The following is a 71,710-nucleotide window of genomic DNA, read 5'->3' as shown; positions in this document are numbered from 1 at the left end:
GTGCTGATGTGTTTGTAGTTACAAGTGAGGGAGCATTGGTTCCTAAAGTTCGGGTGTTTGCCAACAGCTAGAAGCAACTGTGGCAAGCTAGAGTGAATAACATTTGTACTTTGACCAAATCCCCAGTTAAGGAATAAAACTAGTGTTGGTTGGTTGTTGTTTTTAGGTATCCTTGATCTCTCCATGGTTGCTGAATTCTCCCTGCCCACTGTATCTCCCCGTTTACATCTCTCGATGAGATTATTGATCTCCCCTAGTAGCTGAAAATCAATTTAATAATGAGAAATTTTCAGTTTGGTGTTTCAGATGTTTTGTGCTAAGTTTTGGATCTCTGCTTAGCATTCTCAGCATGAAGCACAAACAAGAGGTGGCATGAGGTGGGTGATGGATGCACACTCACATGTTGAGGATGACTTTGAACCATCAGTGACTTGCCTTTTTGATCACTATGTAAAAATGGCTGGTGTATTTGCCTTGAGGTTTTTTGTTTTTCTTTACTTGAGGAAATTTCCTTAATGCTTTTAGTTCTTCTGGTTGAACATGCTCCAGTTGAAGAGTGTTTGGCTTACTGTAGTCTTTACACATGTGAAAATCTGCCTCCCTAGGAAGATTAATGTGATATTCATTTGCAGAATAGCAAAGGGGAAAAGAAGCAGATAGTAAACAGGCCAATTATGCTCTGCAAGAGGAAGAAGCCACGAGTTTATCACAGCCCATATCAATGTATGGCAATTATTCATTTGCTTATCTCTCCTATTAGACTGTAAACCCCACAAGAACAGATATGCCATTTGTCTTATTCATTAATTTTTTGAAAGGACAGCACATAACACACAAGTTCACAACTGATATTAGGTACAAAGACTTTCAGGCCAGACTCCTTAGGCTCACATTATAGATTAGACACATGTCAGCTTTATGCTCTTAGCCAGCCACACAATTCCATATTTAAGTTCCCTGCTTTTAGGTGGAGATAATTTTCATTCCTTAGTCAGATAGGCATCAGAGAAGTTAAATTAGGTAGACCATAGACTGTGTTTGGAATGCTGGCTTGTGCATATTAAGTACTCAAAAGCCACCACATGTAGCCATGGACATGAGTTCCTCAGTAAACACTTTTAAATGATTTAGTTATAGATTCCAGACCTTTGCACTTTCTGTCTTTAATAAGCTGCCCATATAAGTCTGATAATGCTCCTCATATTTAACCAACACTGCAGCTAGGAAGTGACCAGTGACACATTACACCGAAGCCACCTCCCTTCTCATGGATAGCTTTCTCATTTAGGAGTCCACTAACACTGTGCTTTGAACCTTTTGCATGGATAGCATTCTCACTAATTCTGTAATTGTCCAGTAACTCTGTGCCTATTGTGCTTGCTAGTTCTTGAATGCTCTCTCAGACGATTCGCCAGCTCATTAGGGAAATCCTGGGGGTAGACAGTGTAAACTCACCAGGTTGGAATCAAGCAGTTGCTAGCTTTGGCTTCAAAATTAAGTACAGACCTGAGGGCAGACATAAAGGGCATTGCCTCCTCAATGACCCAGGACAGTAAAGAAAACAGCTCTGGAATTGGAGATGAATGGGCAGAGCATCAAAGTGAAAAGTAGGAAGTAGAATGGGGATAATCATAAATTTGTTTTTTGTATCAGTAAATGCCAAGCTGAAATAAAATTGTACTTAAAATTATCCACCCAGATAACATTTGCATCCGGAGAGCCTTGTCCATTGCAGTAAAGTGACTTCGTCCTCTGCATCAGCTGTGGGGAGAAGGGTAGAACTGAAGAAACGGAGGGACAGAAAGCCAGTCCCAGAGCATGCTCTTTAGAGGAGAGACTCCCCTCACCTTATGGAACAGCCGTGGAAATGTGTTCAGTGGCAAAAGTGACCATAGAGCCTTCTGTCCAGAAGCTGCTCTGGGCAGCTGCGATATCACGTGTGTATGGAAATCAGGTAGTTTTACCAGCCCAGATGGACACCACCTGTTCCTGTGCCAACATTCTATGCTTGTGGGCAAAAGAACAGTAGCCAAAAGGTTATGTCCTGACTGAGCTGTCACTGTGGGCCTGAGCCCTGTCACTGAGCAGTATTGTCTCTGCATACCTTGATTCTTCTCTCTTGGTGGGAAGCAGCCCTCTTACCCAGGCACTCACAGGTGAGCACCACACCTCCCTTCTTTGGCATGTTCCAGGTAGGCAGCCTCAGGTCTAAGCAAAAGTCTCACTCTTCTTCCAAATAAATACTTCTATGTGATTTGTGATCATGAAAACTCATAATGAAGATTTGTTTAAAGAGCCCATGCATTGATTATTTAATTAACTAAAAGGTCACTTCTCAAGTTAATTGTGGTTTCTGTATGAAAGATTATAGCCTATGCTTTGTGTAGCCTACCTAAAGATAAAGTTTTTCCTTCTCCTAAAGTCAAAAAGCCTTGGGAAACTAGAACACAATTTACACAATGCCTGGAGCCCATGTATCCAGGATACGTTTACAGACACTCGAAAGTTAGGTGAAAATAATTGCAGCATGTCTCATCTTTATTGTTTTCCCAAAGAACATTTGAGAAACCCTCATTCAAAATCTAAAGCATTTCTGGCTCTGATCCAGCCTTCAATAATCACCAGCGTTATTTATGCTTTGTTATTATTTTGCATTTAGCATCAGCCTATTTTAGAATCTCTTCTCCAGGACTCTACCTTTTCCGGGGCTCTATGCCAGTACCCTAAATTCCTGTGGAAGCACACATCCTATCTGAATCACACAGAAAGCCACTCTCATCCAGGAAAACAGTTTAAAATTTTATCAGATTGGTTTCATCCACTTACAAAAAGCAATGTAAGAGCCTTAGGATGTCACCATTAGTTGAGATCTTTCTAAACCCCAAAGGAAGAGCATTTGAAGGGCTGTTTTGACATGCTCAAGTGTTAAAAAAAAATAAATCCATTAAGGGAACAAAGGAAAACAAACTCATACACAGTGAAATGCATCCTTCACTCGAAAGAAGTGACCACTAGATGTTGAGAAGGTAATAGGGTGTTCTTAGATATTCTGCACCCCAGGACAAGTGAGATACTGCTGCTAGAGCAATGAGATTCTCCTTGTTACCTTCTACAAGAAGTAGCACACGTCAAGAGATGCATGCCTCACCCTGACTTAGAGAAACTGTGAAGTTATTAGGAGATAGACCCTGACAGGAGCTCAACTCAATCAACAAAACTCCCCCAGTGTTGGTGCTTTTTAGCCAATAATTTTAGCCAATAATTTTTCTAATTTTAGCCAATAATCTAAGTCGTATAATCACTAAACAGTTTTCACTTCTCTACTGTGCCCATACTGTGACCTCACTTGGGTCACCTAAACTTCCAGGGCATATCTTTAACAGCACAGTGAAAAGGCTAAACTGGAAAATCAAAGTTTTTCATAAGGGCTTAAAGTGTATGCACATGGTGTCATTTGTAGTTTTATGCGCTGAGGAAAAAAAAAAAACAGATACAGATTTTAAGGACTTATTTGATGTATACCTTTCCTTTTCACTGTTGCTGCCTCTGGCCTCTGGGGACTTGGGTCTGGATCACTAGAGGGCTTTATTAGAGAAATATTATTGTTTACATAAAGCACTGTGTTCCAGTTTATAAAATGCTGCTATGGTAGAAGAGGACATAATGATCAGAGGCCAAAGTACCTGGATTTAGTAGACGTCCCACTGCTTCCCAGCTGCATAACCTTGGATGATTATTGGTACTCTGGTGTTGCCTATTAGAAAAAGGGTATTCAGGACAACCTACTACATAGGGTTACTGTGGATGAATACATCCAAGCATTTAGACAGTTGCACAGCAAGGAACAAGCACTCAGAGACTATTAGCTATAACATTAACGACAATCATCATGTCTATTGATTTTCAAAAAGCTAAACAGGCACTTGAATTGACCCTGCAGAGGCACCTGGAGGATAAGATTAGTCACACCTATTAGCAAAAGTCACTACATTAAGAGACCTATGCTAAGAGGACCCTGGGAATTCTAATTTCAAATCTATGGACTTGTGCACACAGTTTCCCCCGTGAAGCCAAAGGCAGTGGAATCTGACCGCAGACTGATCTGGCAGGCTACACTCCACCAGAACTCTGTCTCCTAGGTTAGCACATATACCAGTGTCAAGCCAGCCATCTCTAGATCTTCTAGTTGAGAACTTGCAAGCAGGGCTAACAGCTACATAATTTTCTGTGTGGGCATAAGCTTGTATATTATCTCCCAAAGACATCTGCCTTTACTACTGTCTTTTCACTGAAAGTAATTACTCTCTTCTTTTGACAGCCACATCACTTTATCTATATCTCTTTCATAGCTTTATTCACTTCCCAGCATACATTATGGCATCCTGCATACTTATCTGCTCTGGTGCGCTGTTTACTCTCTGTGTAAACTGTTGATGTCTTACTCCTTTTGCATCTGACGGTGTACTCTGTAAATGTCTGTTAGCTAGATGGAAGAATGAATGAGTGAGTGAATGAAGTCATGCTTCAAGTATTTGGTATCCAAATTAAGGCCCTGCAAAGAGATGTAACACAGTCCAAGTAAAAGTGTTAATGGTAAAGGTGTATCTAGCATTGTACCAACTATTACAGGTAATCTGAAACATATACCATAGTCTTATAAAATTTTTGGACACTTAAGTCTTATACTCATAATGAAATTATATCTTGTGGGAAGGGGTAGGAAATTGCACGAGAGCATAATGGCAGTCTTCAAATTAGAATTTTCTTCTAAATATTCAATTAAGCTGCTCATTTGAAGTTTGAAATATGTCTTTTTGTGGAAACGTGGTCATACCTTTTATGTCCTGTTTCCTGTGTTGCTCTACAGTAGTGTTCCAAAAACATCAAACAGAAAAAAAAAAGTTAGGATTTATCTGGTTTAATTCCTATTTTATAGAAAAAACACTGTGGCTTTCCCAAGATCACATAGCGATTAAACTATGACTAGAATTCTCCGTTTAGTAGCATTCAGTACTAGTCACAGAAAAATCAACCATCACAAGAGTGACCTAAATTTGCATAGGTATTTATCCAGTGCCTACTGTGTGGCAGGCACTGCATCATTGCTGACTTCTCCATCTCCTTCTTCTGTCCCCTCCCAGTTTCATCCTGATGATTCTGTGACCCAGATAGTCCTCCAACAGTGTCTCCCCAGACAACCCCTGGCTTTCCTGGTCCAGGTCATTTCACCTCATATCTGACCAATTACACGAATCATGATTTGCTCCCATGGGCCCTTTGCCTAAACAATCTCCAAAGTGATTTGCCTATGACCTCTTTTTAATTACATTATACAAAACCTTGCTCATCTTAGTTCTCTGATTAAAAACAGTCTGTGAATCCACACTGCAGACCGGATAAAACCCATGATCTCTTGCTTGCTCAATGAAGTTCTCACTGCTCGAACAGACCCCCTACCTCTCCTGTAATTGTCTGCCTCCCACTCTAGGCATAGGCCTACCTGCCACTCTGTCTAGACCATGATACAATTCCTCCATATACAAGCTAGTTTTCTTGCCTTTTCAGAATCCTTAACTCCATTTTCTTACCAGGATGGGTCCTGCTATTTGGTAACAGAGGTATCCACTTCCATCTGTCAATAGGTTGCTCACTTCATACTCTAAAAATAGGTTCTTGAATTCGTTGTCTACCATGTGATGACAGAACAAAATTCAACAGAACCTTTCTATTACTTTATGGAATCTGAAGTTTCCTAGCCTTGCTATGAGCAGGCTCATAGACACACTACAACACAAATAGATAAATGCCAGAGACTACACACACACACACACACACACACACACACACACACACACACACACACACTACCATCACCTCCAACAATAAAATAACAGGAGTTAACCATCATTGGCCACTGCCCCTCACTGGCTGAAACACTTGAAAGAACATGCCTTGCACCTCGCCAAGGCAGCACAGTAGACAAGGATGCAGGTGATCCACCCCTGAGAAAGTGGGTGGGCAATCTAGCCACACCCCTCACCTGTCATATGGTGGAGTGGACCAAGGAGAGAAGAACTCCCCTATCCCCTGTCCCCCTTGACTCGTGTGTGGGTGAGAGAGCTGATTCTGGGGTCATGAGAGTAGGAGAATCAGTACCTCACCTAGGCAGCACAGTAGAGCTGACCCTCTTGACTGGGCATGAGGCGGGGAGGTGATGGGTGGGGGGTGTTTGTGCAGGTGAGTTGACCTGGAGTGTGTGAAATCAGGAGACATGGTCCTACTCCTAGGGGTTCTTTGCATTGGGTAAGCTGGCTGGAGCAGTGCTGGAGAGCTCACCCTGGTCATGAGGATGAGGGAAAGCTGGTGAGTTGACTAACCAAGCTACAGCCCAGGTCCAGATCCAGGGCTATGAGTTACCCTACCCAAACATCCACCTCATGTATGATCTTCTTGAGTATGTGAAGGGGCCAGATAAGCAGATTCAAAGCTACAGGATCTCTATGACAGAAGACAACAAGATATCCAGGAGGAGTTCTAGTGAGACCCCAATATCAATAGGGTAGCAGAAGCCAGAGGCCATGAGCAGGCCAACAATCCATTTCAAAGAGCATTTACAAATAAAGATGTATGGGCTAAGGGGTATACTGTTTGACTCACTGGCCACACTGCACTTCCAAGCAGAAATTTTCTTTTTTTGTCTTGTTTTTAGGCTATACTTTAAAGGGGAGAGGTGAGAGGATGGGATGGGTGATGAGTAGGATTGGGATGAATGATGTAAAATCCACAAAGAATAAAATGTTAAAACAACATCAACAAATCATTGGTCATTAATAGTTCTAAATACGAATGGACTCACATGTAGAGAAGGAGGAGTGATGAGCAAAGGGGTCAAGACCAGGCTAGGGGAAAACCACAGAAACAGCTGACCTGAACAAGGCAGAGTTCATGGACCCCAGACTGATAGCTGGGAAACTAGCATAGGATGGAACCGCCCCCTGAACATGGGTGTCCGTTAGGAGGCCTGGGAAGTCTATGGAGCGTCTGGCAGTGGATCAGTATTTATCCCTAGTGTATGAATAGACATTGGGAGCCCATTACCCACAGAGGGATACTCTCTCAACCTAGACACATGGGGGAGGGCTTAGGCCCTGCCTCAAATGATGTGACAGACTTTGATGGTACCCCATGGAAGGCCTCACCCTTTCTATGGAGCAGAAGAGGGATGGGATGGGGGGGGGCATGGGAGGATGGGAAGAGAGGGAAGTGGGATTGATATATGAAATAAGATTGTTTCTAATTTAAATTTAAAAAGTAAAAATGTATTAATGGACTCAATTCCCCAATAAAAACAAATGCAATTGTGTTTTAATTTAAATATGTACAAAATGAAAAATAATAAAGAATGTTTCTTCATAAGCAAACTGGAGCAAGTAGGGAATGAATGCCATGTTGTCTTGAGCCACACTCACATCTACACCTTAATCATAGAGAAGGCTTTTGCATATTATGAAAACTCTGATTAAAATAAATAGACCACATAAAATGAAAAACAAAAACAATGGCTGATAAAATTTCAAGGTAGAAACCAGATTGTTTGCATTGACTTCAAGTTCCCAAGAAACAAGAATGATCAGGAATTCAAATGTGGAATGGCCAGCTAAAGAAGACACTGCTGGAAGATTCTACAGCAAGCACTCAGACGTTCTTCTGGAATGGTCTTCAGGCAGTCCACTCACTCTTCTATCAACCAACCCAGGCCTTTTCAGTGCTTGGCTTGGCTCATGGCTACCTCACAGACTCAATCAGGAAGTTCTTCCCTCATCTGTCTTCAAGTCCCCTCACCTTTTCTTTCAGACTTTCCCCTCTGACAAAGACTGATCCATTCTTCTTACAGGCACTTGGCTGGGGCATTCAGAGATTGTAGACAGGCAATTTCTTCTGGTCAGTTTAAACCCAAAGGTTAACCAAACATGAGGGCAAGCTAGGCTTCACTTTGCATAGCAAAGATATCCCTCTAAAAAAGTGAAAAGCTTCATCTGTTCTTACTAAGCTGTAGGATGGAGTCCTGTATTGGGGCTGACTGGAAGAAACCTTGCCAATCAGTATTTCTGTCCTTCCCACTCCCTGGCTGAGTTGGGGCCATTCCTCTGTGCTCTGCACCTAGCAGGATTATACTCATCACACTAAGCTGCTATGATCTGTTTTTATGCCTCTATCCACTATGTGTAGGACGTTTTTAAGAGCTTCCATTGTTCTGTTCATCTTTGTATTCTTTACCCTAACAACAGAGCCTGACACATAATAGATTTTCAATACATTTGTGCTTCTTTTACTAACTTCCATTGACGCCTGCAGTAATTTGGAAAGCTGCCCTCTGCCCTCAGGGAAGCTATGTTTAATCTGACCACAATTATTACAACTGCAAATAACCATATTTAACTGACATGGGGGCTAATTGGGGTACTAAAAATACTCTGAAGGTGGAAGATGTGTGGAAATGTTTCTAACAAACCAACACCAATATCTCAGATAGACTGAATTGAATGATCATCCAGGGGTACGAAGGTCCAGCATCAGTCAGAGTTGTGTGAAGCCCACCAGGAACCCAAAAAAGTTACAGTTTCCAAGGGCATTCTGGATAAAGGGTAGCTCTTGGTGGAGATGTGGCAGATGCTCTGACTCAATGAGTGCAGTTAGGTGACCAAGGAGCCTAAAACATAATTCCTTCAAGCTTCATGCCTTATAAAATTGATACTATAGGCTAGACAGCAGTTGACTAACAAGTAGTAGAATGTTAGGCCATTATGAAGGCTATTTAGAATAAGGACCCTTCTAGTAACTTTCATTGTCTAGGAGGAGATAAGTCAGTCTCATGTGCAAATTGGCACATAGATAGCGTTCTAATCCCTTTTCCCTGAATTGCAAAAATTGGCAAAGAGGCAAGATTTACTGGGGACAGGGAACTTCAACTAGCCTGGCATCTGCTGAAAGGCTCATGCCAAACAGCTGGTGATTCGTGCCTGGTCTTGCTGACAACTTCATGTCTCAGTAGGGAGAGAAGGCAGTGAGGGGAAGCTGCTACTGAAGATTTGATTATGACCAGTAAAGAGGACCCAAATAAGGATGTGTATATGGTATTCAACCAAAGGGTCAGTGGTTATGCTCTTTCTCAAAGTTAATACTAAGTGATAGGATGGCCCTTGTTAAAATAGAGCAAGAATCTCAATTCCTTTTTGTAAATGGGTGTGATATATAAAAACGAATGAAGATATTCCCTTTTGCTGTACCTCCAGACACTAAGAAAGCAGCTTTCTGGAAGTTCAGAACAAAGAATTAAGACCTTGTAACCTGTGATTCAAAATAATAATGGAATTCTTTAATGGGATGGGCACTTCTAAGAGCTGAAGTTCAAATAAAATAATCATGAGTTATCCTGATAAAGAAAGGAGACGGCAGCTAACAAAACCCATGGGGATCCATAAAAATCTCTTTGATGAACTCAGATTGAATAAAGACTTGTACAAAAGGTATAAGGAGGGAGCATAACTTAGAAGAAATCCAAAAGTCCACAAGGTCCTGGAATGTCAATGAAGTGTTAACACTCAGTGTGTATTTACTGTGTATGGAGTGCTTCTCTTAGCAATGTTACATATATTAAATCATTGATTCCTCAGAGAAACACAAAGCAGATATACTATTTAATCTTTAGTTTTCAGGTTCTAAGAAACAAAGTAGTAACTGTCTCGAGGTGAGCAAAACCAATATGCGGCAAACTTGAAACTTGAATCTAAGTAAGCTGGGCTGGAGTTGACATTCTTTTGAGGGGGAGGGGGCTTTTTTGAGACAAGGTTTCTCTGTGTAGCCCTGGCTGACCTTGGAGTTGGTTCTGGAGACCAGGCAAGCCCTTGAACTCACAGAGATCCGCCTGCCTCTGCCTCACAAGTGCTGGGGTTAAAGGCGTGCGCCATCAATGCCCCGCTGGGAGCTGATATCCATAATCCTTATGTTCTACCACTGCCCACAACTCCCAGAACACTGTGTCGCAGGCAGGAGAGAATGCATAGATTGGGAGTGGGAGCAAGAGTTTCAAATAGCTTTTAAAAGAAAATTCCAAGTAAAATGGAGAAGAAATAATGAGAGGTTATAGTAGTGGCAAAATGGAAACAGATGTCAAAGAAAAGGAAGACAGATCTATTAAACTCTTATTCTGTGTTGCCATTTTCTCCAAATAGAAGGCTTTTTAACTTGAGAAGGACAGCTTTAAAACTGTTGAAATCTTGAAGCCAAAGTACACAGAATAAATCTAGTTTCTTCAGAACACTATCTTCTTTGGGATCTTAGGAATATCAGCTGATGAGAAAGAAAACAAGATCCATTTGTGCTCAAATTGCTGTATCAAACTGGAGTACCCAATTTAAAAAGCACATAGGACAACCAACCATAAAATCCATCTATGTCCCCGAAAGACCATTCAACCCAACCTAGTTCTTTGCTTCATTTTCTCCATATTGTCAGCTAGGTCAGAGATTATGCTCGATTCTTGGTAGACTGCTTTAGAGATAGCATTAAGTAATCATATTCAACCTGTGTTCAGAGGAGTAGAAACTGATGCTGGAGGCCGTGCTTTGTGAAAACCATGGATGTGGGGTTGAGTCTTATTAATAGACACCACCTGTGTACAGCAGCACTTCATCATTTCTGATGTTCTCACCTCACCAGTGTCTTCCTTGATCCCCACAGCATTCTCCAGAGGTAAATGTTCCTAACCCACCTGATGGTTCCGATGGAAACAAACCTACTAGCAGAGGTGCAATTGTTTCAACCCGAAGGCTCTACCCTGGGTACCAAGCTCCCTTCTAGTTCCTATCGTTAAAGACCTGAAGAGAAATCCTGCAGAGGGGTGACGTGTTTTTGCTTGTGCATGTCTGAGCTCTAGAGTATATAGAAATTTCTAGAACCATGTTTCCAGTGCAGCTAAGCTGATGACGTGGTAAGTTACTCTGTCAATGAAAGGGTTTTAAATTCTTTAATTTTTATGAACAAAATAGTGATTACAAATGAGTTACTGATCTTACTACCTGGATTTTCACACCACAGAAAAAAATAGTTCACCACTGCATTGTATTTCTGCTTTTACATTTTGTTGTACCCAGGTTTAAAAAAAAGAATCAAAACTGGCAACAATCCACACCCAATTATTTGAGAAACATTGGATTAGAGAGTTTTAAAGGTAGAGATTTTGCTGTTGTTGTAATTTTGACAATCATACAACTCAAAGTCATGTATTTCAGTACCTAATTATGCCTTTCTTTTATTTAGTTAACGTCTTAGAATCTTACTTAGTGCCAAATAGTGTGCTGGGTTCTTTTCACACCAGTTAAGTTAACCCTACAGGTAACTCTTATGTAACAGAGGCTTCTGACTCTACTTTTAGTGACTGCAGAGACTCAGGGAAGTTTGGACTTTGATCTCTAAGTACTATCTTTGTTCTCAATGACTGTCCTAGACTGGGTGTCTGTACCCTGCCTGCTTCCTTCCATTCCCACACATACATTGAAAGTCCACCCCCTATAAGAGAGTTTAACAAGTGATGAGTTTAGGAAATAACTAGGAAGTAAAGGTTTGGGGCTAGTTCCCCTATAGAAGAGACCCCAGAGATTTCCTAGTTGTTGTCTATAAACCATTAAAGGTACAGTATTTTATTATTGCAGTCAGTCCAAACTAAGACTACCACTGCGTGCAAGCCTTCTGCTATTAAATATTAACAAACATTTCAAGTTTCTTTATAGACTCTGCATTCCTAGATGGTGGATCTGTTCATTTTTCTTAGTTTCTGGAGCTCTCAACAGCAGCGTAGACGATCATGGAGTGTTCCCCAAATGTTTGTGGTAACTCATATGGTAATGAACATGGTAGCATAGCAGGCTCTGGGCTGACTGAGGCTCCCAGAAGATATCTGTCCACTCATAGTTTCACAGATTTAGACAGGAGAATTTTGAATCTGTGAAGTCAGTAAAATGGCACTCTCATTTAAGTCCTTCAAACACTCAGTGATGCCTGTGGGGAGGAACCCACTGAGTTTGCCCCCATCTCCTCCTCTCAGAGACAAGAAGAGGTGTAGGGAACTACCTGGCCTTTTGTTTCCTGTGGATCTCTAAGCACCCAGAGGGGCCTGGGAGCTATCTGAGGGCCTGAAAGACTGAAAGGGCTTCCCTGAGTCTCTTGTTCTTCTTCAGCCCCAACTCCATTAAAAGTCTATTGGGAAGAATCCAGCCTGAGCTGAACAGTAGGAAACACCAGTTCCTTGAGAAAAGGTGAGTGGATTTAGTGTAACAGTGACGAGGAAATTATTTAAAGGGCTCAGGAAGCTGAGGCTGGACTTCACAGCTTATGTTCATGCAATGCTCTTCATCTGCCCGCCATCTTTGTGTCACAAAAGGTTTTCACTGTCGCGTTGCCACCTTCACAGTGGAAAAGCATGTTGCCTGCTGAGAACATCCAATCAGTGCAGCTGTTATTCTCGCACGAACAGGACAGATGTGAGCTAACAGCCTCTGAGGTGTGTTGTGGAGATGGAGTGCAGGTGTGCTTGCCAGAGCTGCCCTGACCACAGGCTGTCCCTGCCACCTCTTTGCTTGTGCCCTGTGATGTGCTCCTGAATCCTTTTAAACAGTACCCTTCCCATGGCACTGGCTACACACTCGGCATGTCCAGAACCAGGGCTCAGAAGGCAATTGAGAAGAGCAAAATCTATCCATGACAACCTGAAGGTGGCAATATTCACATTTACTTGAAAACTGCTGGAGAATGAGCTACTTGTTCTTATGTGAGTATGTAAACATATGCAAATGTATGCAAATGCTAGGCCCTCTTAGCCATTTTCTCCATCTGGATGTGGCCCCTTGTGGTGAGGCCAGAAGCAAGTGGGCTCTGAGTGAGGGAATCTGTCCAGCCTTCCCCTGGAGCTGAGGGGAGAGCTTCTTTGTCCATCTTCTACTCACCCCGGTCCACAATGGTACATACACCATGGCTTGGCTCAGTTTGCTCTGATGTGGAGAAGGCAGACTCCCTTTGCCTACTTCATCCCCACTGGCTGCCATCCCACCCTGCCCACACCACAGTGAGATAAAGATGGTATCTGATGCATTGAGGAACACAAAGGGAAACCTTCCATGTTTCTGGGCCTCAGCCATCTTCTGTACAGGAATGAACCTGATTCACTGAAAGCTCTCTCCCAGAAGGTCGCATCTGAATATATAATGTGAACTAGAGCATCAGGGCTGTGTGTGCTATGACTCACTACCATCTGAAAGCAAGAGAAAGAAAGAGCAAGAGACTGGAAGTCTTTTTGGAACACAGACGTGGGTTCAGATCTTAGATTTTGACGATTTCTAACAATTTATTCTTGGGAAAGTTGCTTCACTTCTGATTGGAATGACCCATTTTCTTTACTAAAGAAGTATATTATATTAATATACTCTTAATAATAATAAACATGCAACATTTAAAATGCTTGCTGTGTCTAACATTGGGCTAGGTTCTAGAACTCAAAAGACAAGAAAACCACAGTCTCTTCCTTGTGGGAGCAATCCACAAGGACAGTGGTTACAGGTGAATGCCAAAGTTTCTCTGGGAGCACATGGCAAGCAAGCATACCTGATTCACCAAGCCAGCCACCAGGACGAGGAGGTAACCTTGTTTTTAAGGGATGGTTTTCATCCATCCTGTCTGGGTATTAGTATGAAGGGCAAGGTCAGGGGTCAGTACAGGAGTTGGGGGGGTGGAGCTATGCTATGGGAGCTATCCTAAATTTGGTCTTACTCTAGGATGATCAGAAGCCAGTGATCCTCAGGAATGTATTGAATTGATTGACACATTCTTTTTTTAATGATTTATTTATTTATTTCATGTTGCGTGAGGGTGTCAAGTTCCCTGATGCCCTGGAACTGGAGTTACCAACACTTGTGAGCTGCCAGGTGGGAATTGAACCCAGTCTTCTGGAAGAGCAGCCGGTGCTCTAAACCTCTAGGCCATCTCTCAGGCCCCCGATTGACACATTCTAATGATTGCTTTGTCTCCAGGTAGAATTGTTTTAGAGTGGGTGGAACTGAAGCCTGGGAGGCCTGCAGAAGACTGGACTCTGCCCCAGAGAGGTTGCTATAATCCAAGCAATGGCGGGAGTCCTTCTTAAATTCTACTGTGCAACGACATCACACAGGATCTTGTCAAGGGACAGATTCTGACTCAGCAGCACATCTGGCGTGGGGGTCTAAAAGCCTGTATTCCCAGTAAGTTCCTAGGTGACACCCTTGTCGTTATTTACAGACCACACTTGAAGTAGCATTAGTAGGTCATGAGGCATTTACATTCTTTTTGCTGAGATGGGTCACGTTCAGCTCCTGGGCAGGAACGTTCATCTAGTAACAACCCCGAGCTCACCTTCCTACACTAAATATCCTACAAGGGAAGGGAACCTCAGGACTTCTGGGCAGAATAAGATAATTTTAAGATCTTTAAGTAAGGTTAATATGATGAAGGGAATCGCAGAGGGACCATTGCTATTTGGCAGGACAGCAACAATTTATGATCTGCTCTAAATAATGCTATAATGTAGCCCAAGGCAGTCCAAAGGTAGCAACAAGCCCAGATCCAACCAGCCACCACTACCATCTTTCCAAACCTGTTGGCTCCCTTTTAAAAGGAACTCTTCCTTGTAGTTTGATATTAAACATTGTGTCAGAAAGATTTGTAGCTCCGTGGTCATGAGTGGAGACCCAAGGATAACAGTGGAAGTGTAACTTCCAAAAGTTCATTTCCCATATGCTCATGTATTTAAAAAAAAAAAATGTATGTTTCGGTGGAATGATCCCAAAACACAATAGGCATTTCCCCAATCACCTGCAGGGCAAACTCTTTTTTAATACTAATTACAGTATATTTCCTCCCAGCTGTAACTGATTTTACATCTTCAACATCTGTCAACCCATTTTTTCTTGACATCAGACCTATGAGCTAAGTAGGGCAAGTGCCATGATTTTTCCCAGAGAAGAAAAGGAGAATTCAGAAGTGGATGATGCAGCACAGAAGGCAGGACCCACACCCTCCACCTCTACCCAGAGTTTCAGTTCAGCCACCTAACACTAGTACATTATGTATCTTCTCGAAGAACAAAACTGACCTGTGGAATTCCCAATTAATGTCTGGTATCCTTAGAGAATTGTTTATTACGTCCACAAAGCTTGTGAATCTCTCGATCTCCTTGTTTACATTTAGAATACCCAATGCAAGGCAAAGGGGGCTAAATGAATTTGGAAAGCAATTCTTGTGATCTCCCACCTTTATTATTAACATTATGTACAGGGAATAACTTTTAAAAAAATACATCTTTAGGTTTCTTTACTTTTTTTTTTTTTTTTGGCTCTGTTTTAGAGCCTTTAACAGTAGATTTTAGGACCCACCCTGGGTCTGGGAGGAGTAAAGTTGAAGTGACAGTTCCTGAACACTAGAGGGCCCCCAGGCACCAGCAACACTTTTCCTGCAGTAATTTGTGCCAGGAATGGTCCCCACCTTTTGGAAAAATTCAGGTCAGGTCCACATCTGGCTAAGGATTCCCTTATTGTTCTATGAGCCAGGTACAGAGATTCAGCTTTGGATCAGATGTTTAATTCCAGAATCCAAACAGAGATTAAAATCAACGTGAGACCTGGGAATCTGAATCAAAAAAGAAAGAAATGCAGCTTCATCTAGCTGTGTCATTTAACATATTTTCAGAGGGATCCAGGGCTCCTTTGTGCTAAGTAACCTGAATCAGAATATGTTTGGTCGAGTCGAGGATACCATGATTGAAAAAGCTGCCTTCAGGGGATCTGCCCCTTGCTCTTGTGAGCTAGTTGTTAGAGCACTCTCAGCTCCACACTAAGGACAGGGCACCCTGTGCTGCCTTCTGATTTTCCTCCTGCCCAACCTCAGCTTGAGCTCTTTCTGAGCATAAAAATTATAGCATTAGTTAACGCTGTCCTTTGTTTTCTTCTTATTCACGTTCTTACCAGCCCTTTCATCCCATAACATTTGTGATTTATTTCTGTGTTTATGCATTTAATATCTGCCTTTGACTGTGATCTCTAGACACCATAAGGCTGTGGCTCATATCTGGTCAGTTAATCACTAAAAAGGACATAAAGCAACATAGAGCCACGTCTGTTCATACGTGTGAGTTGGGGAGGCTCCTCTCTTCCCATCTGTCCTCCCCCCCTTCTTTCTTCCAACAGCAACAGTGTGACAACCCCTCTCTGCAGCACAGATTCTACCATAGATTGCATTGCCTGAAGTTAATCCCTCATGGTTCTCCTGTTACTTCATCTCATCCACGATACCCAGTTCTGAAGCTACACACCTCTCTTATATTTTTTCCCCACAGCCCAACTTTTCACTAACTTCAACACAGAGAGGTGTTTTCTCGACTTCTACGGGGCAGTTCTTTCTTCCACACCCTCTAAGGCACTCCTTTTGACCATCCTTGCAGCCAAAGCATGGTCTCTTACGTTATTATTCTGATCAGCATCTTTTAAGAGCTTTAATTTGCTAGCAGTCCTTTCAACACATGGAACCTGGATCTGAGCCCTCCATTCTGTACACATCCTGTCAGGGCATGAGTGGCATCACGCCCTCCCTTGTCCTGGATGCTGCGTCTCCTAATGCAGTTGGAGACTGCATTAGCGTTTTGGCTGCCACACACACTATTGAGTCATCTTTAGCTTGTAGCCAAGTGAAGCATCTAAGGTTTTTATCTATTTTGTTTTGGTTTTGGTTGTTGTTTTTAATATAAAGACTGTTGCTTGTTGAGCCAGGTCTCTTCCATTCTATTCTTTGCAATGTGTGTTTTAAAGGCAGGTTTTCTATCCGTCTCTATTAAATTTTATTTAATTCTTGCAAGTTTTGCTAACACGGTGTCCTTCGTTCCGTCTGCTCTTTGTACACTCCTGGTACTTTCTGTGAGCTTCCTCCCATCAATTAACTAAATCTGGGGAGGAAGCAGCACCCCTCACCAAAGCTGGAAAGGCATGAGGGGGTGGTCAGAACCTGGGAACCGAGGCTGTTTGGGGAAGTTTCTAGGTTGAGAAAAATAATCAGTCAGCTTCCCCTTTCTCAGGTTACAAATAGAGTGAGCCAACTCATTTGCAATAAGCTTTTGCTCCAAGCGCCACACTTGTTCCTTCTGCTCCGTGTAGCTGGCCTCCGGAATCTACCACAACCACCTCAGAAAAGTGTATGACAGCAAATGTCCATCTCTGGGTCTGCTTGGGAAAAATATGCCAGTGAGACAGGCACTAGTGGTAGTTCTGAGGTCAGCTGTGAAGAAGCCTATCTAAGAAGATCTGGGGACTAAGAACTCTGGAGATGTGTGTCCTGGAATCCAAATAAGCTCAATGTTGTTCAGTGGAAGACTGAGAAACCCTGATTAGGGAGGAAAGAAGGAAGGAAGAAAAGGACCAGATGGGTCAGACAAGACAACATTGTTTATAACTGCAAATGTTCCTTCTGTGTCTCCCCATCGGTCTCATGGCAGCTTGATGGGTACATTCTATAAACAAAGTTAATTATACCCATTATATGCTTTAAAAAGTATCTAGAACATGAGAAAGATAAACTGCCCCCAGCAAATGAGGGTCACTGAAAACAAAAGGTGAGGAAAGGACATAGGGTTTGAAGGTAGAGAAGGGGTAAGACTGAAGGGCATGCTAAATTAAAATTACTTAGTAGAGAAAACTAGGTGAAAGTTACTATGTAGATCAAAATGACTTTTTCTTTTCTGGGAAATGCAGGCCCTTCCCTGGACTATGATGAAAACTGAGGAGGTGGCTGGACTTTGAATATGATTTGGAATCACTGGAAGACTTCATGTCCAAGAACTTCACGTCCAAGAACTTCAGGGAGTGTCCTGTGATTCACTTTTCCTCAAGTACAGATGAAATATTACAGCCTTTCCCTCCTTTTCCTGGCTGTCCCAAGCCTAGCAGTGCCCCCAAATGAACCAGAGTATTATTTGTTCATTGTGTGGTTCAATAACTGTAGCGAAGTCCTCTAGTCATGTCAGTCATGAATTGTCTCAAAAAGGGATTCAAAGAACCTGAATTAATTAAATAACAACAGAAAAACGCCTTGCACAACGCAGAAAAAGTAAGGGTTTGTTGTTGTTGTTGATTGTTTTTGCAGATTTCTCCACCAATCATTTGCTTGTTGTTTCTGTTCCTGTCAGCACCAGACAACTATGAACCCTCCAGTGTGGGAAACTTTGCTTTATTCATACAAAATTAACTCATTCTCTTCTGTGTTTATCAAATATTTACTGATTTCTGATTGTGTTAATGCCAAGGCCCGGCACTCTTGGAACTCCATATCTATTAGTGGAGGGAAGGCCTGGATGGGAAGCAAACTGGTCAGACCAGTAAGTGCATAACCAAGACCAATGTTGATGTGGGATTCTTGCTGCTATGGAAACAGCATCAATTGGGTGTGGTGGCTCATGCCTGGAATCCCAACTTGTCTTTCTATTAATTTACCCAGAAAAACATTGCTGGAGGTACAGTGAGAGTGGCAGTCAACGACCAGAGCTTTGAAACTGACTGGAAAGGAGAAGGTTGACTGAAAACACAGGGTGACTATAGGCTTGGGAAGCTGAGGCAGGGGTGTTTCCATGAGTACTTGCTGCTGTTATAGAGGACCCAAGTTTATGTCATAGCTTGCAACCACCTATAACTCCAAATCCAAGGGATCTACCACCCTCTTCTGTCCTCCACCTGTGCAGACATCCACCTCCACACATGCACACAAAAATAAAACCAAAGTAAACCAGAAAGAGAGAGACACGAGCCAAGAGAATTGGTACAGAAAGCATGAGTTTCATGAGAGAGCTAGAGCTGTATTCCTTTGGATTCTTGGTCAGATTTGAAGGAGTTGGTGTTTGTTCTGAGACCTAAAGGATTAGGGAATGTCAGTCACATAAAGAGTTCTGATATATATATATATATATATATATATATATGTATATATATATGACAGGCATGCAGAAGGGACTTGCTCATTCAGAGAATTGAGAGACTGCCATTAGGATTAAAACTTCAAGGACAAGAGGAAAAGCCAAGTCACAGACTAATAACTGATATTCTGAGACAGTGGACACAGTGCTAGCTATGAACTGTAAGAGCAGTTGAGACAGTGGGCACTGTGATAGCCATGAACTATAAGAGCATACGAGCGGTGTGGGGGAACTAAATCCCAACTTTGAGGTATGATAGTATGGTTCTTAGAAACAGACTCTGACTTTCATGAGACTTTCTAAGATGTGTGCTTTTTCTCTCTCCCACAATATGACTTGATTTCAAGGGGATCACAAGGCACATGGTATCAGCAATACTGGAGAGAGAAAGGGTGCCACTTAGAGCTATGTGGAATATATTTTTCCAGCACCCAGAAAACTATTTAAGACATTTATGCAAATAATCATTCTTGATGGGGGAGATACGGTAGTGACTTAAGACACTGTGTGGACGTCTTTGGGTGTAAGCAACTTTAGGTGCCCCAAATGTGCTAAAGAAGCACAAGGCAAAGTAGCAAGTAGTGGAAACAATGAGGGAAGTTGGCCCTCTCATGCCAGGAATCAAATTAGCAAACAACTAGACAAGGAATGAGAGATATGGGTTTAGAAGTATGGAAAGCATATTCTAAATGTAAGAGTGGCACAAGATGCCTGTTCTCCTGCAACAATGTGCCCTCCCCAAATCCTCCTAACCCAGATATCTGGGAGTTCTGTTTTGAGATTCCCTCTTCCCTTCATCCAATGATTATAGAAGGGATAAAAACCAACCCAAATGTTTTTCTGAATTGATTTAAAAAGAAATACCACCACCCCCTGTATGCTCCATACCTCTCCCATCCAAATCTCCTAAATGTCTAGATGATGATTTGGAGACACTTGGACTTGTTAATTAACCTAAACAGCCACGTTCATCTGCAAGGTGCATTATTGTTAATTAAAACTGCGATTCTCCTCGTGCCCAGACGGAGGACTGCTGTTGTCAGAATAATTAGATAGCATAGGATGGTTTTCATGCAAATTCCTGGCAATTAGAGTTGGCGATGAATTGGGTTTGAAATCCCAGTGAAGTTCTCAGTGAGAATTCCTTGGAGGCTGCAGAAGAAAGGTGTTGGGAGACAGGGAAGGAGGGTAGAGGTATGGTGGCAGATGAAAGGATTTAGGAAACATGCATTTGTTTCCTAAATCCTCTAGGGTGTGGGGCTCAGCCAGAAATGAATGAATTATAAGCATCAATGTGATGTTCAAACTTTCCTCAAGAAAAAAGAAATCTCCCCTTAATGTAAATTGACCCTCCCCAGGGCTTTATGCATTCCCAAGAGCTTGTTTTCCTGACTCTCATCTTTCTTAGAGAATTTTTTTCTTTAGCCAAGAGGCCCAATAACTCATACACAGCTAAAATCCCTGCCAACCCTTAGATTAAATTCTAAGGAAACAGGATTTGTATTCCTGAAGGGTTGGACAAAAGGTGCCAGGTACCAACCTAATTTAGAGTGGTTAGTGGTACCCATTGGGTTAAATGGGTTTGGATAGTGGGTCCCCAAGGAAAGCTTCTAGAGTTGGCTGAGGTCAGAGTTAGACATAAGGATGAACTGGCCAGCTGCAGTCCACATAATGGCAGGGAAAGGGCAGTCCCAAAGGGCCTGGAGCAAGACAGCAAAGGTGGAGGAGGGGGTGAGGAGGAGATAACTTTAAGTGTTCTTGTTTCCAACCCCCTGTGACCTCTTATCAGTTGCTGGCTTCTGTTTCTGCCATCCCTTTGCAAGAGATAGCTGTGGGCTATCACTAGGACTTTCTCAACCCCACTGAGCTAGGAGGGATATCTAGCTGGGAGTATAAGAGCAAGGTAGAGCAGACAACCCCAGTGGTGTTAGGCCAAGTTTCCCCTGAGCATTGGATGACTTGCCTTACTGCCCCTTAAATTAGGTCAACCTCTAAATCCAGTCCCTTGTAAGAGAGGAAAGCAACATCTGGAATGATTGCAAGAGCAGTTGGAGATTCTAGGGCTATCTCTCTCTCTCTCTCTCTCTCTCTCTCTCTCTCTCTCTCTCTCTCTCTGTGTGTGTGTGTGTGTGTGTGTGTGTGTGTGTGTGTGTGTGTGTGTGTGTGTGTATCCTGTAAAATGCAACTAGAAAGGAAATAGAAAATGAAAACACCGGGACACAGTCATCAGCACTATGGCTGGAGACCTGAGCATAATTTAGGATTGTAAATTATTTCCTTTTTCCTCATTTAATTTCTCTTCCTTTATGTTTCAGAATGTCTCCCGCGTCTCAGTCAGTCCCACAATCCCGCCTTTCAATTTATGATGCACCAATCAGGAGCTAAACCTGGTGGTTGCTAAGAGACCAGAGGAGGGAGATTTAGAGTCTTTGTCAAGGCACCCACCCAGGAAAATTCCCTGATCCTTCTGCACCCTCCAGCCTAGGATGTTTTAAGTCACCCCCGCCCCTCTCCTGCACTTCCCTCTCAATCCTTAAACCCAGAACATTATCCATAGATATGTTAGGGAGGAAGACAGTAGAGAGCATCTTTGAAAGTATGGAAAGACTGTAAGTAGATTCAGAATGATGTGAAGTGCCCACTCAAGTTTTTCTGGGTGGGCTTAAGGTGTGTTGCAGGGAGCAATTTGTGGTCTTTCTAGGTAGAGGATGAAACTGTGGCCGGCAGGGGTGCTCCATATGAAGAGAGTCTTGCTTGCTGTCCTCCTAAACACTACCAAGCTTAGTCAAGCAGGGCATGAAGACAACCTTTCCAAGTTGCAAGAAACTGACAGAGAAGCAGGCAAGTGTGTGTGTGTGTGTGTGTGTGTGTGTGTGTGTGTGTGTGTGTGTGTGTGAGGGGATGCTCTAGGATACTAGATGGACAAGAGAAAGAGAAAAAGACTAGTGTGGGGTAAAGGTATCACTTGAGAGCTGCGCTTTGAAAGAGAAACTTGGGCAATTCGAGCCACAAGATGGATTGGATCAGGGTCTGTCTCTTTCAGTTGCTTCACCATTTCTACCTTCCTGATCTTTTTCTTCTATACACCACACACAGGAATGCTGGATATAAACAGCAAGGTGAATGAACTTACTGACTAAGGATTTCTGCCCTCACACCCTGAAGAGGTGCAGAAGTAAGTTAGGAAGGGCACTCTGTAAGAGGTTTGTTCACCCACATGGGTATGTGTACTGCAGATACTGACTGAGATGTTAGCTCATGCAGAGACACGCTTCACTGCATGCCTGGATGCATCTGTTGTAACATGGATACTATGGGTCCTAACAGATTGAGAGACAGATGTATAGACACATTCACAGAAAAAGAGAGAGGGGGGATTAAGGGTCATGATGAAGAATAAACCTGTAAGAACACACACACACACACACACACACACACACACACACACAAACACACACATTCACTCAAGCACACATGCATTCACACACAGAGAGAGACAAGCATAAAGAAGAATCAAGGTTACAGTAATAGGGAAAACCCTTCAAGTGTGCATACATGCATGCAGAGAGAAGGAGAGGGGGGAGGGAGGAAAGAATGGGGAGGGAGGGAGAGGGAGGGAGGGAGGAAGAGTGAGAAGGATAGAGAGAGAGGTGGGAAGGTTGGGGGGGTTAAGGTCATGATGAAGAATTAACTTGCAAAAGACATTTCCTAGGAAGCATTATTTTGCACTCTCTTGGGATATGCCCTAGACTAGGCTATGGTAACATCATTGGCCAATGTTACTGCAGCCCTAACAGGATAGCTGCTCCCCAATCTTCCCAATGTCCCTGAGCATGCCTCTTTCATTTCTTACCACCACTCTGACCTCCAAACAAAGCCAGAGAAGACAAAGAAGATAAGGCCTACCTGGATGGGTCAGAAGGCAGAGCAGCACTATTGCTTTGGGCTTTCTCTCTGCCACTCACCTCTGCCCTCACCCCCAGTTTCTATGCCTACTCCACTTATTCTCTGAAATGGCTTCTCTTTCTTTTGCTTGTTAAGCCTTGCCTTCTTGTTTGGAGAGTTCATCTTCTCCACTCATGCTATTGTTTCTCTTTTCTGTTCCCACAAGAAGACAGTAATCACTCACCTCAAGAGAACATCTGTATTCCCTGAGGATGTTAACCCTCCATCTCTTTCTTCCAAGACAACTCTAGAAACAGGAAAGTCAGGCACGCATTGCTCTCCTTTCTCCTTCTCTTTAACTCCAGATGAAATAAGAGAGCACCCGCTTCATAAAAGCAGTATAGACTTTAATTTAGGTTGACATGTGGGGAAAGAACTAGGATTTAACTGCAAAGGCATCCGTATGACAAGACTGTCTTGCAGGGAGGGACAGAGAAGGCAAGGATCTACGGGTGGTCTGGTAGCAGAACAGGGCCAGGAGCAAGGGCGTAGCCACACAGTGCAATACAGCCAGGGCTTCTGCCAGGTTCAGCATCACATCTAGAATCTTCTGGGATTGACATGATTGCAGATGCACTGTTTTGGACCTCACGAAGGCATCATATAAGAGAACCATCCCATGAGGCCACCAGAAAATGAACCAGATCCACAGGACACTAACCCAGGGGCCTGGCCCCTTGCTCAATGCCTTCTTCACCCCCTTGGCTGCCAAAAGAGCCAGTGGTAACACAGTGAAGATGGTAAAACAGATTGCAGAATGTGTGAACTTCAAAGCTTCCAGGTGCTTGTTGGACGCAAGGGTGCAGAGACCATTGTAAACGTCACTGGCCAAGGTGACCGGCAGCCCTAACAGGAGAGCTGCTCCCCAAAGTCCTACAGTGAGTCCCAAGGTGTGGCTACGGATTTGACCTATACCCAGTCTGGGGGTCAGGCAGGCATAGCACCCTATCAGCAGAGCCTGGGCGAAAGCTGACGTGTACCAGATCCAGTAGCCTAGGAAACACAGGCCTGTGCTATGGGCAGTGTTTAACCCCGGTGCTAGGACAGGCACGGCAAAGCTGAAGAGGCCGCTGCCTACTGCCAACTGTGCCAGAATAGGCCAGCTGGGGCAGATCTGCCAGTGGGAGAGAGGTTTGAGAATTGCGAAGAGGACGGTACCACTTGCCAGCACGCCCAGGACACTGGTGAGGATGAAGAAGGGCAGTGAAGAACTGTCAAGAAGATTACAGGAGTAGCAGGGAGCAGCTGCTCCAATGCTGAAGTTATCCATTACTTCATAGGTGGCATTATCTTCATAAGAATAAATCCAAAACTCCGAAGAAAACTGAGATCCATTCTCGTCTAGTGAAAAGGAGGTTTCCACCTACAGGGTACACCCAGAAGGGACAGTCAGTCAGGGAGGGAGGGCATCTAGCACATCAGTGAAGAGGCTGGGGTACACTTGTTTTTGGAGAACAGGGGATCTGTCTACAGGTGGGAACAGTGGGCATGGTGAAAGGGGCAGCTGAGGACACAGCATGGTCAAAGCCACAGAGAAGTCTGGTCAGAGCTGAGCAGAGACTTAGAAGAACAGAAGGATGTAGGGAAATGAGGAGAAACCTGCATGGGATTTGCTAAGAGGTGGAGAGAGAACAAATAAGGTGGGGACAGGAAACTGAGGTAAAAAAAGAAAGGGAAAAGACTTTTGAAATGGAGATCAAGAAACACAGGGATAAGGGATAGTCAAAAGGGAAGAGCATAAAATCCAGAGAAGTAAGTAGAAGGAATGGGACAATGGGACAGAGGCAAGGGTTATGGAGCATGGTCCCCACACTCACCGGGTGCAGACAGTTCCCCATGGCACTGCAGGCTCAGGGCAGGCAGAGTACAGGGCCAGGACTCTGTCAGCAGCTGTGGCTCAAGATAAGTGCCCGGGGCTAATGAACACTCTCAGGGTCTGGGCAGAGCCAGGATGTGTGTGTGGGTCACACTCAGGAAACTCTGCCCAACATCTACTGCCTACTTAAACCTTAGGCTAACACAGGGTACTGTCCTGGGGCTTCCTGTTTTGTTGGATTTGGCTGGTCAGAATGACCTCGGGAAAATAACATGGTGAGGGCCACAAAGGGGGAATTTTCCCAATGATGGCAAGGAAAAGTCAGTGAGCTTTCCAGCAAGGGAGGATCCTTCAGGAACAAGGAAGGATGAGGGGCCAGGGGTGACATATGAAACAGAGATAAGAGAGAGGTGCTGGGAAGTTGGAGTGACCGGGCATCTCTCTGTTCTCTATTCCTTTGAATGAAATCCAAGGAAAGAGTTCAGAAGTTCCCGGGTGTGCAGGGAAGGTGTGCTGATGGCGTTTGCTGTTGGCTCCATCCAGACTGAGAATATGCTTTTAAATGGAGGCCTTTTGTGTGTGGTAGAAGGAGCGGTGAAATGCACCTGTTTATCTGTGTCCCTAGCTGGGTTTCAGTATGCCCCTATCTGAGTGCTAGCTGTTGGGTGGTGCCTGGGTGTGTGCTCTGCTATCTAGGGGTATGGGTACTTCAGTATAAGAGGGATAGAAGATTTGGGGGCCTGTCAAGACTGTGTTTTGACTCTCCTTCAGGGAGCAATTGGGCATTTGCCTTACCACCCATGGACTCAATGAATGCGTCTCTCACACCAAGCAGAACACATGGTCTGACACATCGAAATAGGCTCCGAGGGACCATGGGACAGCGTACTTTAATGTGAGACTATAGCCCACTGGGTAATCTCTATTCATATTGTTGTGAGACATACAGACTGTGAGAATGCTTCACTGGCTTGTCACCTTAGCAGTAAGAGACGTTTCTGATGGGAGGTAGAATTGTTATTTCTCTGGCCAGGAGAAACACGGGATACATATTTAGCTGGTGGATACCCATTAATCCCCTCAGACTGGAGTGCAGAAGGATGGGTACCCAGGTCAAATTTCAGGTTGAACAGGAAGGAGCTAGAAAAGGGAGTTTGGCAAAAACAAAACAAAACAAAACAAACTAGTGAAGCTCTCTTTCCTAGATGGTGTTGGTGGGGTCTTCACCCCCATCATGGTGTTGGCCAGCATTGCTGGGCAGAGAGTAGCAGAGTAGCAATGGGATGACGAGCTTCAAATCCCCAAGTTCTGAAAGCAAATGACTCAGACACTCTCTCTCTCTTGATTCTACACACAGATGCTCTGAGAGAGAGGCATGGCAAGGATGCAGTACCTTTGGGTGCCGGGGGCCAGGGACATGAGGACAGCCCTTATTTACATGCAGCCCAGCCAGAGGTGAGAATAGCAGAAAGGAGGCAGCCTGATCACACAGATAATCCAGATATATTGAGGGTGATCCCTCTGAGATTAGCACAGGAGAGTTAGAAAGATTATAAAGATACACGATCCCCTCCCTGCTCCCTTCCCCCGCCCCGCCCCCCCCCCCACCCACAGACACACACACAGCACAACGGCCCTTCTCCCCCCGCCCGCCCGGTACAAATATGGCTTCTGTGTAATATGGACAGAGTGATTCAGCTCAAAGTGGAAAAGTCGTTTCCCCAAAAGCGGGTGCTGGGAGATGAGGAGCCTGAACAGGCCTGGGGCCCAGGGCTCCCTTGCTGCTCTAAGAGGAGAATCCCTGGCTTAAGTGAGGGGCTGCCTGGGATGCCCAGGACCCTAACCAGGAGCTGGAAGATTCACGAAAAGTGTTACCTGAACTGAAGGAGTAGGCAGGCCTGCTGGATTGCAGCTGCCCCACTTTGCACACCTGTTGTCAGAGGAGGGAGGACATGCTGGAGGAGAGGGAGACGGATGCCAAGAGCATCCTGGATCTGAGGGACAGGCCAGCCAGGATAGAGAGGGTGAGCAATCTCATCTCCACTGCAACCAGCTTGGCCATAGAAGGAAGACAGTAAACCAAAAACTGTGATGGGGTCCTAGTCCTCTAGTCACTGGGTACAGAGGATGGGAAGCCAGAGTCAGTGCCAGGGAGAGGCTTGAGGGGTGCATAGCAGAGGCTGTGGCCCTGGCTCCATGGCTCAGAGATGGGAGGGTCCAGGGAAGAGTGGTGAATGTGTAGTGTTTCAGAGGGACAAAATGCACAGCCGGGCAAAGCACATTCTGGGACTCCCCCTCTCTCAGATAGGCATCAAGAGTGGTTTGGAAATGGCTAGGATGGAGCAGCCCCCCTAGATGAGGTACAAATCCTGACTAGGAGCCATCCACTCCCAAAGCCCACCTCGTGCCTCACATGTTCCATGCCCTGTCGCCTACTCAAGACCCCTGGTCCTTCTCTTCTTTGATCCCTTTGCTTCTTGCTCACACAAACACACATGTACACACACCCATGCATACTTACACACACTTACACACACAAACACACACACGTCCACAGAGTTCACATTATTCCCTCGGTTTGGGCAGGAAACAGCTCACTGCAGCGAAGCTCCTTTTAGTAATTTTGTTGTCATGTCTGCCTGGCTGCTGAGGGAGGAGGGACTGAGGGATGGCACAGGGAACAGGAGAGGGCACAGGGTGACACAGGGTGGAGGAGTAGTTGCTGAGCAATGCCATGAGAGGAGCGGTTGCCGTGCAACAGTCCAGGGTCTTGGGTAAGAGTGAGGGGCCCCTCCGAGGAGGGAGAAGCAGACGCTGTCCAGCCCACAAGCAGTGCTCTTCCACAACTGCTGGAGCTAGGAGAGAAAGCTGAGCTCTGCTGGCCCCCAAGGGCCGATTCTGTGAAAAGAGCCTGGCTTCATTCATGTGGGGGCCATGCATGGACAGGGTCACTTCCTTCACCCTCTCTCTGGAAATCTACTCTCTCTGGGAGGGACACGTTGAAGCCCTGGATCCCCGTGCGGCTGCATGCCATCTTCAGTTCACATCGTCTTGAGGACTCTCTCCTACTCATCCCTTTCTTATGTAATGGAAGATGGGTGTCCTCCTGACACCTGTCTCCCTGTCTGTAGCTCACAATACATGGCTAACAGAGGGAGAGCCACCACTAGCTCCTGCTTCCAAACCCAGGTTCCTCGGAGACACCTGGGAGGCTGACCCGCTGTGAAAATGGAAGGAGGGCAGTGTTAAGCCCCCGCCTGCAAACCAGCCCTGCTCCTCATTCAAATATTTGTCATCCCTCCGACTTCCTTCCGCGAACATTGCATTTGCTGCTGTCCTCACCCCCATGGCCCCCGCCTCTCCAGCCTTGGAGACAGATTTGATTTGGGATTGTTACAAAAATAATAATAACCCAAACGCAGAGAAGCCACGGAAAGGGCTGAGGGCGACCCACCCCCCCCCGCCCTCCTCCCCCCCATTCCAAACCGAGTACAAAACCGCACCCAAAGCAGACATTCTGTACAGGGGGCTGGGTGGGCTGGGGAGCAAGCGGGAGGGGCGGCCCTGGGGTCGCTCTGTACAAGTCCAGGTTGGTGACAGCCCAGCAGTCCCCATGGGGCCCCCGAGGGGCGCAGGAGGTGAGTGGGTGCCCCTAGATGAAATATTCCTTCTTGTCATCCCCGCCTGACTGCCCGCCTTCTGCATTGATGATGGCCGTATCCGCATCTGGAGCGTCGTCCGAGCCCTTGGCTTCATGTGTCAGGTAGGTTCCTGTGTGGAGATAGAAGCTCCGCTGTTCAGAAGCTTCTCAGCCTCTGAAGTCCGCCCTGCCCACTTTCCTACCCACCCACTCACACATTGCTCATCTCATCTTTCTCTTGCCTAGAGCTTTCTTCCACCCCACCTTCTCTAATTTGCATTTTGCTGCCAGCATCCCTCACCTGACCACACCCCCATGAATAATGAATCCTACCCTTAACTAAAATCTCATCTATAATGTAGGCTAGGGATAAAAGAGGACTCTCTCTCTCTCTCTCTCTCTCTCTCTCTCTCTCTCTCTCTCTCTCTCTCTGTGTGTGTGTGTGTGTGTGTGTGTGTATGGGGGGGCATATAGATGAGATGACTTAGACATGACCAGTCTAGGAAGTTAGGCTGCTGGCTGCATGTAATAAAAGAATAGAAGAGAAAGTAAAACAAAGAGAAAAGAAAAGATATGGATGAACATGAAGAGGAAGGAGATCAGAGAAAGAAAAGGCAGCTGAACAGATTGAAAAGAAGAGAAGGGCAAGAAGGAAGGGGCTAGAGACTGGTTTGCGGGACCCAAATGCAGAGCAGGAGGAGCAGCTGACTGAGTGGGCAGGTCTGATTGTACTTGGCTGTTTACCAAGTGATCAGGCTTGACTGTGGGGTTGCTGTTGCTCAGTGATCATAGCATTGGCATCACATGTGTTGGCTGTATACTTCTTTCTCCAACAGCCTTAGGGACAGCCTCAGGGCCCTGTCGGAAGCCCTCTTACTGTCTGTCCTTCCCTGACTGATCTCCCCAACCACCCAAGTCCTCTTGATGCCTCTGACCTTTGTGCCGGATCAAATAGTGTCCGAGGAAGATGAGCAGAATGAGCAACAGGAAGACAATGAAAGCCACAATCCCTCCGATGATAGCGTGGTAGGTACTGGAGGATGAGGGTACCGGACTGGGGTCTGCAGGAGGGCAGGCATACAGTTAGAACTGGGGAGGGGAGGATTTATAACTCACATGCTGAATTGTCCCTGGATAATCTCACAGACAAGACGTCAACATCAGGAGAACCCAGGAGGTATATGCAAGCACAGGGACATGCCTTAGTCTGTGCTCAAGTGAGTATCACCAGGCTGGCAAGGTAGTAATTGTTAAAGAAAATGGATACATCCACCAGGCAATAAACAAACCAGCTCTCATTCTACAACCCAAGTTGCTTTCTTGGTACCAAAGTTTGACCTTAAAGAGAGATAATTGCTTTAATGTCTATGACCAATATCAAAGTTCTCCCTCTTCCCTCTTCTCCGCCCCCATTGTATCCCCTACAGCCCCCCTCACACACACACAAAGACATTTATGTTTCCTTGTTCCTTGACTGTCTTCCATGTCTTCTTACATCCTGTCTGGTATTCTACACTAGTCTCTTTAGGGGTTTCTTTGTCACTTTTCCGGTCTTAAGATCAGATGGGGAAGAAACATCGAAAACTGATGGGCTTGAGGGTTAAGCAGTTGGAAAGCACCTTGCCAAGAAGATGCTAGAGTGTGCCACCCTGTATAAGGCTTGCACATTTACCTAGAGAGCAAAGTTATGGTCTGAGAGGACTTAGAAAACCATCCACCTTCTCTAGAATGAGCCCAGGACACCATGCTCTACCCCAGCATCCTTATCCCAGCCTGGGCTACGACATATACAGCTGCCTTATCACGGAGCATTTGGCTTCTCCTCTCCCAGGTGTTTCTTCCTTCTTCCTTTAGCTCCCCGGCATACATGCTCTTGAACATATCTGGTATTTTTCTTTGGTAATTCTTTCTTGGCAAGGAAGATTAGTGATTCAGTAAAACCCAAGCTTCTCACCCATCCAAGGAAGGAGGCCTCGGGTTCCTCACTGCTTTGACATCATGCAAATGTTTGCGCACAAGACTGGGTTGATTTGTCTCTCCCACAATGGCTAGTGTTCCTTCCAATCACTGTACAAAATTCACCATCCATAATAGGTGTGGACTGATTTCATAGTGAAATCTGGACCAAGAATGTCAATAAAAACACTATCCTTGGTCAGACACCCAAATGTTTATGGACACAAGCCGAAGGCAGCTCTGATGTGTCTACATTAGGCACAGCTATAACTCCCACCTCCATTGGAGAACTCCTGTTTTTTTCTTGGAGTCAGCTTGAGTCTTGAAGCTTCATTAACTCCTATACTTTTTTTTTTCCCCCTACCTTATGTTTCCTCAGGCTTGACTGGACCAGCTTTTTAGTTCCTTGACTTTCTATACCTTAATTGAAAAGGAAACATTTGTGCCTTTTTAAAAAATGTTCTTCTTGGGAAGGAGATGGAGGGTGGCCCAGGAGTTTCATGGTGGGACACATGTGTTGACATGATTTAGGGGAAGATGAGTGAAGAAACACGAGGCTTGGCCCACTGTTAAAGTCAATCCTGGATATTTACTCCGGAATCTATAGATGTAAAAAGTTCTTGGAAAAACACAGCCCTCCACTGTCAAAATGACCTCTGGGATTGTCAATAACCACCCTCTGTCTCCAGGTATAAGTACCTTTCATTTCATTCCTGGCAAGTCTTCACCGGGGAGATTCTTAAAGAGGCTGCAGTAACTCCTTCCACCACCAGGCGTCAGCACTGGCAGCAAACTAGTCAACCTAGGCCTGCTTAGCTTTTTATCCCAGGGCAGAAGGATCAACAAGATACCAACTGCAGGCACATAAACTTTCTTTCATTGTCAGTCAGTATCAGAAATTATCTGGAGAGATCCAGGTGCCAAGCCTAGATTTCAGTGCCTTGTAACTCTCAGGCTAGCCCTGGTGTTGTGCCGAGGTGACCCCAAGCGGTGAGAGGTTGGCTCAGGACTCCTAATCACCATCTGGTCCCAAGCACTTAGGCCTCTTTCTCATCCCTGGGATCCTGGGTGTTAGACACCCCATTCTTCACCTTACTGGGTATTTCAAATGAGGAAAGACCCCAAAGTTTCTCCAACACTTCCCATATTCTGCAGAAAGATTTGAAGACTTTCTAGAAGGATTTCAATGCCATTAGTGTCTTAAAAACAAGAAAACAAATTTCCCTACCAGCTCCCTCTAAAGCCACCTCTGTCCTAGCCTGGGTTAAAGCTGGGTTTGAATTATCATATATATATATATATATATATATATATTGAAAGTGTGTGTGTGTGTGTGTGTGTGTGTGTGTGTGAGAGAGAGAGAGAGTGTGTGTGTGCTAATGACCATGTATGTCTGTATACTAACTGTGGAGACCACAGGAATTCCATCCACCTGACAACAAGGTCATGGTTGTCTCTCATTAGCTGTGTGCTCATCAAGCGGGATAGACCTTCTCTGTCTCTCCAGCGCTGGAATTACAGATGTTATCTACCACGCCTCTTTCTGTTTTGCTCCAATTGGCTGATATTTTACTGACTAACCCAATATTCTAGGTGTCTGGTGGGCCCAATTTTTGAGAATTTCAAAAAGAAGCAATCTCTTGTTCCTTTGGAAGGTGAAGCATTAGAGAAGAGGTTCGGACCATCTCTAGGCAGAGTGAGTGCTTGTTTCTTTCACTCTTTGCCAAACTATAATGCACACAGAGTCCTTAGGAAGGGAACTGGTGGCGGCGGCGTACATGCCATATCTAGTCCTAGGAGGACGGTCCTCAAGAGGGGCCTCTAGATGAAGTTGATATCCTCCCCGTCAGGTGATAAATGGTTGAATTATCACCTGAATTATTAGCCACTGCCTACAGACAGAGACAGTGGGAACCCATCTTTCTGTTGAATTTCCATTGTTACTCATTACTAGGGCCTAAGTGCAGTGCTTTCCCATAGTGGGCCTTTTTCCATCCACCCTACTACTACTCAAGGGTAAGGGTGTTGCCATCAGGAAAGCAAGAGATGGCCAAAGAAGGGAGATGTTGGAGGAGAGAAGCCAAAGAGGCATACCATTGACATTGAGGGTGAAGTAGGCCGTGTAGCTGCCCATGTTGCTGGTGGCTGTACAGCCATAGGTGCCACTGTCACTCTTGTTCAGGAAGGGGAAGATGAGAGCACTCTCTTGGGTCATCTTCAGGGGTGGCTCACTGCCTTCCTTTACCCACAGGTACTGCTGGGGGCTGTGGAGACAGAAGATTGGAAGTGTTCAGGGCGCCCTGGACCAAAGGGTTAGAGGTATTAAAAAACAAACTAGTAACAGGAAAGGCAGAAACTTCGTGGTGAAGTTTAAGATGCTGTGTGGGCCAGAGGGTGGGTGTTGGTGGGGGTGTGGGAGCATCAGTCTTGAGTACAATTTAGAGAAGGTAGATGTGTTTTGATCTGTATCTCTCTGTGACTTTGTTCCTTCGGGGAACCAATCTCACTTCTGCTGCTTTGCAGTAGAGGTAAAGGAGAGGTGCTGTTGTGGAGTTAGGGGAATAGGAGGCATGACCCTGTGGGCACCCAGGGGGTGGAGGCTATCTGAGTGTGGAAGGTGGTATCAGAAACTGCAGACTGCTCTTCTTACACTGGATTGCCGTGCCCCTCACAATGTAACAACAGCTTCTGGCCTTCCCGGGGATGTGCAGGCTCTGGTCTAATCAAGGCTGTCGGAGTATCTGTGGAGAAGTACATGATGTCAGTGCCAAACTCCCCACTCTGCGTAGGAGATCCCTAGAACCTTGGAATCACCTAGTTACATGCTACAGAGTCTATTCCCTGAAGTCCCAGAAATCTGAGAGCCTGTGAACAAGCCCTTCTTCCTCCAGGCTCTTGTGAACACAGACTGTGAGTGCGTGCCACTGACGGAGAGCAACCTGATGTATCTCAACCTCTGAGTGATGGCATTCCAGCAGGCCTGTCCTTGGGGGGACCTACCGGATGTCTTAGCAGAGCTGAGGAGAATCCATGGTTTATTCATGCCTAGCAAACTGCCTGGCACATGGACAGTACCTAATACATATTTTTAAAGGAACAAAGAAAGTGAACTTGACACTGACTGAGTCCACAACCTCTCAATTCTGTCTGCTCTGTGAGCAAGCTTAGGTGCGAAAGTGACGTGTGAACACAAAATCTCCCTTAGAACCGTCAGTCTAAACGAAGAATAAGAGTATAGAGACAGCAAGGGGTGGGGGTCAAATTTTAGCTGGAAAAAACAAAAGAGACCTGAGACAATATGGATGGCTCCGTGAGGGAAAAATGACATCTGTCATTGATGCCAAAAGGCTGCTTAAGAGGCTGGGTCCAGATGGCGGCTTAGAACAATGTGACCAGATGCTGGTTTGGAACCACAGATAAAGAGGAGGCACTATCCCTAAGGACAGAGCCAACCTTAGCAAGCAGTTAATGAACTTCAGTTATATCTTACAGGACAAAGAGAGCCAGGTCAGGTGAGAAAATGGGTATTCCAGGGCTTCCTAGCTAAAGAGATCTCTAGCAGAGCACCTGGAAAGGTGCATTTGTGGACTGACTGCTGATCACAGGCCAAAGAGACCCTGCAGAGTAATAGCCAAATGGCCTGGTATCTAAGAGAGGACTCTGTAGGACTTCAATACCATAGAGTATTCTTCAATTATGGTCGGGGACCAGGGCTCAAGAGAGCTGCCCAAGGCTCAGGCCCTTACACTTGGAACTGGTAAATACAGAAATACTTTATAGAAATTTAGAACTTGGAAATTTGTAGTTATTTCATGTATATTATTCCATTTGTTGTCAGTATAGTTCAGGGCAGTAAGCTGTATTCAAAGAGAGATGAAATGCTTTGGTCAAGATGATATAGCTAGCAAGGCAATACTAGTCAGCATTGGCTAAAGGCTACACATCAGCCTGCCCATTGAGTGTCATCCAAATGGACTATGGTAGAGTCCAAAATTAAACAATGTTAAGATTGAATAAAAGGTCTAGCCACTGATTAAATGGCACCAAAGTTAGGAAACTAATCAGCTTGTGTCTTCCATAAGAAGATTAAAAGCTCTAGCTATTTTTGAAAATTGCCCAACCTTTTGGTAAATTAGGAAAAGAAATGCATTGTTGTATAGGCCTCCATTCTCAGCTCCCACACTTCAATTATTCCCTTTCCTTTCCATGCAGGAAAGTTCCTTTGAAAAGTTTCTAGATTTCCTCAGATGAGAAATTTGCAAATATTCCAGCTTCTTCAGATGTTCCCTACTGGTATGAAAGGCAGAGTCCACAAAGAGGATGAAGAGGTGTAGAGAAAGTACAAAGCAGCAATGCTGACAACTGGGACCTTACATCAGAACCCCAAGTGTGGAACCGGGGAGAATAGAGAGATGACTGGGAAGTAAAAGTTCATGGACTTTTTGACACCAGAGAGAATTGCGCTTCTCTTCCGCCCACACCTCTTGGCGTCACAGAATCTTAGAGTGAGAAGAGGCCACAATGACGGCCCTGATCACCTCTCTCATTTCACAAATAAACAAGGAAGATCAGTGGGGGAGAGCTGTCTTCACACCACACAACCAGCATGCAGTGAGTACAGACTAGTAACTACATCCCTAGACACTGCGTTTGCTATGATTACCACCGTAGGTTACAGTTTAGTTCCATTTCACCAGTGTAGCCCAAGGGCTGGTAAACTTTGCCCATGGGCTAAATTTTGCCAGCTGCAAGCTTTTGTAAATAAAGTTTTATTGGAATGTAGCCCAACTCATTTGTTTACGCTCTGTCTGTGGCTGCTCTCCCACAGCACAAGCAGTAGCAACTCACTGAGACAAAGACCTCGGCTCTCTGAGCCTGCAATGCTTACTACAGTGCCTGTTTCTCTCAAGTCTTGCCACTTTGACTGTTCATGTTGCCTCATGTGCAGCCAGCAGCACTTTTCTTTTCCTCACTCTCTGCCTCACACCTGGTTCTTCTCACCCCAAAGCCCATGACATACATAAAACTTCAATGCGCTGAGAGGTGGATCTGTCGGCTCCCTTTAGAGACTCATGGTTCACAGAACACACAATGCTTGCTCCATCATCCTCCCGGGTAACTTGGAATGACACTGAGCTGCTCACAGTGAAGGTTTTTCCATTGGGATCTTCCTGGACTCGTGTTTGGTCTCCTGAAACGCAGAAACAGACAGACAGAAACACACACACACACACACACACACACACACACACACACACACACACACGCACACGAGATACACAGTCAGTATATACAGACATGTAGATCTTAACATATAGTTACTATCTGGGCCCCACAGATTCTGAGTCTGTCTTGGACAAAGTTAGAAAATGGATGTGAATGTATAAACAGAATGTAGACCCTGACACACACATGTCTACAATGCGTCTGCCATTCGCTTTCTTCGTCTCCATTTTTTCTTATGTGCCATACGTAGGCACACCTCACACACCCACTTCCCGGCACCGCCTCATCCCTGTAACCCCAGGTGGGAGCTACTCACCATGTAGTTCTTGGTCACCTTTCCTCCAGGTGAGCTGGGCTGCAGGTTTGCTCCCAGAAGACTGACAGTTTAGAGTGGCTGTCTCCTTTTCCCGCAAGGATGACTTATAACCAGTGATTATGGGTTTCTGTGGGATTCCTGCCATGGAGAGGGGATGGCCAGGAGAGGAAGGAGAGGCACTGTGAAGTCACATTCCAAGCTCTCCCGGTAGATATGTCTTCTATAAGGGGCAGGATATCTGAGCTCTACTTTGGTTTATGAAGATGGGTGGGAGCATAAAGAGTCAAGATTCTTGGATCTGCTTCCTGAGGACAAGATGGGAAGACTAAGGGGGTGAAGTATGTAGAAGAAGTGGGGATGCTGATAGTGACTGGGTACCCCAGAGTCCAGCTAGGTGGGGCCTTGCAGATAATGAAAGGCTCAGGGGAGTGGAGATGGGAAGTAGAATACAAGATGAAGATAGCTGTATTCAAGCAACTGAAGAACTTCTCCTAGAAATTAGAATTCGATATTTTATACAGATCTTGTGTTTCCACATATAATTTCTGGAATGAAGTGGAATGACCCATTCTTTGCTATAAATTATGAAGTTTATGCTTAAAGAGATTTGTTGCAGATCAAAAAGTAAGTACAGCAGATCAGAACTCAGTTTTCCTTGTATTTAAAGGGAAATGTGCAGAACTTTTCTGATATTGGAGGCCTGCCTGGTTCTGGGATGCTTTGGGGACCAACTGAGGGAGATTTGTTTGCAAAACAGCATGCTGTGGAGACACAGGGGTTTGGGAGCCTCACCGAGCACAGTGACAAGGGACTTGGCGGTTCGCACAGGCATAGTGAAGATGGAGCATGTGTACTCGCCCTCGTCTGCCAGCGCCACGTTGCTGATGCTGATACTGAGCTCGTGGGGAGTGGAGCTAACCAGCTGAATCCGATTATCTCGAAGGGCTGTGGAAATCAGAATTGAGAGTCAGGATGCTGCAAGTACCTTGCATGTTAACCTTCCATTCCTGGGCTACCATCATTGAGGGGAAGAGATGAGCATAGTGGTGTGGATGGAGGGAAAAAAAAAAAAAAACTCCCAAATTAAGACAGAATCATTCAGTGACTTTCATGAGCCACTGCACATAGTAGCTCAATAGGCCAGTATTACAATCTGTATCTTGTGTAATTACTTAGGGAAGGCCTGGGGCTATCTGATATCAGCTCTCCTAAGTGCTTCTTTGGGGTAATAACATTCCAGGACCTTATAAGACTTTGAAGACTATGCATGGCTAAGTTCAGAGCTATAGTTTTGATTCTTCTCTGTAAACCACTGAGGAGCCCATAGTTTATTGCTTTTTCCAATTACATACCTTGTGTTCCTCGGGCTCTGGATTACAAAGACAATCCCCCTCAGCCTCTGCTGTCCCTTTCTCCTAGCCCATGATTCCCATGGAGAAAGGTCACTTATGAGATACTACCTCTCTTCTCCCCAAAATACAACGTCTGCTGGGCAGGATTAGACCACTGCAGGGATGAGTCTTCATGGTCTTTCACTTGGCACTTGAGCACCACGGTGCCACCAGCCACCACTGTTTCATCAGATGTCCAGGGCTGGCTATCTGCAGGGGTAGAGTACATTTAGTTTCATGAGGAGCCCTGAGGATGTCTACCCATTACTGAGCCACCTCATCTAATTCAGGCTACCCAAGGCTCTGGTCTCTGTATACTCTTGAGACTTCATGAGTGAAGGGTGGTTGTGGTAGTACAGGGCAGACAGACCTGATCTTCTCTCATTTTGGATACACAGAAAGTATCATCACTTGTTGAATGTTGGATGAACGGACAGGGTCACAAACACTAAAAGAACAAAAGGCACCCAGACCTCAGCATTCTATTCCACATGTGTCTTTTTAGGTATGGTTCTACCATTCATCACTGAGAACACACATACATATATGCCATCCTATGTTTTGCCTTCCTGTCACCACCTATTGTAAGAGCAAAACCATTAGAAACGATTATAACTGACAATCAAAAACTGAAATGGGGAAAAGTCTAAACCAGCTCTTGGCATGTACATTCATCTATATAAGAAAGCCAAACAAACAAGATAGAAATTAAAAACAGAAACAGTTAAAACATATTTTAAATTTTTTTAGCAATAACCTCAACACAATCATCAAATCCATCATTGGATTTTACTATTATTATTAGTTGTTGCACCTGCTATTCAGACAAGGTCTTACTATGCAGTCCTGGCTGGCCTGGTACTTACTATGCATTCAAGATGCTCTTAAATTTACCAAAGTCCTTCTGTCTCTGCTTTCTAAATGTTGGGATTATAGACATTCACAACCACATCCAATTATTTGTTTTCTTTCCTGGTAAGTCTTCCTGTCTCCCCAAATACAAACCCAATTCACCACCCCAATGCCATTTAAAGAGCAGAAGACTGAAGTTTTCTCCTCAATGTGCTGAAGGCATATTTTCTAATTCCCCTCTCCATAGAGAAATTAAACAAAACACAAGCTCCTTGCCTAGCATTTAGGAAGCCCTGGACTGGATCCCCAGCACCACAATGACTGGTTGTGATAGAACACATAAGTTATCCCATTACTCAGGAAGTAGAGACAGGTGGAGAAAAAGTTATAGTTTATCCTTGGCTATATACTGAGTTTGAGGCCAACTTGGACTGCATACACCCTGTATCAAAAATAAGACACACATACTACACACACACACACACACACACACACACACACACACACAAGCACGCACACACACACAAGCATGTATGCACACACACACACACTCACAGAGAGAGAGAAAGAGAGAGGAAGAAGGATGGAAAGAAGAAAAGAAAGAAGAAAGGGAGGAAGAGGGAGGTAGAAATCCAGATATCTTTTGGACAAATCCATTGAAGGCTAAATGAATCTTCTCCTCAGGCCTAGCTGTAAACCTCTCCAATGCTGACATCTGTTTCCCACACCAGGCATTGGGCTGAGTTCCCACAGCATGGATTCTGATTCCTAATATTGATTGCCTCATCTTCAGAATCGCTTTTAGTGACCCAACAGCAGTGACCTCCTCAGAACTAATCTAAAATAATCATCTCCCTTCTCTGCTTCAGGAACATCCAAAAATCTGCTCTATGCCACAGAATTCCTCAACCAGCAATATCCATGGCTCATCAGGAAACCAGGAGACATGCTTACCACATTGTCCCCAGAGCACTGTAAAAACAATCAGATGCTCCCTTTGCCACAGATTGGACCCCACCTGTATGCCTTTTTCTTACTTTTCCAGTCACCTGACTTGCATCACCCTGAGTGATTGTAGCAGAGAGAAGGCCCTAAGGAGGTACGGCATGCTGGAAATGATGCCAAGCAAGGACTGGTAGTTTTTGAACTGGAGAATGAAGCCTGATGGTTAGTACTGCCTAGGATTGTAAAATCTGGAAGTGGGGGCGCTCACTGGGACCAGGAACCCAATTCCCTCATCTCATAGGCACAGGCAGCAAGGCATTAGAGGTGAAGGGACTCCTAAGATCAGTCTACTAGTTCTCAACACTGTGACTCTTCTATCCTCAAACAGAGCTGCCGTTATTGGAGTTCTTCCTAAAGTGATCCTGTGAAAGGAGAATTAAGACTATGATTGGATTTTGAGATTATTGTGTAGCCACTGAGCAAATTTGGAAGTGAAATTTTCTCAAAATGTCTCAATGGAAGGTGTCTGAGGCCCTTCGTTTGCAATAGACATATATTGATTTCTAACCTCTAATCCCTCTGTCCTTGTCTCCCTTGAAGAATTCGTCTCTGACAATGCCTCTCCGGGACCTCTTTGTTTTGAGCAGTCCACTCCCCTGGAGGCATCTTATTTTTGGAAAGAGGTGTAGGGTTACAGAGGTCTTTGTACCAGAGTGAGGTAAGGAGTTGGTGCATGGGAACGTGGCGGTGGTGGTGCAAAACTAACAACTAAATGCCAAATGGGAAGGAAAGCTGTGCGGTCACGAGTGGTGTGAGAACATGGGGTGGAGTTCCATGAGTGGAAATGATGTGAGGATGAGTGAGGCATCTGGACAACATTGAGATGAAGGGCCTGGTATCTCACCTTGACTGGCCAGCATGTCAGGGCTGCTCCAGACTGTGGAGCTGAGGGCCTCGTCCAGTGGAGCCAGAGTTCCCAGCTCCAATTCCTGCTCCTGCCAGTAGCCTGGGGAGAGAACCTGCATCAAGGATGAACCCTGTGCACACTACTATAGCTTGTGTCTACACTTCCATTGTGGGGGTGTGGGAGGGGCTAGGCTTCACCAACAAACCTAAGAGAAAGTGAGACATTAGCAAGAGTTCTGAAAAAGGAAAAGGCTCTCCTCTGACGGGCCACTTAATGGTGGATGGTAACAATTTTATCTGTCAGTCACATAGTGTTGGAGTCAGAGAACTTGGAGGCCATTCAGCCCAGTTTTCCCACTTCACAGATGAGGACAAGAAGTCCCCAAAAAGATTGACAGGTCCTCACTACAACTGAAAACAAAACAAAGCACTAGAAACTCTTTATCCAGGATTCTTTTTGTTGTACCACGTTATCTATTAGCACAACATTAGGCTTAAACATTAGAACATATTTTCACTTTTGATCCTTTCCCTTAACCTTTGCAAAGTGCTGGCATCGCCATTCCTCTTTTGACGACTGGAAGTAGAATGAAATGACTTGCCCAGAGTCTTGCAAATTGAGGAGAGACTAGAAATGAAATGCCTGGTTTCAAATCCCACGCTCTATGTTCCAAGGTGAGACATCCTCGGCACTGAAGAAAGACCGACGTTGGGGCTATAAGTTGTACTACAACTTGCCAGAACCTTACCTTCTGTGCTCAGATTCTAACTCTTCATACTAGGTTCCCAGGATTCTGCCTCACTCAGTCTGCACCTTCCTTTGACGCAACCAAACCTTGTTACCCGGGCAATCGTCACCACCTCCCTTAGGACTAGATCGCTGTTACACTCTCTTGTGAACTACAGTGGTGTCTGGGGTTCACAGCTCCAACCCAAACGGAAAGAGCAGAGGGACAAAGAAAATGGCTAAGCATCTTTTCAAGATCTCCCGCCACAGAGCCCTAGAGTGGCCAATCACATCGCGAAAATCCAGTGAGCTCATCAGGGGCTGAGCAGACACTGGAGCTGCTTCTCTTCCTGGGACAGCAGTATAGAGAGAAGTTTGTCAGTCGTCCCGACAGCAGCCACGGTCCGGGGTGGGGGTGGGGAGGATAAGAAGGTGGAGGTGGGGCTAAGACAGGGCAGGTGGGTGGGTCAAAACTGAAAAAAAAAATGCGATATGGACTTCTCCGGAGAAGAAAGGAGACAGGAGTAGCGAGAGAAAGGATTAATCAGAAGAAAAAGAAAGCAAGTCGGTGAGGGGAGGAGAGAGAAGATGGGGTAGCTGAGAAAGAGGGTGGAAAAAAGAGGGAAGGGAGAAAGGAGGAAGGGAGAGTCCAGTCCTAGCATCAGATAAAGCTCTAAGAGAGAGTTTCTCGGATTGGCTGGCCGCAGTGTAAACAGTCCCCCTTTCCACTGCTCCAGACCTGGGTCTCCCAGAAGATTGTCGAATTTACTTTGTTCTAAGTGAGAGATCAGTTACATCTCTACCCGGAAAGGGGGAGTGGGAGGGGGCAAAAGAAGAATTGATGAAGAGAGGCAAGGATGAGAAAATGGGGAGGTTAGGGCTCTCGAATCCAGCTGAGAGACAGTCCCAGGTACAGAGGCCTCCTCCTGGGGTTGCTTTGTCTGGACACCAAGGATGAAGACGACTGGACATTGGTGAGTATTTCATGTTATTTTCCAGGTTATACATTTTGGAATGTGCTGTGTCAACATCACGTAGGGAACAGGATTGGTTGTACTAAGGCATGGGCCTGAGGGACAGGGAGGAGCAGGGTAAGGGTGGTCTTTGCTCCCTCATAGGGCATTGCTAACCCAGCCCACAATCTGAGAGCCACTACTCAGGCTAATACTTCAGTGTGGGACTTTCAGTTTGCAGAGCGGATTTTCACCCATGATTTCATTTAATCTCTAAACGATTGCTAGTGGTACGCAGCCAGATATAATCACTTTTAAAGTTGACATCCAAAGAGGTTCCTTGGCTCACCTAAAGGAACACAAATAGCGCAATTCTCAAGAACCCTTTCTACCCCTTGTGGGGTTCTCAGCTTACAACGCCCGGCCCGTTTCCCAGAACATTTGCGCACGGCACTGTGGTGTGTGTGGTTACCAGGGTCTGCTTCTAAACTCTGAGCTGGATAAGGGCAGAAACATGACCATTTTCACCTATGTTTGTTTCTTTAACACTCCCATCCTAGTGAGATCTAGGTGTACGTGACTAGTCTGCACTGGATTTACCACTTCGGTGGTACCAGGCTGTCTGCACTGCTAACCAGGCGGAGCCAGTTTCTGGTCTCCACTCTTCTGCTTCTTACATCTGTGCTCTTGTCTGCATCTCCCTCAGTGACTTCTCTCCTTGCTCGTACTTGTCTGTCATCTCCCCATCCCCACTTCTGCTTGTCGCTTTTCTTTTCTGCATAGGAATAAATAAGTAAAATGGTGATGTACATCATTTAAACACAGCTGAACTGTTCAGAGGCAGAAAGCAACAAATAACCTTCAATAAATGACATGTTTGGGGTGTGCATGATTTATTGCCTCTGTACATTTGCAGAGAACTCACTTTGGTTTGTAGTATTTTAGGAAACCGTTTAGGACATGGCTGGGGCATTGCTTCCCCTTCTATGGGGTGTGTATGACATATCTCCTAATCCTGAAATGTCGTTATGATCTTATATCTCTACTCTTGGGAATTCCATTAATACGTCTGAAAGTTACCCGATTTTATGAAACTGTAGGCTGCTAGTCATGCCTTCTGAATGGCCATTCCTGTGGGAGCAGGTGAGTGATTGTAATGCTATCATCAGGAGCATGGATAAGTAGCACAAATTATAAGCCGCTTTACGAAAAGCTTGAGCTATCTTTGGATTAAAATTGTGCCAGTCATTTATGACATCATCATGATTTCCCTCAAAATGTTTGGACAGAAAAGAGAAGAAGCTGAGGAGTATTCTAAAGGGGACATAAGGACTTGGAAGTGGAGCTAGTAAGGATTCTATGCAGGGACCTTGGAAGGAGCTGCTGGCATACAGCCGCTGCTGAAGAACACCCTTCCTACATAGGGACAGCCATGAAGGAAAGCTCCAGTCTTGATCATATGAGTTGGGGAGTGTCACTCTTACTAGTCATATTGTTATCTACTTAACATACCTTCTCTGACTTTGAATTTTATTCTCTCTCTCTCCTCTCTCTCTCTCTCTCTCTCTCTCTCTCTCTCTCTCTCTCTGTGTGTGTGTGTGTGTGTGTGTGTGTGTGTCAGAGAGAGAGAGTTGTATGTAGGTTTGTGGGTTCCTGAGTTTGTGCCTACATGTGCATTCAGCTATGCATATAGCTGTCAGAAACTAACATGGTGTGTCTTCTTCACTCGTTCTCCAGCTTATATTTTAAAAATTATTTTTTTAGAGGGGAAACATACCATAGTGTCTGTGTCAAAGCTGGAGGAGAACTTGCAGGAGTCAGTTACCTTCTTCCACCACAGGGGTCATTGGATTGAACTCCGGTTGTCAGTCTTGGCAGTAAGCTCCTTTACCATTTACTTGCTCTTTACCTAATTTTTTCTAGAAAGGTGTGCACCTGACACCCCAAGCCATTAGTGCTGGGTGTCCAGATGCATGCCACTATGTCAGGCTTTTACGATGAGTGCTGGAAGTCTGAATTTAGGCCCATAGCAAGTACTTTATCAAGTCATATTCCCCACCAACTTTACATTGTCTGTAGATGGTACCCAGATTGGTTAGTCTGGCCTTCCAGGCTCTGTACAGTCTGATGTGAACCCACCTGTCAACTTTGTCTTTCCTCCATTTCATTAATCCCACATTCTAGACACAGGAGCTCTTTAGAATTCCATTTAGAACACTTGCCATCCTGGGTCCATTCCCTGTTCTATAATAATTTGGTTCTAAAGCTGTTCACCCATCTTCACAGGTCTTAACTCTAGCCTTTAAGCCTACTTTGTGTAGCTCTTATTTCAAGAACACTTCCTTGGTGGCCTAGTTGGGAATTCTTCCCCATATCTCTGAGTTGCATTGCTTTCCCTGCCTACTTTATGTGATGCAGTGCCTTCGACCTTGCACTGCAAATTGGGCTCCTTCCTAAATCATAAAGATCCTATAAGAACAGTTGATGTCTGATTCATCTTAGTATCAATACTGGCCCTAATATATCGTACATAGAAGGTGCTTAATAAATATTTATTTATTAAATGAATCAGATGCCGAGTATCTTCTTTTGTGAGAACAGAGCTCAAAATCTGTTACTGCAGAGAAAGTAACAAATCCAAAAGCAAGAAAGAAGTAGCCTAAGAAAAGTATGGAGTACCTAGAACATGAACATCCAGATATCTACAAGACAGGACTTGATATAAAAAATAACAACAGCCCCCCCAAAAAAACAGTTTAATCTCAAGACTTAAGTTTAAAGAGGTTGACATGCATAAGTCCAGTCAATTAGGGAATTACATGGTGCATCTAGTAAGGGTTAAAGCTTGTCACAACAAGCTTTAATCATAGGTCTCTCTGGCCATGAAGCTCAGGATTTCTGCATCTTCCCACCTGCCTCAGTAGGCAGAAGCAAGTGTTTTGTGTGTTGTGGTGGTGGGTTGGGGATAGGTGAGGGAAGACTTTCCTATATTTTTGGCCAGGGATGGCTTACCTAAATGCTATTCATAACGCTTACCTGCAGAATGAAAACAATTACAGAGCAGCAGGTTAGAGCCGGTGCTTGTGGTGGTGATGGTGTTGTGGTTAGCATCCAATGAGTTATGCTTTTAACTGCTAATGCTGGATATTCCATTCTAAAAGACAGTCAGTATCCTGGGCCACATTTTATAATGTGCCTTCACTCCCTACTTTGGGATCTATTTTGTCTACCCCTAATTGTCTTACAATGTGGGACTCTTTGGTTAGCCAAACAGCAGATATGTTTATTTAAAACTTTTGACAAAATCTCTTTATGTTTTCATCACTTTGTAGCACCTAGGCTAAAAACTGTGTTGGCTCTCAATCATTTTGAGTGTTTCTTAGTTCTTGCTTTATTTACCCATGGGTTCTGATAGACTTAGACTTCCCGGCATTTTAGAGGGAAAGGAATCCTTTCCCCTATAGTGTTTTCCTTCTGATTGATTGCTCATACTGGGAGTAGAAGAGGCAGGGACTGCAGACTTAATAATGTGTCTCTTCAAAGCATACATTGGCACCAATGACTCAGTTTTTCACTGCAAGCACAGGACCTCACACATAGTAAGGGCTCAATAAATATTTATTGAATAAATAAGTGAGTTACTCAAATGAATAAAAATGTATTATGTCTGCAATTTAAGTGACTGGTAGGGAAGGCTATGAGAGTATGCCAGCATCACCCTTGACTGTTTGGTTTCTGTATCTTCCCTGCCTTGTTTGCACTGGGGATCGGGAATGTATTGGCAGAACTATTAACAGTGTCATAGGTGCACATTGGGGAGAGTAGGACAAAGGGATGAGCTCTGGGCTTGCATGACTGCAGCTGGCCTTGCTAGTGCTTATGTCCGGAGCCCCACTTCCCTGACTCCAGAGAAAAAACAGCTCCCTGAGTAGGAGTTGATGATGATGATGATGGTGATGATGATGGTGATGAGTCAGCATTTCTCTAACTCCAGAGTTAAAAATAATGTTCAGCCCAGCCTACTTGTTATTCCTCACGACTACCCTGACAGGTGGGTGGAGAAGTGTTATCTCCAAGTGAAAAACATACTGGGGGCTGTGGCCCAGAATACTGACTGTCTTTTAGAATGGAGTATCCACCGTTAGGAGACTCATTGTTGGGCTCCCAGACCTGACAATCTCACCCAGTTCCGTTGCTTAGTGAGTTGCTATGCACGGGCGGGTCACAGACAGTAGAGAATGGCCATAGCGAAATTAAACTTGGAATTTGGCCCCTAGAGGTTTTCTGATCCTCAGAGCCACATTTTTCTTTAAGAGTAAATGTTTGAATGTGCATTTGGAGGAAACTGGACCAGTTCCATCTGAATGCTGACTTAGAAGATAACTCCAAGATTTGGAGGAGTCACTCCGGCTTCACAAAGGACTCTCTTTACACTCAACTTCCTACAGTTGGTCTTTGACAGCCAGGATTGTGCCAGAGTTACAGAAGTCATCCCTCAGTTTCTAGACCAGAACTTTGAGGACTAGTGCTGTATTTTCTTCTTGCTCTGCATCCCTGTCTCACGTTGCCAATTTTATGTTAGATTCTGGTTCACTAATATCTGAACATTCGGGCATAGTCAGAGGGAGGCTGGACCTTAAGAGGTGGAGGTTATTCTGATTTCTAGGCACCGCTATCTTTTCAGGTGTGTTTCCTTCTTTTTCCATTGAGATGAGATTTTGTACTGCAGAGAGACCCGGAAGTCCTCAAGGATGGATGCTTCCCCTTCCCTAACTCAGGCGTGCTTTAGTTCTTATTCACTTCTGAACCTAAGAGCTCAATTGTGCCTCAGCTGCTGCCCTCTGGTCTTAGCCTCCCTGTTCCCCTGCTGATCTCTTTGTCACTGAATTTGTTCCTTCTTGCCTCCCTCTCTTATTTCTGTTGTTGTCTGTTTTCTTCCTTCCTGAGTCTTGTTTGTCAAGCAGCCTCTGGGGCCTAAAGTCATTACTCTCTCCCAGCTTGATTTGAGTCTCCTAAGAGGCACAGGAGAGTAAGTGGAAACAGATGGGGGGAGGGTAGATTTCCACTGCTCCCTCCCCCCAGGAACTTCCTGTCTTGCTAACTAACCCCTTCCTTTGGGGGAAAGCCTGGACCAGGGACTAAAGAATTGAGGAGTGTGCCATTTTTACACTATTAGAAAATCCTAAGGTTAGGAGCTACTCAGCCTGCATTCCAAAAAGTTTTATAATGCATTTCATGGACCTCTTTTGGTTCCATCCTCAGCAGGTGGAAAACATAAAGTTTTCCAGGTTAGAGGAGGAGAAGCATCCTCAGGATAGTTGGCTAGCTTGTCTAGGGTAGGTGTGAGGATGAGGTTAAAATGAAACACTTATCTGGTGTTAATATTCTTTTCTCATTAAAATTAAAAGTAAATAAAAAGTCAGTCATTCAAAAACATTTTCATGTGCAAATTTAAGATGTCATGAAGGAGTGGTGTGTGTGTGTGTGTGTGTGTGTGTGTGTTTGAACGCGCACGTGTGTGCACATCTATGTTTCCTAAGCTCTATAGCCAGAGTCCATATTCCATCAGTATTTTCTACTGACCCCTAATGGCCAGAGCTGGTTACTGTTGAAGTCATTGACTATCAGACAGAATGGGAAAAATGCCTTTCTGATTCTGCCACCAGAGTGCAATGACTTTTCTCCTTTTTTTGTTATAATTTTGTTATAATTAATTTGCCCAACACAGTTTCTCCTCCACAACTTTCATGAGAACAGACTTTCAGAACTGACACAGTCCTACATAGCAGTCAGTCAAATACTGTTGTGTATGTGTACGTGTGAGCATGCATGTTTGCAAACTGCGGAACCACATCCCCAAGTCCAGCTGCTCATTTTAACAATGAGGAACTGAAATTCCGAGAAGTGTCAGAATTCGAAGAAGTCCCACAGGCCGTTAGTGGGAGCTATGGTTATAACTCTGGTCTTTTGTACTTAATTATCGCATGATAGGAGTCCTTGTGGAATAGCTAATTCAGAGCTTCCGTTGCCACTGAGTGTGATTTTTCTATCTGGTGATATCTGCTCTCCTTATTGTCCCACATATGGGAAGGACCCCAAAGCTCAAGGGACGTTTAGTCTACTAACGATTAGACAGGTTGGGAAGTTGGGGTGAGAGAAAGGAGTCTCATCTGCCACAGCTTCGCAAATTCCAGGACTTACCACAGACTTTAGTTGCTACAAAAGAGGAATTTGATGGGCAGAAGCCACTGCTGGGCCCTTAGGAGCTAAAAACAGTGGCCATAAGAATAAGACTGTGTGCATACTGTGTGTGTGTGTGTGTGTGTGTGTGTGTGTGTGTGTGTGTGTGTGTGTGTTGAATCTACCTTGCACAGCCAGGGGAACATGTACTTGAGTGTGAAATGGAAGAGAGCACAGGTCAGACTATATGGGAGGAAAAAAGCAGAGGAGCAGAGGTGCATGTCCTATTCTTGAGCGAGAAAGAAAAAATCCGGAGGCAGAAGTGGGCTTGTGGTAGGCTGGGGAGGGATGCTTGCAGACTTAGTTAAGATTCTGAGGAGCAGAGACTGGGAAGTGGGTGGCGGAGAAGGAGGTGGGGACAGCTGTTGCTTTGATTTGCTACTGAGTCAGTGTTCTTGGTGCATTAGCGCTGAGAGGGAGCCCTGGGCTGGCCCCCAACCAAAACAAGCCCCTCTGCAGCCAATATTGAGTTGTAACAAGGACAAATGCAGTTGGTAGACAAAAAGGAGGTGCATCTGATCCTAAACAGATCCTTGGTCACCTTAGCCCCCTTATTCCAGAAATGTGGATTCTAAACAAACATCTAGCCCTCTGCTGCAGTAGGCTGTGAAGGCAGGAGGGAACAGAACACTGGAAAGTGTCCCTGAGAACTTCTGGAGAACAGGTTCTGTGGAGGTATAGGATGGTACCTGGAATGATGACAGCCTTTTGCAGGGTCTGTTACCTCAACTCCTCATGCCTTCTCGAAGTGATCTAATTCTTCAGAAACCAGGGCAGGTTTGATGTGGGCTGTGTATTCTGGTACAGTAGCCATGAGCCTGGTTTTATCTGAAGGTTTGGTTGCCCCCTTAACCTGAGCAGGAGAGGTTTATGCCTTTCCTAAAATGTGTTATTTCTTACACACACACACACACACACACACACACACACACACACACACGATAGAACTGGGGAAAATACACATCCACCATACTTTAGGAAAGCATTAGGGCTCTTCCAGAGGGCCCAGGTTCAATTGCTAGCACCCACATGGCAGCTCACAACTGTCTGTAACTTCTGTTCCAGGGGGTCTGACACCCTCACAAAGACAAAATGCAGGCAAAACACCAAATGTACATAAAATACAAACCAATACATTTTTAAAAGAAGAAGGAAAGCAGTTGGGAAAGGAAACAGAACAGAGTTGAACATGGAAGTCACTGAGTGCATATTGAAAGGGTATGGGAAGACAGGAATTGAGACTAAGTGGAAAGGCTCAGCAAATCAGGAACATGCAAAGAACAGATTTCCTGATGGTGCAAGATCCCAAGTCTGGTTTCCAATACATTCCTTCCATCCCGCCATTCCCACTTGGTGCCTCGGCACCTGACCTGTCTGCATGCATGTGCAGACTCCCTTCCTTGCAGGGGTCCATGCCATGCATTGCTGTTAAGGTGGGGCTTTAGATCTTTCAGGGTGATGGCTTGGGGTAGAAGGATAACAATGCTGTGGAAAAGCTTAATTTGTTATGAGGCAGGCAGGAAAGCATTCATCTCTGCTGGTTCTGATAGTCCTGACTTGTTTTTACTGTTTCCCTTCACTGGATGATCAGAGGCAGGGTGTGAGTGACAGGTTCAGGGCAATGGTTAGGAGTGTTACATGAAGAAAAATGTGTTCCGCTCCACACACCCACTCACACTACGCTAGTTTCCCTGATTCCCTTGAGCCTAAATGAGACTTAGTCTTTCTCTCTCTCTCTCTCTCCTTCATTCTTATCACTTGAAAAAGAAAATCTGTATTTTTTTAAAGCGTGTCACATTGTGCATGCTAGCCTTACTTCGTGCTTTTCTGGGAGTTTAACTCTTCTGTGAGACAGACACATTCTTTCAAATCTACAAATCCCACAGTCTCCAAAATGGCAAATAATGTTGTTTTGACAGAAAGGTCCCTCCTTCCCTCTTTTTAAACCTCCATTGAGTGTCTCTGCTTTGATGTGGTTATGTCTCCTCCTTGCTGCCCGAGATACTTGCATTTTCCAACTTGGTCATCTTTTCCTCTCCTTCAGCAAGTGTCCTTCAACACACTATGAGCCTCATTATTCATATGCCTATTTTTTATTTTTTTCTGTCACAGACACACAGCTTTTATTATGACCCAGATACAGAGCCCCCTTCACATGCTCATATTAATCAGAACCCCTTACTTCCAGAAAACCATATGGCTTAACCTCAGAGCTTCCCCCCAAAGCAGAATTTAGTCTCTTTCTTCTGCTCAAACTCCCCAGGAAAGGGCCAGAATCCTCTCTTCCCTAGGGCTGTGGCTCAGTCCATCTGTCACTGACATTGGACTCCAGGGCTTGGAAACCAGAAAAGACTTGGCATTAACAGCAGTTGAGGATAAATGAAAACATGGACGGCTCAGGGGGCTTAGTGGTGCTGTGTTTTATATTTGTGTGAGATTACAAGACGCAAGTTGGAGGGGGAACCTACGCTATCCTTGGAAAAAAGCCACTATTAGGAAGTGTAAGAAATAGTGAGGTCCACTGTCCCAGGGCAATTTTGTGTTTGTCAAGGGACAAACGTTTGGGGACAGATGGTAAAACTGGCCTTGATTTTATAATGGAAGAACTTGGCCTCAGGTTCTTTAAAGGATGGGCATGACTCTAAGTTCTACGTTACCTGTCACTGATGCACTCAAAGTTTTTCTGCATTTCTAAAGGATGTCAAATATTTAAGCCAGAGTCTCCATAAACAAATGTATATTTAGGAGCTTTTTAACCTGGGTGAAGCTTTGACTGGAAAGCAAAGGGCCAAGGCATAGAAGAAAAATAAACCAACACACAAAGCAAAGTCCTGCCTGTTCCAAATTTCACCTGATACTTAAAGCACTAGCTCTCCATCCTGCTTTGCTAATGTTTGAGACAATTTTGAAGACAAGGAAGAGAGACAGGTAGTGGTCAACTTATAGATGAACGGCTGGGACACAGACTCCCATCGCATTTTCTTTTTCCCAGGGCAAGGTGATACTCCTGACCTTCTTGACCCTGTACCAGAAGTAAATGAGCTAAAGGTGTTTATAATTAGCAATCAATGTACAATTAGTACAAGTCTAGCTGGGGAAGGAAAAAAAATAAGTCTTTAGCAAATGCAGTCTTCATATATATATATGTATACACACACACACACACACACACACACACACACACACACACACACACACACTGGACACCTTCCCAGACTTAAGATTTCACACAGGGATGAAGGACATTCTGAAAAAATGTGAGAATAGAATCTCTGCATTTCAATTCTTGTTGAAACAGGTCTGCTCTTCACTAGAGCAGAGTGCTCAGGGAAATGAGTGGATGCAAGATACTCACTCCAGCTGTTGCTGTAACCCCAGTCCTATCTTCCAGAAGGCTCCCTCATAGAGATAAATCACTTTCATCATCTGCCCTTGATGAATGAAGCTTCTTCTTGCTTCAAGTGAGGAAGTGGAAACACCCTGGAAATTCATTCAGGTATCTGGCTTCCTAGACACTTCTCTATGTCATTCGTATGTATAAACAAACTCCCACGTAGAAATTGACATGGGATAGTTTAGACTCAGGGGACGAGGAGCTTACCCTTGTCTGATGTAATATGGTGAACAGGCTGGCTAGGTGGGTGGCACTTGATGTCATCAGATGATTATTGATAGATATGTGGGAGGGTCCATCTTAAAGATACAGCTATTGAGATTTGACCAAGGACATGAACCCAGTATGGGACATTAATATTTAAGGCCATTCCATCCATAAAAGATGCCTATGAAAGTGGTGGAAATGAGTCAGGGTTCTGATATTTAGTTCCTGTTCCCCTCATATGTTGGAGTTCTCTATTACTGAGTTTTAAACACATTATTACACATCATGCTTGCATTGCTGAGGTAGAGGACAGAAGGAAAGCAGACATTATATAGTAGGGCAGATAGCTGGCATCAGATTCAGCGTGCTATTTAGTGCTATTGAGTGAGGAGGAATCATTCTACACTCCACATCTGTGGACTATATATGATTATTATACAGGAGCAATTCCATCTCTACCTAAAACACAACATCTGTAGTTGTGTTTTCAACTATGGTTCCAGCTACAGTAAAACTTGCAGTTATTTCAAGGCCATCTGAGGACACTGTAGACCCCAGTTTCCTGAACATCTATAACCTGAGAATTACATTTCTGTTTCCTTCCTAGAGTTGATTAGTCATAAGGACTCACCGTATCTCTATAACAGGGTTTGGCCTCCCTTTTAAAATATCAGAGCCACAAGTGTTTCTGACGGGGTGTGTGTGTGTGGGGGGGGGAGTTCAGCCAGTTCTGAGGACTGTACCGCAAGATCAGAGATTATAAAGCAAAAGGTAAGGCAGGACCATGGAGAGCAACAAGAAGTGCCTGGAGTGTCACAACGAGGGGCCAGCACCATGGAGAGCTCAAAGCACAGGTAGTTTATTTAAAAGAGGACTTGGGACTTGGCATCACAAGTTAAGGTAGCAGGCTCCAGTGCCCACGGAATTTAGCACCACATTTCTGCAAGGATCATGCCTCTTTTCTGAAGGACTCTGTTTGAGTCTGTTGTGTAAACCCAGAAGATTTCAAGGACCACCACCAGACTTAGTTTGTGATCATTAGCCAGATTATCTAAGTGTTAGTGGTGAGGAAGAGGTTTTAATTTGCTACAAGTTATTAAAAATATAGTTAGGACTATTGTCTAATGAAGGAATAACATACAGTTCCTGTAACCCACTACCTCCAGAAACACTAAGATACAAGGAAGCCAAAATGTGTATAATCATCAGATATATGGCATACACAAATGTTCTGACAATCTCTAATTTTCTATAAGTAGTTAATATTTGATGACACAAGGAGAAGAGGCAAAGGATCAGGTCTTTTAAGATGAGTGGTGTCTTCTGGGCAAGGTGGCACACACCTTTAATCCCAGCATTCAGGAGGCAGAGGCAGGCAGATCTCTTTGAGTTTGAGACCAGCCTGGTCTACAAAGTGAGTTCCAGGACAGCCAGAACCGTTACACAAAGAAACTCTGTCTCTAAAATAAAAAAAAAGACAACCCCCCAAAAAAAAAGAGTGGTATCACCAGGGCTTACAGCCCTTTGTTTTATTGGAGACATTTAGTCACTGGCTTTTATACTTAAGGAAATTTTGGTAAATTCATAAGTGAGTCTTTAATACTTGCTAGTTCAATGATGAGTATGTAGCTGTAATGGGCCACTGTGTGTAGAAAAATATCTCAGTAGGTGTATGTGTTGTACTCCTGAGAGGTTGTTTGTTGTTTTTTGTTTTTTGTTTTTTCAGGATTAGAATGGATGGACTTCCTTATCACATACTACAGTGCTGGATTGGGATTTTGCTTGCATAGTGTAAAAGCCTGAGCACCAGCCTTCTGACCTTACAGAGAACTATCACCACTGCTGATCCTGGCAGCACAGATGGGTCTTGATATAGAATGTTTATCCTTAATTTGAATGTGTTCTTAGAGACCTATATCTTTTCCTAGTGGCTTTCCAGACTCTTCTGTGATCTCTCTCTCTCTCTCTCTCTCTCTCTCTCTCTCTCTCTCTCTCTCTCTCTCTCTCTCCTCCCATCCCTCTCTCCTTCCCATCATCTATCTTGTAACAATCCTGTGGGGATTGCTATTCTTATAGCCTATGGGTAGTCATCTAGGACATGACCCTATACAGGAAGCAAACTGTTCTGTCCTATTGGCCTGTAGCCAATGGTTAAACAGGAAGCACTGGACTCTAACATTAAAAATAAAAGAAGATCTTGGGTTAGAGCAGAGATTAGTGGTGGAGAGCTTGTCTAGCATTCATAAGTCTACACGTTAAATCTCCAAAAATATAGAGAAAAAACAGAAAAAGAAGATATAATTACTCCAATTTTCTAATACTCTGGATTTTTCATTCAGCAAGAAGCTGACTGCTTCCAGAAGAATCAGGAGCAAAGACTGCCATCCTTAGACGACATTCCTTTACAGAGACTCAGATGACAAGAAAAAAATGATCGTGGAGCCAGTAGGAAGCTCCACTGGAGTAGGAAACAGTGAAGAATGTGACTAGGCACAGCCCCAAGGGTTTTCTTTCTCTGACAACTGTGAGATTTTTTCCCTAACACATGACTTAAGAAAAAGCAGCTTTAAACAGCATTCTACATATTAGATACAAAAAAGTACAGTGATCAGCAATAGGAAATGCCTAAGTCCAATCTAAGGATTCACAGAACAATGACATCAAGTCCTGTCTGCTATTTCAAAATGACCAGAACACCAAAAAGATGCCATCTGTGGGGTTTTATGGCTGCAGAACTGTGAGTCACCCACTTCAAGTGGATACTGAGTATCTTCAACATGTCACTCTTGAAATTGGACTAGGTCTTCTTTCCTCAGTTGGAAGAGGGAAGAAAGGAAGGGAGTCTAAGTGCACTCTGATGGCTCAGCTGACATTCAGTGGAGAGCAGAGAATGTTGGACTGTAGCAAAAGCCAGGTGTAGCTTTAGAGAAGCCAAAAATTGGGCAAAGGCTACAGATCTTCATTTTGGCAATTCTCCTGTGGTCTGTTTTCCTTAATGAGCGAGAGACCAGGGGCCCAGAGAAAACTATCACAGCCAACCTTGTCACCTAGGACTAGGCTAAACTTAGGATAGGATGTCTGGTCATAATTGCTGGGTAGTCATTTGACATCCTACATTAGACAAACTGAATGTTCAGCGAATTAACTCTGTCATTCCATTGTCTCTCTGATGGCCTGAACTTCCTCTTCTCAGATTATGTGCAAATATTAAGGGAGAGTATGTCCTTCACAAGAGTTAAGCTGGAACTAAGAAGAGAACAGAAATAAAAACAGACAGAACTCTTACAGCTATAACAAGGAACAGAAACTCAATGGAGCAGATCTGCCAAGCAGATCCGTGGGCAGCACTACAGAGAATGCTGGGCTTCTCCGGCACATTGGGCATGATCTCCACACTGGGCACCTGGCCAGGGGGCTGCAGAATGCATGGCAGTGGACAGAAGGTCATTGGGAAGGAAGAAAAATGCATGTGTGGGACAGTTAAAGGTTAAGTTGCTATAACCTGGGCTAAAGCAAAGCAAGGTTTGTCCATGCCCTGGGTTAAATCACTGTACTGAAAATAACTTGGGAATAAAGAGCCATAAGAAGGCTGGTCACAATATTGAATGTCAAGCTGCTCACCAGAGACATGACCACAGGGTGCATTAAGTTCACAGGCCTTGTGTTTCTCAAACTGGAGCTGCCAATGTCTGTCAGTACTAGTGGGGAGAGGCCAGAAGGGAGGGCAGGTGGCAGATTCCTAAGGTTGTGGCCACAGCGTTAATGGTCAGGTTCAAATAGCATTTGCTGGCCCTGCCTTGTCTCAGCTTCTCAATCTCTGCTCATCCTTAAGAGTCTTAAGTATTTATGCTGTACCCAAGGGAGCGTTACACCTCAGCAACACATGAAGTTTGTTTTTCTCGTTCTCAGTGGAATTAACTAACCTCCCAGTCACAGCACCCTTGACCACCTAAACTTCATCATGCTGGATTGTTTTGTCCTTAAGCCTTCACATCGCATCGCTCCCAGTTCGGGTCAAACATTATAGGTTGAGTTAAGTATTACCCAGCACCCTGCTCAGGAGCCCCAGGGGAACTCAGAGATGCTAGACACACCTGCATGGTCCTAGTCAAAATGGCCTTCAGGACTGGCTTCCAGAATCTATGCACTTCCTTCCAATCATTTGGGGCTCACCTTCTTAGACCCAGAAATCAAGGTACAGAATTAATTTAATAGAGGATACCTGGTGGTTATGTTTCAAACGTCAGGGCAAGTATTGCACATTCTACACAGATGTTCGGGAGGCTTGATTGCATTTGTCTTTGAAAAGGGTATCCTACCTCTCCCTTTTTCCTGACCCATTCTCTTCAATTCCTTATACAGAAGTTACTGCTTTTCCCTCTTTCCTCTAGGCTTCCTCTCTTACTGTATTTCTGAGCTGAGAAGAGAGCAATGTTCTTTCTCTGGACTTTAAGCTCAAAAGCAGCTAGGCTCCCAATTGAAGATCAAGAAAGAGCCATGTATTAGGTAAAGGGAGTTGTTGTCACTGAACAGGTTTACTCCAGTCTCTACCATTTATGTTCTAAAGGGAAAAGCCAGAAGCCTACTGACACGATCATTTCTTTCCAGGTCTTAGGTTGGCACTCTTCATTCCCATTGCCAAGGGATTGTAGTTTGAGCACTTGTTTCTTTGATTCTGCTATGAGTATGAGGAAGTCAGGGGTTTCACTGAAAGTTAAGGGACAAACACCCCTTTTTGGCCTTACATTAAGCCACTGTCCCCTAGGACTGCTCATCTCCTCTGTGAGCAGGGTCACCAGTGCAGTCCTCTGGGGAAGGGGATTCCATGTACAAGAGAAGAGTCTTCCATCTCTGTAGTGACAGTAGAAACTCCCTTTGGGGAGTTTGGGGAGTACAGAGAGGAAGGAGTCAGCCAACCAACTGTAGAGAGGGGATCCCCAGGGTCCCCACACCAGGGGAAGCTCCTTTGCCAGGGTAAGGGGAGGAGGTCAGGCAAGGTGGAGCTATTATTCCTCCAGCACCCTGGCTCCCAGCCCGCTTTCCTCAGACGAAATTCTCTACATCATCCTCCCCAGTTCCAACCCCTCCCCTCTCCACCCCGCCCCGCCCTGTGCCCATCCCTGCTGGCCACTGGGTCCTTCGCCCAGGAACCACCTCCCCTTTCTCCTCCCCTGCGGTTCTTTCTGTTTTTTCGTTGGCATCTGGCCGGGCATAGCCACCACCCTCCCTCTACTCTCCCCACTTCCCCTTGCTCAGGCAGAGGTCCTGTTCCCATTCCCTTCCCCTCCCCCACCCAGCCCACCTCTGACAGGCCCAGGAAGAGAGGAGGAGGATGCATTCCTTTAGTCCCTCCACTGCCAGTCTTCCCTCCTCCGGGGACCTGAGGCTCTGAGCTGGGGCGCCCTTCTTCTTATCTCTACACAGTTCTTCAACCCACCCCGTTAACCACCAGCAGCCTTTAAGAAGGCTGAGATGCCCCCACAGCGCTGACCTACATAGCCTGGCCTGGGGCGGGAGGGGCTCTTCCCCAAGTCCCCTCTCCCTTGGCCCCGCCTCCTTTCTTCACCCCCAACTCCCTTTCCTTCACCTCTTTACCTTTACAAACCCAAGAAGGGTTGAGTTGCAGACTGGAGCTAACAGGCTAGTCTGCTACCCCACCCTAAATTTGGAGAAATTGATGTTCAGCCCAGGAAAGCTTTGGGCTTCCCACCGATCCTTCTCCCCAAATATCTTGCTCTCTCCTTTTGCTGCCCCGCACCCAAGTATAGGTTTCCTTTCCCAGATTTTGCCACCACTAGGACTAGATCCAAACTGGAGCCCCCTCCGCCCTGTGTTGTTGTTTTGCTTCAAGGAGAAGCCCCCTCTCCTTTGCCCACGCCCCCCTCGACAGCCTCACCCAGGCCCCCTTCCCTGCCCACTCAGAGCTCCGCGGCGGGTGGGGGACGCGCGGGGGAGCAGAAATGTTTGCATACAGCAGTTTGGGGGATCGTTCTGGCCACCCAACCCCTACAGACATACATACACAAACACCCAACACACGCCCTGACTGAAACAGCGACAAATCTCACTCCGCCCCCAACACACACTGACACAGACATACACACAGACTCTGACACAGAAACGCAGCACCAGACACCAACATAGACGCGCACACCCAGACACACACGGACATCAACACATCCAGACCCCGGCTGCTCAAAATAGACAGCAACCCCCCGAGATCCAGACCCCTGCTGCACACGCAGACACACACAGTTGTCCGTGCACATAGGAGGGTACACACGCCGGCACACCCCACGGTCCTCAGAGACAGCAATGCTCAGAGACAGACACAAGGGTATTCCAAGAGGCTGGCGACTTGAACCCCCGCTTCCAAACAAAGCCAACAGGCTCCCTGCGCCCGACTCCCAATCTGAACCCCCACCTCGGGGCACTGGTCACCTCCCCTGGCGCCGCCCCCTCCCTCACTCACCGTCCTGGGAAAGATTGGCCCCGCCGGGCGCCCAGGAGCAGGCGAGGAGCAGGAGCAGCGGCAAGGCGGAAGGGGCCCCCATCGCGCTTCCTGGCCGCCTCCCCGGCTAGGCGCTGGCGAGCCTGGATCTCCGGGGACTGGGGCCGGGGGCACTGGGTAGACGGCGTCGCTGTCCAAAAGGGCGCCCCCGGAGCGGCTTCCAAGCCCGGGGCCGAGGCGGGTACCGGGAGGGAGCCGGCGCTGCTGCAGTCGCCGGGATTAAATAGGGCGCTCGGAGCAAACCATTCGGTTGGAGGTGGAGGGGGGTGACGGGGGGCTGGGCTGGTGGCGGGGGGGCCTGGATGCCGCATTCCCTACTCCCCCCGCCTCCCACACCCCCTCCGCGCTTTTGTGGTGCCTTCCATCTTCTCCCCCGGGAGCTCCTCCAGTACCACTCGGGTGTGGAGCAAAGGGAGGGAGCTGGCACAGCAGTGGGACCCCACACGCACCCCTCTTTGGCTTGGGGTGGAGAGAGGGGAGGTGGGCAGGGCGGTGGGCCAGCTGGCGAGAGCGTCCACTGCAGGCCTGGGCAAGGGCGTGCCCACTAGCCTGAGATCCTCTGGCCCCGCCTTCTCCTTAGGCAACCGGGATCCCCAAAGCTAGGGCACCCCTATCAGCAGTGTGACCAAGGATACCTCCCCAGGGTACCTACTTACTCAGGGCCTTTCTCCTAAGCGTTAGCTTCCGTAATCCCTCTTCCTTGAGACCCTCTACTTATCTATCTGTCCAGCAACAATTTGTGTCTCTAGGCAATCTCCTTTGCAAAGCAGACCCCAGGAGGCCACTGGACTCAGTTTCTTTCAAGCCTTCTTCAAAGACTTCGCCCCAGATACTAAACCAAGGAAGTGTCCTGCAAAGTAACTTTGCACTTGCTTCCTTCCTTGTTGCTCTCTCTCTCCTGTGCCCCTTTAGCCCAGCTAGCCCTTCAGTACCCCTTCTTCCCAGTCTTTTAAGAGACTCTTACCCTCTCAACTTTCAGCTAGTAACAACCCACGGTGAGAGGCAGACCCACAAGCCCTCCTACAGAACAAGAAACAGTGTGAGGAATATAACTCTTGTCTCCAAGACTATATAGAAGATAGATGAGAAAGACAGTGCTTGCACTTGCTCACACTCAAGAGTCCCAAGTCCCCAGCATTTGCTGTGCTTGGAGGTTATCTCTGGAAGAGTTTTTGGAATGTCTCAGAAAAGGGTCTTTCTGGGTTAGTTTTGTTGGAATTTAGCTCTGGGATATAAATTTCTAAATTTTAGAATCCTAAAAATCGGGCAATTTTAGGTATGTTAAGAGTTCTTAAAAAAAAAAAAAAAACTTGATCTAACCCAAAGGAAGTTAGAAATAGAGGACACAGCACTGGTCATCTCATGGAAGAGTGTATGATGCTTCATTCTACAAGTGGGATGTGGATGTCTCTAATAACACCTCCAGTCCATTTTCTGTGCTGCTTTCTTGTGCTAGCCTTTAATGTTTGGGTAATCTTTCCTTCCCTATGTCACGGTTTCTTTGCTCTTGATGGTGATGTAGTTAATGTCCCTGTCATCTAAGAACCTGAGAATAGCCTGCAGAACATACTCTGTAACAGGTGAAGCCTTGTCTAAATGACAGGCAGTGAAGTTTGGGCTGAGAGTATACTGTTCAGGGAACCCCTGCAGGCTGGCCTGGGTCTGCTCTGATATTTTTCTCACACTATTTCTGGAGTTTATAGTTTCCAGAGAAGAAATCTCCTTGCTTCTTGGACATTTCTTGACTGTCTGGGTGGTTATTATTTTTTTTCCCTAGACAATATTGAACAACGTCTGATTTGACCTGCGTTGGCGATGCCAAATCGTTTTGCCTCCCTGAGATCTCTACTATCTTGAAATCTGAGCAGTGAAGATGGAGTAACATATATTGTAGGGACATGGAGGCATGGACGTAAGAGAAGGAGGAGACTGGACAGGGGAGATTGTAGGAAGATGACACTTCTTGATGGCGGTGAGACCAGGCTGATAGGAGATTGGTTATGATAAGAAAAGGAAGGGGTGTGGTAAAACCAAACCAAACAACAAAACAAATGATCAGCCTTGTTGGGAAGGATCAGGCTTTTCTAGCTAGAGGCTCTTGATGTATAAAGAAACGATAGTCTTAGCTGTCAAGTAAGTGGGATTTAGAGAGGACTGGGTAATGGGGGTTGAAGGTGAGTGAGGTGGGGGTAGGCGGGATATGGGATTAAGTCCCAAAGTCCTTTAATTAACCATCTTTTCCATCTGCTGCATCACAGCGATCCCCTTCTGCCTGTCCTTAATTCTCTGATGACTGCTGCTCTGGCCCTGCCCTCTACCGTAAGGGGTGGGTACCAGGGTAGGAGGGAGGGGGAAGCTGTTTTGGAGAGACAGTATTAAGGCTAGCAAATGAGACTCTGGGATGCTCTTTTCCTACCGGCTCCTGTTCCCTTCATTGTATCATCATCGTGAGTTTGGCAGCCTTTTAAGTCTTGGTAATATGAAGTTGCCGTTGGCTTTTAGAATTATGGAATAAAAATGTAGTAGAGCTGCAAAGGACCTTCAAGATCATACCTTTAAATGGAGTCTTTGTTGAACAGATGAGGAAAATGAAGCTCAGAAGCCAAGTGGCTTTCTGTGCTCAACAGCAAGCTAGTGAAGGCTCTCAGGACTGGATGAGGGACAGATAGCAAGTACCCTTTGAAGGCAGGAAGAATGAGGAGAACCAGACCTAGTATCTGACAGCAATGTGCAATTTTTAAGAGTTCCCTTCTCCTATTTAACTCAGAATGGTAGTTTCTCCTATATAGGATGCATTCCATTTAGAAAAACCCATTCTCTACAATTCTTCTGTCACTCTGTCTCCATCAGCCCCTTGCATTTTCTGTGCATGTCATTTGCTTAGGAAAGGGGCTTTACAAGGAAAGGACTGACCTGCAAGGGTTATCCTATCATAAAAATAGGTAGAACATAAGTATCTCTGTTGGATTGTGATCTCTATGGTTACTCTCCACTTGAAAATGCTATGACATACAATTTGCATTTCCCAGAGACTTGCCTGAGGTCTGAGGTGGGTTGTCTGTGGGATGACAGAACTGGCAGCTTCAGTGAAATTTGGGGAGAGCCAACAAGGGGAGTGGGGAGAGGGTGAGTGTGGCTGCCTGAATGCCCCTGTCCACTCAGCAACAGCCTGGGTATCTGGGGGTGTGGAATGTGATACTGGCACTCATGCCGGGCTAGACACAGTTGTGTGGGCCCTGGGCATTCCTTCCCCCACGCAGCTTCTGCTCCCAGGGGAGAAAGAAGGAACTCAGCTTGTGGAGGGTGAATTCATGTGTTCACTTGGGAGGGACCAGCAGCACCTATAGGGAAAAACACATCTGAGAAGATGTGACCCGGCAGTCACTCAGATCCCTCTTGGCACTGCAACCCACTGCTTTCCTCTTCAATTTTCCACCCAACTAAACCAGTACTTGGCAATACCAGCCCTTACTTCTATTATCCAGTTTTAATTAACACCATCCTTAATAATAACCTCAGTACGAATTTTAATTCTAACCTTAATTGAATTCTAATTTTAATCCTAACCCTAATCTATTAAGGATTCCAACTACCAGTCCTAATAGCAGCCCCAACTTAGTTATCAGTTTTAACTAGTATCTTCACTCTAACCAGGTTTGAGCTGGCAACCAGGAAAGCAACGTGCACACAATTAAAAAAAAACTGGCCATAGGTCCCATGAGTTGAGAAGCCATCATTTACAGCCTTCCTGCTGAGTGCTTTATACACACAGTATCTCACGTGGGTACCAGAAGCTACCTAAAGTGGTTGGATTTATTAGTTCCCTTACCCATGCAAAACAGGGTGTAACATGATTATATTTGTAATCAGTGGATCTACAGCCAAGCCTGCTTGATCCTTGACTCTGTGCTCACCTCCTCTTTGCCAACAAGTAATGTTGACCCATCTCCTCAAATCTTAACTAATACCCACTGGCTTGACTTCTATATATCATTACTGGTTTTGTTTTATTTTTAAGTAAGTAACAGTATGAAATAGAGATCAAGAAAATTACAAAATCCTTGCATGTCCCTGCCCACAGACCCTATTGGCACTTGGAAACATTAAAGTAATTTATTGATGAAGTTAAAATATTCACACTATAGAAAGAACCTAACTGCAGAGAAAAGCCTCCTCGCCTTCGCCTTCTCTGAGTAGCCATATTGCACAACCCCAGGGGGCATCGTTCTAATTGGAGTTGTGTAACATGGCAGCTCTGCCTCCCACAGCTTTCCAGGCAAGCAGATAAAGTCAAGGTAAATAGCTACCAAATTAAATCGCCCCGTGCATGTGTATGACTTAGGCATGACAATCACTAGACACTTTGAATTTATAATTAGCAATAACTATTAAGGGCTAGACTCTCAGCTAAATTCTTTACACTTATTGCACATTTTAATATCCACATGTCCTCTGTGAAGTATTCATCACCTCTATTACAGATGCCCGAAAAAGCCCAGTTACACAGTGATGGGGAACGACAGACATATCCAGGCCTCAAAGTCTACATTCTTAACTTTGTGCTTAGCCCGAGAAGCTGCTCAGGGCTTGGCTCTGAAGGTCATGTGGGCTTAGTTCTTAATGTCAGAGAAGCGGAGTTGTCTGACAGTAGACAAGAGGATGACCTATGAGGCTGTCGATAGACGCAGATTGATATAGGAGGAGACCATGCACGGGGGAAGAGACTTGGGTTACTACATTACAGAGGGAAATGAGTAAAAGGTGAGAGTGCAGAAGGGAAATAGAACAAATATGAGCAGAGACGGGGGAAATTGCTCTGTGATAAATTCAAGCAAAAACAAAATCATATAATAAATTTGTGTGTCACCATTGCTCCAGCTTCAGGCTGATTGATGTATTATGGAAAGACAGTAGACGTATATAATCACCTGCAAACAAAAATGCACATTTTCAGTTACAAGGGGATCGGTAGCCTCTCCAGTGAAATATTTCCACGTTGCTCACCTTGAGTCTGTGTTCCAGCAATATCAAGCTGCTTGTAATTTTCCCAACACACTTGGTTGTTTCATGCCTCAGTGTCTTTGCACAGACTCGTCTCTATACCTGGATTGCCCATCTCATCAAGTCTGATGAAAATTGTGTTTATCCATCCAAACTTTGATTGGGTGCTACCACCTGTGTAAAGCCTTCCACCTGAGGCTAATCTTGTCTTTCTGGGTGCTACCATTGTATTAAATATATACTTCAAGTCTTATAACTATCTCACTCTGTTGCAGTGGTTTTGTAATAATTTTTCTTCTCTAACCGTGCACTCTTTGAGGGCAGGAATGGTGTTTCATGCATCTATTATTCCCAGTGTGGAAACTAAAAGAATAGTAATTTTGCCTAATTAGGAATAAAGCCAAATGACAAATTTATAAACACAGGCTCAATAAACCGTTTTCCACATAAGCGTATACATGTATACAATCACAATTCATTGGCATATTCCACACAGGTATGCTTGCATTTGGTTATATGGATATTCCATTTATAAGTTGATCAGGCTTATTGTAATATACATGCACTCATAATTTTATCTATGTAGGAAAACATTTTATAATCTTTATAATTAACTTTAGAGCATGCTACTTGCCTATTTATCTATCACCTGTCTGTCTGTCGTCTGTTGTTCTAACCGAGAGTCCTGCTTTTGCTAACCTGGCATTGCAACACTTGGATTACATTTCTAGCTGCATGTAACTTTGTTTTGTATTCCTGTAGTTGTGAAAACACTCATCCTTTAAACATCATTTGCAATTTGGACAAATATCTTTAAAGATATAAATTGGTGATTCATGCTGTGCAATACAAAAACTAAAACCTGGCTGTAAAATAATAGTCAGTGACTTACTGGCTGATTTATGTATTGCTTCCTAAGGGAGTTCCCACAGAAGAGTTCTAGAAAATTTCTGAACAGTTGCATTCTTTTACATTTGTAAATATAGACTAACTAAATGCAACAAGAGTCTTTATAAGCACACCGGGTGAACAAACATGCCAGGCTGTGTAAGAACCCACCAAGTTCAGTCCAAGTCTGAACTTCACTCCCTAGTCATTCCTTCTTTTGTTCATAGCCTGTTTGAGGAGTTTCTATGTGGTGAACAATACTGGTGGAAGGGGGTTGGGTATTTTGTTGTAGCCTCTTAAGAAATTATATAAACAATCACTTTATTTATTTATTTTTGAAGCTGCATCTCAACGAGTGGCCCAGGTTAGCCTCTAACTTTTTCTCTATCTGAAAATGATCTTGAACTCCTGATTCTCCTGCCTCTACTTCTCAAGTGCCAGGATTACAGGCATCTGCCACCATGCCTAGCTAAATTTTTTAAATTACAAAGTGAAATGCTTAGTAGATCAATTTTCTTATCCCATTTCCAAGCCCCACTCCCATTTGGAACCATATTTACCCATGAGAAATAATGCAAGAGTCAAGGATAGGTTACTATTCAGGGACTTGATAGCTGAGACGATTCTAACAGAAAGGGGTTGCTTTTAAAAACTCTTATGTGAGGGTGAATTTTTAAATGCTGTTGCAAAATGTCAGTGTTTTGTAAGCAAAATATAAAGATGAGTAAGTCATGAAAACCGCATTAGAAGAATTCATAGTGAAAAAAAGGAGAAAAGGCTTGCAGACACACATTCACCATGGTGTGGTAGAGTGTATGTATGAAGGACAGAAGGAACAGAGGAGAGATGAAAATTACAATTAGAAACATTGAGCCAAGGAATTGGCCAGGTGTCAAAGGAATGAAAGACATGAAGGAGGGACTAGCGTGTGTGGAAATGGTGAAGCAAGGAACACCACAGTTGTGGCTACACTGTGGGGAAATTTATGCTAGATTGTTCTTTATTCTGCAGACAAGCAGTCATTGAAGGGCTTAAGCAGAGAAATGTCAGAGCTAGATTTCCATTTTAGAGAGATAACACTGGCAGTGCTAGATAGATGGATAAGAGCTGCAAAAGCTTGTCCCCTCTGGTACCACAGAACCAGTGCCATGACACTAAATAAGACCCGCTGAGTGTGGTCTTAGTCTTAGACTTTATGGGTAAAATAGAGAAAATAGCCAGAGCATCACTCTAGGACTTGGACCCAATATATGGTGTAGACAAGGCTTCCGAACATGGACATTGGTTCACAGTAACCTACATTTTGTGGAGTAGGATTAGTAGTAAGACTGACTGTTGCAGTTACCATAGACAGAGCCTTTGCTGTTGAATTTTGGATGTCTGGTCACTACTTCAGTTCCTGGAAGAAGAAGCTGGCACTCAGCAGCACCAGTAGCCCAGATGATGAGTCAAGTCAAGGGCAGACTGGAGAGGCAAGAAGAAGACTGAGTGAGCTATTTTCTGTTTAGGGATAGTAGCAATGAACATGGTTTGGGGTGATAACTAGACCAACTGAATGGAAGGTGAATTAAAAAACCCAAGCAGGAGAGAGAAGAGGGAGTTTGGTCGCTAAGTCCTGGATTCCATCTTCATTCCCTGAGACCTTGAGCTCTTTCTGATGGTAAAGAATGTTGGAGGCTCAAACAACAAGCCCTGTGAAAAGTTAATGTATATACTTTCATTCACATGTAACTTCAATATATTCATACATACATTTATTTATTCAGCCTTCGTGGGATGCCTACTGTGTGCCTGGCATTTTGCATATTCTGCATTGTGAATTCTTTATGCACAGCCTTATGGCATGTAAGCAGTATTATCCCCTTTTTGTAGACAATGAATTGTGACTTGAGCGATTTGGTAGTTTCCTATAAATTGTATGTTAAGTAGTGGGGGTGATATCTCTGTGTGTATGTGTGTATACATATTCGAATTCACTTGTGTGTGGTTGCACATGCATGTGGATGCCAGAAGTTGATGCTGAGTTTCTTTTCCAACTACTCTCCAATTATAGAATGAAACAGGGTTTGTTACTAGAACATGGAGCTCATCCATTTGGCTAGTCTAGCTAGCTGGCTTGGCCTAGGAATCCCATCTCTTCCTCTGCCACACTGGGACCGTAAGGGCCACCACATGGGCCTGGCATACATCCAGGTGTTAGCGACCTAACCTGCAGTCCATATGCTATTGTGGTAAGCACTTTAGCAGCTAAGCCTTCTCCTTAGCCCTAGAAATCTTAAGTATCTTGAAAGCTTCTGGTCATTCCAGTGTGTCTTTCTTTGCCTGATCAAAGAAGACTGTCATGGAGGTACTTACTCAAATAATTTAGATCCCCAGGATACTCTGGCTTCATGAGTTAATAATGAAAATTCCTGTTCCTAATGCCAAGTGCCTTGACAACCCTAAGAAACTACTTGGTACAGGCTGCATCTCCTGACAAAGTTCATTGATTCCCAAGGAAACCATGTAAATACCTCATTAGAACAGTTCACAGGAATGGTTCACACTAAGAAACACCACTGCCTTTTGACATTGAGTTTCTCCGTGCTTCCTCTCCACTGGTTGCAAATCTAGTAGTACAAGACCACACAGTATGGCCCCTGCCTTCCTCTCTGGCTTCATACAGTCTCTTGGCTGTACCCTCCAGGTTTTTTGTTCCTGACAGGTAGACACCAAGCTCACATCCACCCCAAACCCTTCTGAACTGGACTGCTTCCCTACTCTCTCTGCTGAGTTATTATTCTTGCATTTGCTTCTCAGCTTAGATACAGACTCATTGGAGATACCTTATTTCCTTGCAATCACTTATTATTTTGATGATTTTGTCTTCTATTTGTTTATTATCTAGCTTCTTTCTCGGAGGAAGTGTAAGCTCCAAAGGGAAGGGAACCTTGTCAATTTTTATTAGAGCTGTATTGCCAAAAATTAGAAGATGCTGTGTGTAACACTGATAGCCAGAGCGTGCTGGTAGACCCTGGTTAAATAGATGCAAAGATTTTATCCTCAAGAACCTTTGTCTTAGGTAGGTCCAAAGCAAACCTCTGCCTCCTGCTTGAGGCTCTTCCCTCTGATTCCTGAGAGAGGACATCTCATTCGTTTTTCTCTGACCACTATGTAATGTCGCTCTAGAGGGCTTAAACTGTTATTAAATTGCCCCACAGCTTCTTGTAGATCAGAAGGAGTGCCCCAATCCACAGCCTTCTGCCAGTTCCTTTATCATTTCAGCACCTCTTGTCAATCCCTTTCTCTTTGATGGTTGGGTTCATGATAGACCACAGTAGGTTAGTAAGACCACAGCTGAAGGCAATGAGTTGAACATTAGATGCTGTTCCAGGCCTTCCGGAGCATTCTTTTTGCTTTTACTTATTTTTAAATGACCCCCTCCCCCCACCCACACACATGGCCAGCATGTGGTCCATTTTGGTCCCAAGTATTTTTAAACCCTAAAGTTCAAGTGCTTGCTACCAATAGACTAGTAGTATTCCTTTGCCAGCTGAGATCAGTTGAGGTTTCCCACCAGACTTCCTCATTTCAGGGTTTCCTTATAGCTCCCACGGGTAAATCAGAAACAGAGGGGGAAGTGTTCAGAGTGTTCTTGATAAATTCATGTGAAGCCATGGGTGGTTTTCTGTGTATTGTGCAGATGGAGAAGTGAATGCATGTTCTACCCCAAGACAGCTTACGGGGTGCTGATTCCAGCCCTTGAGGAGAAGCATAGGGCTGATGAGAAGATGGTACAGGGATAAACATGGGGTTGAGCTTAGACTCAGCCAATACAAAAATACACATTGTGCTGTTGTGCTCGTCATCGGTCATTTTCATTTGCTAAAAATTAGGCTCTATTACTGCCAACCTTACAGCTTCCCTGTGAAGATTACTAAGTGGGCACATTCATGTAACACTCCTAGCATAGACTGAGCATATACTTGTTATTTCCTTCTCAGACTCCTTCACCTTGGAGCAGCTTCCTGAGGGCTGTTTCTTTGTGTTTGTCTTGCACAGACTCTTGCCTTGTACTCATTGTCTTAATATAAAGTACTGCATGGATGCTGATTCGCAATTTCAATGTCTTCACTTTTACCCAGGCCGCTTGCACGCTCTCCTCGCCACATAGCCTGCTCTCTGCTACCCTCATGTGGCCACCTTGACCCCTCGTTATTCCTGATCCTCTGCCCCCTCGGTGTGGCGGCTCTGCTGTAATGCAGTGCATTCATTCCCAGCATCTCAGAATCCTTGCCTCAGCTCCTCTGGGCTTTAAACATTTATGTGACTTGAAGTCCCTTTCATTTGTCTTCTCCTCTGGTGATATTATTAAGAACTCAGTTACTTTAGCATTCTTCATCCCTTTCTACCATGACTCTCTCCTGTCAGAGATGTACACAGCATAGATGCATGCCGAGTTTGGACCCAGAAAGGTCTCTTCATGTTTCAAATCCCATGTAAGGATTCTCTCCCAGGAATAGCAGGAAAAACAAAACAAAACAATGTATTCAGATAAGTTACCAAATCATACATTGACCTGCACCCTCTACCTCAAATTAGTAAAGAAATCCTATTCATTCCTACCTTGGCAAGAGTTTGCAGTATATCTTGTATAGACTGTAGACACAAAATGTTGGTGCTTCAGACTAGGGTATATGGAAAAGGGATGTATCTGTTTTCTCTAATTGTGTTCTATATTTATCCCAGAGACTGAGGTGTTATTTAGAGTAGAATATGTATACTAGTTTGTTCGAAAAATGTTGCAAATAAGAATATGGGAAAATTAATTGGGAGAGTAGGCTTTAAACCAAAGCTAGGAGAAGGAGATTTGAGAGCCAGGTACTGAAGAGCCCTTTATTTTTATGCCATGCTAGGGAATGAACCCAAAGCCTCAAGAATGTTAAGTAATTGCTCTGCCACTGAGCTATAACCTAGCCCTCAAAGGGTTTCAACTTTAGTCCAACATCAATTGGAATGATTTTTCAGCAGGATGTCACATGACTGAATTAGTATTTACCTTCTAGTACTGTTCAGGGTAGTAAAGATGTGTTAAATCTTAATTTGTAAACTCAGTGGGACACTATGCTAAATCTCACTAAGATATTTTTCTGGAACTTGACAGGGAGATTTGAACTTTCCCTCACCAAAGCAAGTCAAGAACAATCATGGTGGACACAAGAAATTAAAGAGGAATCAGGTTTTTGACCTATCCCAAACCACTTAAAATTATAATCATTAAAACACAGAAGCCACCGAATCGTTTTAATACAATGTGTGAATTTAGTGCTTGAAGCTAAGTGTTGTCTTCCTTATATATTCACTATTAGTAACTGAAGATTGGGCTATAGAGTGCAGTAGAATGAGTGGCTATCTGTCCGTTGGGGTGGGAGCAGACCTACTTCCTTTATACTAGTCACAGAACAGGTGGATATGTTGGAAATTTTTATAAACAAAATACATTATTTTTTTGAGACAGGGTTTCTCTGTGTGGCCCTTGATGTCCTGGAACTCACTTTGCAGACCAGTCTGGCCTTTGAACTAAGAGATCCGTCTGCCTCTGCCTCATGAGTGCTGGAATTAAAGGCAGGTGCCACCACGTTAGATTTTTAAACTTTGAAAAAAATCCATTTACTCTTGCAAGTTGAGAAGTTCTTCTTAAGACATAATATTACAAAATCTCCAAAGAAAATGACTGACAGGATTGATTTGTGTTTCTGACATGATAAGTATTCTAAACACCATTGCCAAAATGCAAAAGTAAGTTGCAGAGTGGGAAAAAGAGTAAACACATATACATAAGTGTTAAAGTTGACAATACATAAGATATTCAGACTGCAAACATAAAGAGGCAGTTGGGCCAATAGAAAATTGGGCAAAAGTTATGAATAGAAATTGTCAGGAAAAATGCAATTGTCTAATTATCATCTGAAAAGATGATCAACTGCTTTTGAATTTTGAAAAATATAAGTTAGAGTACCAAAGGGACCATAGGCTGTTAAGGAGCAACAAAAAGACACATCAGACTGCTAAAAATTAAAATGATGGATAACACACAGTGTTGGTAAGTGTTGAGGGAAATAGGCACCTTCATATATTATGAGTGAAAATGTAAGTCTGCAAAGCTTTCTAAGAGATATTTTGGCAGGATGCATCAAAATTAAAAATGGAAATACCAGAGGTGCTGTTTCCACAAATTGTATATAGATTTATTCACACATGAGTGCCATGATTCATGTACAAAGGTGTGCATCCCGTCATATTTTCCAGTAGTGAGAAATGGAAAGCAACCCCAAATCCATCAGTAGAGATGAATTGGTAAAATAAATAAGGCTATGTCATACTTTGTAATAACACATTGCAGTTAAAAAGAATGAAGTAAATTTATGTGAACCATTATAGAAAAATATCTAAAATGTATTGTTTAGTTAAATGTAAAGAAATACACATATTATTATCTTTTTGTACAAAGTAGAACAAAAAGGTTAAAACAGTGTGCATGTATTTGCAAGATTTTATGTATGTGTAAATGTATATTTAAGTACATGAATATCTACTTAGTGGTTCTGTGACCCAAAGCAAGGTACATAACCCTCTTAGCATTTCATTTTTTAATGTGGAAATAGAGACAGCAATTTTACATATGCTTAAGAATTGTATGATGTGTTAGTATTTTGCTGTTTAGAATAGTACCTGGCACACAGTAGGTCCTTGGTTAGTGTTTCTATTATTCAGCTTCATATTAAAGTTGAAAATTACTCTTTATTATACTAATTGTTAGTGGGAGTAGAACTGAATGCACAAGAGGATTATTTACATACCGTGCTTACTATTTGTACAATGATTGTGTGTTTGCAAGCTGAAAGACTAAAGTTTTTACATTTGAAAGCTTATTCCAAGAAGTTCAGTCAAATGACGGTTACTGGAATGTGGGGATGAGCTCAAACTGCCCTGTGCTTGGCCTTGCAACAGAATGTTGAGTGGTGGTTTGAGAAGCAAGAAAGGGGGAGAAATGAGATACAGTTCTCAGCCCTGGTAGTTGGGCGTCTTGAAAAATGCTGAACTATGGAAAGAAATCCTGGAGTCAGGAGAAGCTTTTTGTGGGATATAATATTTTGGGATGGAAGACGTGTCTTGGTTCAGACTGCTGTAGCAGAGCAGCAGAGTCTGGGGGCCGAAACATCAGACACTTACTTCTCGTGGGTTTGGAAGCTGGAAACCTGAGATTACAGTTCTGGCATGGGACTGGTCTTCTGCCTTTTGGAGGATAGCCACCTTCTTACTGTATCTTTCAGGGCAAAGAAGAAGAAGATCATCCCTGTTTTGCTTCTTTTTATAAGGATGCACACATATATTGGGCCATCAGCATATGATTTGGGGTAGGGACACAAAGATTCACTTTTAATGTAGTTTTCTTTTAAATGTGTACAGAATTCTCAGGTCTTATTTTAAGAATTCCCCTCTAATACTTCTATTATAAAAAATGAATCAGTGAGGAATTGTCTAGGAAGGGCAGAGGACTGCTCCAACAGTTTGTCTGTTCCTACTCCCCTCCACCCCTCAGTAAACACATATTGAGCAACACCATGTGCTAGGCACTGCTCAGACCGTCAAGGGTAGAAAGAACTCAAGTTGCTCATCATCTGGTGGGAGAAAGACATGTACAAATTAATTGCAATATACTGCGCTCAGGGTTCCAATAGCCATATGCACAGGGTGCAGTGATGGTGTGAAGATGGGTG

At 44.5% G+C, this 71,710-nt stretch overlaps 2 protein-coding genes across 4 annotated transcripts; both read right to left on the bottom strand.

Moving 5' to 3' along the window:
- Positions 1–23,357: 23,357 nt before the first annotated feature.
- Positions 23,358–24,819, bottom strand: Ackr1 (atypical chemokine receptor 1 (Duffy blood group)). The gene is made up of 2 exons (XM_027418933.2): positions 24,799–24,819; positions 23,358–24,344 (listed from the first exon to the last, which is right to left on the bottom strand). Exons 1-2 carry the CDS (start codon positions 24,817–24,819, stop codon positions 23,358–23,360), a joined length of 1,008 nt encoding a protein of 335 aa, XP_027274734.1.
- Positions 24,820–28,449: 3,630 nt separating this feature from the next.
- Cadm3 (cell adhesion molecule 3) lies at positions 28,450–58,104 on the bottom strand. 3 transcript variants are annotated; one of them, XM_027418931.2, is made up of 10 exons: positions 58,023–58,104; positions 40,028–40,129; positions 37,396–37,536; positions 36,728–36,880; positions 35,936–36,073; positions 35,414–35,584; positions 33,044–33,134; positions 32,488–32,657; positions 29,373–29,498; positions 28,450–28,568 (listed from the first exon to the last, which is right to left on the bottom strand). In XM_027418931.2, exons 1-10 carry the CDS (start codon positions 58,102–58,104, stop codon positions 28,450–28,452), a joined length of 1,293 nt encoding a protein of 430 aa, XP_027274732.1. The 3 variants fall into 3 exon arrangements, with proteins under 3 accessions (XP_027274732.1, XP_027274733.1, XP_035301817.1); XM_027418932.2 differs by lacking the exon at positions 40,028–40,129; XM_035445926.1 differs by lacking the exon at positions 40,028–40,129 and having other exon boundaries at positions 33,044–33,135; positions 35,553–35,584.
- Between the last annotated feature and the right edge of the window lie 13,606 nt (positions 58,105–71,710).

The sequence above is a fragment of the Cricetulus griseus genome, chromosome 5 (genome assembly GCF_003668045.3).
Source record: "Cricetulus griseus strain 17A/GY chromosome 5, alternate assembly CriGri-PICRH-1.0, whole genome shotgun sequence".
Taxonomy (NCBI): Eukaryota; Metazoa; Chordata; class Mammalia; order Rodentia; family Cricetidae; genus Cricetulus; species Cricetulus griseus.
Note: the sequence above shows the minus strand (reverse complement) of the source record. Positions and strands in the feature narration are given on the sequence as shown.

What these genes read in the sequence shown, in the direction of transcription:
- Ackr1 (XM_027418933.2), bottom strand. Translation starts at nt 24,819, where the DNA reads ATGGGGAACTGTCTGCACCCG. An exon ending in TGGGGAACTGTCTGCACCCG is followed by an intron (nt 24,345 to 24,798) that starts GTGAGTGTGGGG and finishes TGTACCCTGTAG; the next exon opens with GTGGAAACCTCCTTTTCACT.
- Cadm3 (XM_027418931.2), bottom strand. Translation starts at nt 58,104, where the DNA reads ATGGGGGCCCCTTCCGCCTTGCCGCTGCTCCTGCTCCTCGCCTGCTCC. An exon ending in GTCCCTTGTCACTGTGCTCG is followed by an intron (nt 36,074 to 36,727) that starts GTGAGGCTCCCA and finishes TCTCCATGGCAG; the next exon opens with GAATCCCACAGAAACCCATA. An exon ending in CTATTTGATCCGGCACAAAG is followed by an intron (nt 28,569 to 29,372) that starts GTCAGAGGCATC and finishes ATCTCCACACAG; the next exon opens with GAACCTACCTGACACATGAA.